Raw genomic sequence first — 67,974 nt, forward strand, 5'->3', positions numbered from 1 at the left:
GAAGGGGCAAGACTGGTGGTGGGGAGACAAGCTAGAAAGAAGGCTATTGTGATGCAATGACTGGGCTGAAAACGACAGTCGTCCACAAGGCCAGGGGCTGTACCGTGTAATGTGTATCCAGTAGGATCCATGATATCAAGTCATATTCACAGCTAGGCTTTCAGGGTAGACAGACCTGAGTGTGAATCCCCACCCCGCCCATTACTAACCTCTCGAAGAGTCCATTTCCTCAGCTGTGAAGTCAGGACAATAGTAAGACCGACCTCACAGCTGCTGAAAGGATGAAAGAGCACTGTACTGGCGAGCACAGAGCCCGGGACGGAGCACGCAGTGAACACACACAGATGAGAGCTGCCGCCCTGGGCACCATCACCTGGCCTCGGGGACCAGACACACATGCTCAGAGACCTGAGTGCACGGTGGCTCCAGGGCTTCTGGCCGCCGCTGCTCACAGCAAACAGAGCCCAGAGTGGGCAGGTTGCAGAGCAGGCAGGTTGGGAAGGAGATGTGCTCGCTTGTGGAGTCTGAAGTACCCACTGGCGGAAGAGAGAATCCTCCACGGGCCTCTCTGGCTCCTTCACATCTCGCCATGTGTGCCAAGAAGGCAGGACCTGGCCACTTTGCACCTGGACCACTCCTCAGCGCTGTGTTTGTTTCCTCCAGGCTTGCTTACCGGCTTCCTGTGTAAGCAGTAGATTCCCGAGCTGGGTGTCCTCCACCCTTGGTGATGCAAACCCGCTGCATGCGCAGCGTCCCTCTGGGCCCAGCACGCTGCTCCTGCAGGACCCCGAGGCCAGGGGAACTGATGCAAGTATGCTGACGCTCACGCTAGGTGCTGTGGGTGCCTGAATAGAAAGTCCTACGTCTCTGACCCAGCGCCATGTCTTCTGCCAGCATCCGAGATTCAGTGACAGGTTAACTTACCAGCTTGTGAGTTGGAAAGAGAGACTCAGAGTCATCAGTGTGTGCATGTCAGGTGAAGCCATGAGTATAAATAACATTGCCTAGGGCTTCCCTGGTGGCGCAGTGGTTAAGAATCCGCCTGCTGATGCAGGGGACACACGTGTGCGCCCTGGTCCGGGAAATGCCACATGGAGCAGAGCAACGAAGCCCATGCGCCACAACTACTGAGCCTGCATTCTAGAGCCCTTGAGCCACAGCTACTGAAGCCTGTGTGCCACAGCTACTGAAGCCTGCGCGCCTAGAGCCCGTGCTCCGCAACAAGAGAAGCCACCGCAATGAGAAGCCTGTGCACTGCAATGAAGAGTAGCCCCCGCTCGCCGCAACTAGAGAAAAGCCTGCGTGTCGCAACGAAGACCCAACACAACCCAAAATTAATTAATTAATTAATTAATTTAAAGAAAAAGAGAAAACATTGCCTAGGAAGAGGTCTGGGGCCACACCCAGGGTAGCAGCAATGAGTAAAGGATTTGGCTAAGAAAGGGAGCTCCCAGAGGACGTCAAGAAAGAAGCCTGGAGGAGAGCAGTTCCTTACAGGCCAAGGGAGTGCAGTTTCCATCAAAACAGAGTAGGCAACAGGATCAGATGATGCTTAAAAGTCAAGGAAGATGAAGACTGAAAGTAGTCACTGAGTTTAGCAGCTAGGTCACTGGCAAGAGACATTTCAGTGACGTGGTGCAGCCAGAAGCCAAACTGGAGTGGGTGAGGAATGAATGGATGTACATAGAAGGTATTTCCAAGGAACTTGGCTGAGAAGGAAAGAGAGAGATGGGGCCTTGGTAACCAGAGGGATGGGAGCAAATACAAGTTTCCTTTCTAAATAGATGGAAGAGATTTGAGCAGATCACATACTGAGGAGAACAAGCCGGAACAAGAGGGAAAATTGGGGGTGAAATTAAGAGCAAGGAGAAGAGGAAAGGGATGGCACTCAGATCCCAGCGGGGGATGGCCTGGGCCCTCTTCCACTGAGATGGCATTGCTTCAGCCACACGCCCTCCCGCCGGCCAACCTGCCAGGGGAGTGGAGCCCACCGTCCCTAGGGAGGGGCCTGGTCAGCACGTTTCCTGGAGGCCACTTTGCCTCATGGTCCTGCAGGTTAGAGATGAGAGGCACCGAAGTGTTTCCTGGCCGGGGTTCTCTGGAGATGTGTGCTACACACAAAGGGTGCAGGTGAATTTGGAAGGTGTCGCCCAGCCCTGCAAAACCAGCCTTCAGGAAGACTGAGTGTTCTCTGCCGGCAGAGGTGGGCATTTGCAAGTGGGGCGTCCAGTGGGAAGAGGAAGCCAACTGGGGGACACACAGGCCGCCCTCCAGGTACTGGGGGCTGACCCAGCGTTCACTCACAGAGTGGGAGGAGGCGAGTCCTCTGTGGGGCACGTGCACCCTGCTTGGAGTTTCTGTACCCCCTTATCTTACCCTCCCAGCTCGGGGCACACAGTGTTCTCCTCCCACACGGCACAGGAGAGAGCTGAGGACTTGCCTGATGCTCCGGGCTCAGGACACAGTGGACTTCAGCTCTCTCTGATTCGGGATCCGACCCTCCTGCCCTACAGCCCACGCTGTCCTTTCCCCCAGAGCAGCACCCAGGGCCTGGGTCAGAGGCAAGCGACACAACTGCTGCTCCTCCCGCAGCCGTGACCCTGGGACCAGGGTGGTCCGTGGTCGCGGCAGAGGAGGTCCCCAGGCGCCTGAGCCTTCTCTCTGGCAGGACTGTGGTCAGCTTTCCTAGCACCGGCTGACCCCGCAGGATCTGCCGCACCAAGGGTGTGAGGGCTGGTCTGGCGTGGAGCCAGGAAGGGAGGGGACGGTAGGAACGTGCCGTGGGGCTGCATGCAGGCATGCTTCTGCTTTTTCGCACGGGGGTTACCCCCAGGCCCCTTCTCCAGAGGTGTGAGAGCAAGAGAAGACAGCTGTTCTTTGCACCTGGATGGTCCAAACCCTTTGACACTGACTGATGCAAGCAATGGGCTCTCCCTAAAAGAACACGCACACAACACGCAGCCTTGCACCTGGTTTCTGGTTTGTGCACCACCGCCCGCCGCCACTGGCCAAGTCTCAAAGGAGTGTCCGTCAGATTCAGCCGAGAGGCTGGCTAAAAATGCAGCTCGCCAGGCCCCGCCGCGGAAACTCTCATCGGGCGGGTCTGGGGCGAGGCCCGGGAGTCTGCGTTCTCAACCAGCCCTCGGACGACTTGGGCTCTGATGCTCAGCGGCGCCCACTTTGAGAAACCCGACTCTGGGGCTGAGTCCCGCCCCCCCCCCACCCCCACCCCACAGCTTCCATGCTCCAAACCTTCCCCACGTCGCCGAGCGCACGGGCCCCCCCCCCCTCCCCTCCCATGGGCCTCATCCGCGCGCGGTCTTGGAAGCATCTGGGGAGAGTGGTGCCGGCCGGGAGTGAAGCCCCCGGCTGCCCCCTTCGCCCCGCGCCACCGCCCGTGAGGCGCAGCGCGGCAGCCGGCAGGGGGCGCGGCGCGGGGACCACAGGGAGGGGGCGCCGGGCGGCCCAGTCGGAGCGGAGGGGTGGGGTGGGGAGGGGAGGAGGGGGGCACGCGAGGCCCGGGAGGCGCGCGACGGCGGAGCCGGGGGCGGGGCGGCCAGGCCGGGGCGGGGCCGGCGGGCGGGCGGCGAGCGCCGGGGGAGCGCGCCCGGGGAGCGCGGAGGAGGAGCGCGGCGGCCGCCGCCGCCCCCGCCCGCCCGCGCGCAACAGTTCCCCCAAAGTTGCCGCCCGGGAGGCGCGCGCGCCGGGCGGCAGAGGGGCGGGCGGCGGCGGCGGGGACGCGGCGTCGCGGCCCGGCGCGGAGAGGGCGGGCGGCGGCGGCATGGGCACCCGGCAGACCAAGGGCAGCCTGGCGGAGAGAGCCAGCCCCGGCGCGGCGCCCGGCCCCCGCCGCGAGCGGCCCGACTTCTGGGCGTCGCTGCTGCTGCGCGCCGGGGACAAGGCGGGGCGCGCGGGCGCCGGCGCGGGGCTGCCCCCCTACCACCGGCGCGTCGGCATGGTCCAGGAGCTGCTGCGGATGGTGCGCCAGGGCCGGCGGGAGGAGGCGGGGACGCTGCTGCAGCACCTGCGCCAGGTGAGCGCCGGGAGGGGGCGCGGGGGCGCCCCGCCCCTTCCCGCGGAGGCCCCGGAGCGCCGAGGGGCACCGCCCGGGCCCCTGCTCGCGGGGATGGAGCCCGGTCTGGCCGCAGGTGCCTCGGCGCTGCCCCTGAATTCGAGGCCTCAGGGCAGGGCGGAGGAAAAGGCTGGCCCGGTGAGGCTCGGCTTCGGCGGACCTGTTGGAATAATGTCCCCGCTTCAGTCCTCTGCAGGCAGAGGAGGAGGCTGGTCCCGGGGACGGTTCGTCGGAGGGGATGCCTCCCTGGGCCGAGGCGCTTTTCTTCCCCTCTACCCGCTGGCAGTCACCCCTTCAAGGGTCCTCAAGGAATGCGCAGTCGTCAGCTTCCCCAAGGGGCGTCCAAGGGCGCAGCCCTGGGACTGGTGAGATGCCAGTCCCCAGGGGCTTTGCCCACCCGGGAGGCCTCCTGGATGAGAGGCGTCCCGGATGGCGGTTCGGGTGGGCGACAAGGTTTTCTCTCCCGTGACTAACTTTGGCAGGCGCTTTGCCGGGAGCACCCGGGGAGCAGTGGAGGGGGGCGGGGGGGGGCCGGACAGGATTCCTACGTGACTGTCTGTCTGCAGGGACTTAAGGAGGCTGCCTGCACTCTGCCCTCAGCCTGTTCCTGTCCCTGCCCTTCTGGTTAGGGACCGTCTTTGCACGTCTGGCTGGTCCCCTCTGCTTTGGGGCTGCCCTGGGGCTGACGCCGTCCCCCACCTCTCTTTGGCTTTTTTCCTTCCTCACTTTCTTTTGAGGGAGGGGGCGGCCTGCTCCGTGGATTTTGTGGAGTGGCAGAGAGGCAGGAGGGTGCACCTCCTGCATCCCCAGAGGTTGTCTTGGCGGGGCTTTTTGAGGGCAGCTGAGTCCAAGCCCCGTATTCTTGCTAGATTGACCCCGTTAGTGGTGGAGTCCGGAGGGGATGGGGGCGGGAGTCTCTCGGGTGGCCTTTCTGAAGTTCTCCCGTCACTGATGAGAGAGGCTGTAGGAGAGCCTTCCCGGGAGGAGCTTCCAAAATCGAATCAGACCCACATCGCTCCCGGAGTCTGCAGCAGACCCCCAACCCCCTTTATATGTGGTGTGGGTTGCCCTGGAGTGTGTGTTCCCAGGGTGTGTGCTGCACAGGGAGAGGGAAGCAGAGGCTTCCCTTCCGCTCTGGCCTCCACTTTCCCAAACAGCGTCCGGAAGGCTGCCTGAGATGCCACTGGGTCCCCAGGTGCCTCCTCTGAGCCCAGTCATCAAAGAAAGATGACATTCCGCGCCACATAACTTTCCTGGCGTGTCTTTCTTTGTCTTTCAAAAACTGGAAACCAGTGTATGGCCTCTGTGGAAACTGTTTTGCTTTCAAACAGCATAATGGATTTTCCAGACCGTCATATCCATTTGCACACCAGACAGTGAGAAGGTTTTTCTGATGATGTGCTGTTCCCTCGCGCTGGGGTGGGTGCTTCGGAGGATTCAGGACCGTGGAGGGGCTGACGGTGGAGGTCCAGACAAGCCCTTCTGGGAGGGTAAAAGAGCACAGCGCCGCCAGTCCGTCCGCTGGGGCCTGCGGGGTGAGGCAGAGCCTCGAGGCTGAGTGTGATTCCACATCCTGGGGAAGCTGGTTTCGGAGAGTAGATGCATCCCTGTGACCCCCACAGGGTCCCTGAGACAGAGAGCATTTCCGGAGAGATGGTGTCTTGGTGGTGTCCTGACACCCTTCTCAGTGGCGGGACTGCGAGGGCTGATGGAGGGCAGAGGGTAACCAGGCTCACCCTTTTCTGTGAAAGCAGCAGCGTAACTCGCCCTCCAGTTCCAGCCGTGTACTGGGCTTTCCTGACCTCCGGGTGAGGTCTGTGGGCCTCTCTGGAGCCAGTGACGGGCCTGCCCAAGGCGCCTGGAGAGCTGTGTTGCCTGGAACTTGCAGATCAGGGCCCCTCCAGGAAGTGGCTGTGGGCCCTGGGCAGTGTGGGAGGGGAGCCCCGGGGTGTCCAAATGTCTGTGAGAAACCAAGAGGTGGTTTTTTAGGACCCTGAGGCTGATTGGAGGAATGGAGAGCTGCATCTGTGCTGTGCACTGAAGTGGCTCTTTCTCCTAAATCGTATTTTCCTTTCCAGTTTCCTCCTCTAGGCTGGAGGTGGTGATGTTCAGAAAGGGAATGAGCAGTCACTGAGAGAGGGGCAAACACCGGGGCCGCGGCGGGGTCGGGCCAGCGAGGCCTCGTCAGTAACAGTGGGCAGAGGCGGGGTGTGCAGAGCTCAGGGGCTGGTCCTGCTGGGATGCTGTCCCAGCCCCACCAGGTGCAGGGTGGCGTTGATGAAGAGGAACAGGCGGAGATGACGGCAGCCCCACAGTCACGGCCGTCCTCACTTGCTCCTGTGTTTGACAACGTGTGTGGCTGCCCAGAGCCCAAGGCGGGGAGGAGGCTGGAGGTCCTCAGTCCCCGTGGTTCTTCACCCCCTTGAGTCCCTGAGCTTTTCGTGGCCCTGAAAGAGTTCTAGACACTCTTCCCAGACCAGTGCAGCAACATTCACAGTCTTGCAAGTATTTCGGAGGGTTCGCAGACCCCAAGTTCAGGATATGCCCCCATCTGGGGCCTCCCCTCCCCCGATCATGTGACTTGCTACAGGCTCAGGATGTGGAACTAGAGACCCCGGGACCACGTGTGGCAGTTCACGGTGGGCTGAAGGAGAGTGGCTGCCGCTGCTGCTGCTTCTGAATCTAGGATTCTTTCCAACCTAAGATTTGGGGGGTGGTTTCCCTGATGGGAGCCTCTTCAGTCTGTCCGTGCTTGTCCCTTGCCAGAGAGGAATCAGGAGGCCTCCTTAATGTTAAGGATGCCGAGCTGTGCTAGGGGTGCAGGCAGGATGCCAGGAAGCTGCCAGCTGCCTGGAAGGAGCAGAGAGCCGCCCCCTTCCCTTTAGGAGCCGTGTCATCTCAATAAGAGCCTGGGGCCAAGGATCAGCTCGGGCAGCTTGCCTTCCGGTCCTCAGTCTGCTTTGACCTTGGACCCAGCTGATAACCTCTGTGTGGTGTTTCCTTGTTTCCCAGAGGGTATCTGAGGTACTGAGCAGAGCAAATGCTACAAAGTGTGTGAAATTGCCTTGGTTCTGCAAATCAAGACTCGTTCTCATGGCAACGACGATAAGAAACAGGAGAATCTGCTTGGGGTCTGGGCGGGCTGCGGGCAGGGTCTCGTACCGTTTCTCAGGCCGGGCCCAGGATGTTTTAGGTTCTGTCTACCTGACCAGGGCTCAGTCCGGGTCAGAAGCTCACTGCAAGTTCAGAAGCAGTGTGGGGCGGTTCTCGTGGGGATGAAAGAAGTCAGCTGTGGATAGAAGAGGCCGCTCCTCTCCCCTCCCCCGGCCCCGTTCCTGCAGGCCTCACCCTTCCCCAGATGTTGCTTCCTAAGTCTTAGGCTCACACTTGCGCCATCTTCAAGGAGCCCTGGGGAAGAAGTAACCTTTAGTCATGGAGAGAGGGCGAGTGCCAGGCTACATGAAAGGTGGGGTGTCATCTCTTCAGAGCAGTGGTTTCTCTGAGTCCCCAAATCCCAGACTGGGTCATCAGCCAGCTTCACGGAGTGCCAGAGTAAGGGCTCAGTTTCCCCGGGATACACCAGGCTGAGGTGGCCACCTCCTCCCTGCTTTCCCATAAAGAGGGTCTGATCGGGTTGGTTTATTGCCGCTCAGTATGGCGCAGCCCCACTGAGCAGAGCCGTTCCAGGCTCAGCCCGCCGGTGTGGCTCCGTCCACGCGGCCAGGGTGGCTGGGTGGCCTCGTGCTACGCCTGGGAACGGGAGCCTCACCAGCAGTGCGGAAAAGAGCCCTCAGGAGCCGAGGGTGACTGGCTGCCCCCGGAGGCTGGCTGAGGGACGAGCACGTGGAGGGCCCTTGGGGACCTGGAGGCTGGGCGCTCTTTCCTTCCTGGAGGCGGAAAGACGAGCAAGAGTTGCCTTTTTCCTCCGACAACCCCCCGAGAAGATCGCTTAGGTGAGCAGGTTGGAAGGCCACCAGACAAAGAGCAGGGAGTTCCCCGCCCTCAGCCTTGATCTTGTTCTTCTTCACCTGGGATGCACTTCCTCATTTCCGTGGAATGCTCCTTACCTTTCCAAGGCCACCCTCCTGAGCCACGTCAGCCCACGACTCTGAGATCCAGTTGCCGGTTAGGCTGTGTGGATTTAATCGTGCGTACAGATGTAGTTTTCCCCGCTGTCCATTTTGTTTGTCAGACTACGTCACATGCTTCCTGAGGGTGGAGACCCCACCACTGCCTTTGTGTTGAATACCAGCTGCTGCAATCTTTAGTGAGGCGTGTGCTGGGGACACACTGTCACGGCATGTCCTCAGCAAGCCCTTGGATCTGGGCTGTGCATCCAGGGGCTTATTTGCCCGGCCTGCTGGTATGGTCGTGAGATCTGGCGAGTTTGCTCTCATTTGGTTTGATTCCTGGGAGCCGTGTCCGCAGGGATCGGCTGTGCCTGGCAGCCCGCCAGGCGGTGGTGTTCTTGGAGAGGGGAGTGGCACGGTGCCCGGCCTCCGAGGGCTCTGTGGGGATCCCGCACGGCAGGTGCAGTCTAGGGCCTCTGCTGAGGTGGCAGGAGAGAGTGGAGCCTGACGCGAGGCTGGCCTCCACATTCCTCACTCGCTGCTTGTGCTGAATCATGTTCGTTCCATCCGCAAAGAGGAACCTTCCTTTTTAAACGCTGCTGCTCTCTGACCAGGCTGGGCATTTCCAGGGCTGCAGAAGCAGGAGGAACCCCATGCCAGGGCCTCCTGCTCTACTGGTTTCCAAGGCCAGGGAAACGGCCACCTCAGTATGGCCGGGGGGAGACGGTAGGGCCGGGGCTGGGCCAGCTATCCTGGCTTCACGTGTGGTGCGGAGGGGGCCCTCTTCTAGAGCTAATGCCCGCCCCCTCAGAGATGCCCACAAACAGCCTGGGCTCCACCGCAGACCCCCCCGCCCTGCCTAACACCGCCTTGGTGCATCGGTGCACCCTCCCCTTCCCCAGAGTCATTTCATTTCCAAGTGCACTTTGCTGGCAGAGGCCACAGATCGTATACCGGGCACAGGAAATCCTTGTCGAGAGGATTTTAAGCTTCTCCAGGGATGCTTCCCCCCCCCCACCCCCACCCCCACCCCCCAGTGTCCTCGCTCAGGAGCCAGCAGGGTCTGGCTCAGACCTCTCGAGTCATCCTGCCAGTAACCGGAGGCATTGGTACTGTCAGCCTCCCCCATCCTCAGGGTTCCAGCGGCTCCGCCGGTCCGCCCACACAGCCCACACACGCCTGCAGGCGGGAGCCACCTGCAAAAGGGTTATCCAGGTGATTAGGGTTTCTCTGGCTTCCCCATCGGGGTGCCCAAGGGGTGGGGTCAACGTCCGGGGAGATCCCCACCCCAAGGGGAGGTCTCAGCCAGCCATCTGCCCCCCCCCCCGTCACTTTCCCACCAGGAGCAGCATGTGGGCGACCTGTGAGAAGGAGGACACACACACCCCTATGCTGCAGCCCCTGGCCCACCGGCTGTGTCACATCCACTCTCCTTAGGAGAAACGGGGGGGGGGGGTGGGAGCAGTGGTGTAAACCGGCGGGCTCCGTCACTGTCACTGTCGCTGGGAGACCCGCTCTTCTAATGAGAGCAGTGACCTTGACAGGCCGAGCGGGGCGGGGCCGGGCCTTAGAGCGCCTGCTTTCCTCCCCACCCCACCCCCTGGCCTGAGCAGAGCCCACGTGGCTCTCTGGGAACATTTCCCAGCCTTTTTTTTTTTTTTTTTTTAACTTTTATTAGCTCAAACTCCTGGCTGCTGCAGCCATATGGAGTGGTGCCGACGGCTGCTGCTCAAGGGATGTGGCATTTTGATGCTTCTAACTTCATCTTAGGGTAGACGCAGAGTCGGGCGAGAGTGGAGGGTGTCGGTGTTGGCCTGCAGGGTGACCTCCCGTTGGACCTGAGGTCTGTGCCCACCTCCAGGGCTGCCCCTGCCTGCTCTGGCGTCCGCCTCCCGGCCTCTGTCTGCCTCCCTCCTGCCCGCCTCCTGGGCCTTCTCTGCGTCTCTCCCTCTCCCTGGGCGAGAAGCAGACTTTTCGTCTCTGTTACTTGGCCCAGTCTTGTTCAGCTTCCCCCTGCAGCCGCCACGCCCCAGCCTCCATGGCAGGAAGGCGGCCATGGGGGCCGTGAGAACTGGAAGGAGGCAGCGGGGGTGGGGGGGGGTGGGGGTTTCGTTGTCTGGTCTGGTCGGTGCCCGGTGCCTCGGGCGGGAGGTCAGGCGCTGGAGACACCCCTCCCGCCTGCATGCTGCTTCCCAGCCCATAACGCATTTTCTCCTGTTTATTTTGCTCCTTAAATAGTCTTGTGAGGTCAGCAGGATATTGCTTAAAGCAAAAAATGGTGGGTTTTCTTTTTTAATGTTATAAAAGCGCAGCGCATCATCGTTGTACGAAAACAAGAAAATACAGATGAGCAAAACTAAGACCTGAGAGTGATTCACGTGTCCCACAGCCTAGTGCCCGCTCTTCCAGGCACTGGTCTAGGCCCCGGGAGGCAGAAGAACCAGTAGTAATTGTCCCCCCACCTCGTGGAGGGATTGTGAGGGATCAGGAGGCCGGTGCTAGTGCAGGTGCTTAGCGGGGCTCAGAGAAAGGGCTCCGCTCTGGTGGCCGCCTTCACTGGGAACTGGGGGCACCTCGGCTCTGGTCCCGGCTCAGGCTCTAACTTGCCAGGCCCTTCCCTTCTCTGGCCTCAGTTTCCCCACCAACAAACTGAAGGGCTGTGTGGCTGAGATGACCACTGAGGTTCCCTGCCACCACGCAGGTTCCACCAGGCTCCCGTGGATTCAGGGATGGACCTGTTCATTCCCACACGAGCCGGATTCACAGTCGTGTGCTGATGTCACTCCCTTGTCCCCAGCTTGTGCAAGAGCTTGGGCTTCTGGAGGGAAGCAGACCCCTGGGGCTGACCTCTGCACACCGGCACAAACCCTTCCTCCCTCGGGGCTCCCAAATGGACCGGGAGCTGGGCTGGGAGCTGCAGGGCGCCAGCCCCCCGCTTCCTAGTTGGGGCTTTGTCTCCCCTGCCTGGCCCGGCCCCTCCCAGCGGCCCTGGTGCTCAGGCCTGTGCCTCTCCTGTCCACACCCCCTTCCCATGCCCTTGGCCCCCTGTCCCCCAGCACGTTCTCCAAGTGGTACTTTTTCAGTGGTTTGTTTGTTAAAGTGGGACGATGAGGCAGTGGAGGCCAAGATGAAATTGGAGGAGGTGGAGAGCGGAGCACAGCCCGAAGAGAGCGTGGTCCCAGTAAGGAGTGTGTTTCATGAGCTCGCTGCCCGCACAGTGGAGCGTGGCCACAGCCCTGCTCCTGGCAACCAAGGACTCGGGGGGTGTGAAGGCCATTCAGTGAGTGAGTCCAGGTGGCCCAGTGGTGCCTCATCACCTCAGTCCTTCAGTGAGATGTGAGGCAGCTCCTGGCCCGTACGGTGCCTTTGTGAGAAGTAGAAGAAGACACCTCTCTGGCCGGCGGAGACAAAGTCAAGGCTTGGTGAGTTCAGCCCCACCCAGACACCCTTGTGCAGTGTGCATCCTGCACAGCTGTACTTAGCATCCTTGGTGAAGGTGCGCAGAAGTTCAGTCTTTATCAGCTGAAGCCAGTGAGGAGGCTCACCCCTTCTCCCATTTGCTCCCTCGGGCACAGCCTTCCCACATCACTTACGGCAGGGAACAGTGCAGTGTCAGCCAGAGCATGATTGCTGCCTCTGAGCTGAACGCTTGCCCTCTCCCTCCTGAATCAGGGAGCTGAAACGATCGGGCATCTTCTTCTAGAAGGTTCCAGCTCAACACTCCTGCCTCTCCAAGGGCGTTGGACAGATGCAAAGACATCTTCAGTGAGTCCGGAGTCAGGCTCAGAGGGGGAGCACCAGGGGGGACACAGGTAGATCAGAGAGTCCTTCCTTGCTGGGCTCCCATGGACTCCAGCCCCTCCCCCATGTCCTGGGGACCAGGAATTCCTCTCCAGCTTCCCAGACTGTTTGCATCCCCGCCTCCACTGATTCTGGGGGAAATTAGGTCTGGGTGCTTCCACCCCCTGTAAATAACCTCCACGTCTCCAGATGGAATAACTCCCTTCAGTTTAGTTTTTCCCAGTATGAGCCAGTCTTCTGAACTTCTTGTCATTCTCATTGGCCGATCTATGTTTTCCATTTTCTTCTGCAGTTGTGGAGTTTCTGGGTAAAAACTCCCATGGGGTTTCCAAACAGCTGCCAGCCCAGGGACCATCGGGAGGAGGGAGGTTCTCAGAGATGGAAACTCAGACACAAGTTTCCAAGTTACCTGTTCTGAGAATTCCCATCTCTCCAGAAATCACCTGCTGGTTGAGAATCAGCCCAGTCAAGCAGGGGGAGAATAATAGAGATGTTTTCGGTGTGACACATCTCAGTGGGAGGCTGGTCCACGCGTGAGGACCCAGAAGAGGGCACTGTGAGGGGGACAGAGGCTCAGGAAGTTGGGGGAGCAGGCCTGGAATAGGAGAGGGGGCAGCAGGATGGAACTGGAGAAACAGTTTTGGAAAGCCGGCAGGAGCTGGCCAGGAAGCCCAAAGGAGCAGGGGCAGCTGGCGGGGGACGGGAGAGCCGGTGTGTTGCACCTGGGCCGTGCTTTGTGGGGGAGACGCCACCAAGGAAATCCTGTGGGCAGAACCCAGGGACCCTGGGACCGGGAGAGAGACCTGGGACCCGGGCAGGAGGCTCTGGGCCTCCACGGGCCTGTCACTTTGGCCCTTTCACTTCACCCACTTCCACCTCCACCCCAGCCCTCCCAGGGTCCCCGGAAGCTGTGGACAAACTCGGTGACCTCCCAGAGACCAGGCAAAAGCCCTCCCTCCCCAAGGACACTGCCCTTTGCAGCCTTTGAGGCTCACTGATTCTTTCTTGTTGCTGCTGGTTGTGGCCCCCGGTTCTTCCACTTGTGGGGCAGTGAGGCCCCGAGGAGGAGCAGGGCCTGAAGATGGGGAAGAGTCCACCTGGCCGGGGCTCCTTCCCTGGGTCCACTCCCGCCCTCCCCGCTGCCCAGAGAAAAGGTCTTGGGGAAATCAGCTGAGCTGGAGCGCAGGCAGGGCCTCGCCCGCGGCCGTGGACCTGGGGGACCTCTTACCCTGCACTTGGGTGTGAGCTGCGTTCGAGCTGGACTCCCTGTCCTGTGTGACTCATCTCTGCTCACCCGGATTCTCGGAGGCTGTGCCTGGGCCTTGCCTCTGACCTAGAGATTTAAAGTGGTAAAGACCCCTAGTTTGTGGTGGGGGGCTGATCTTATGTGCCATCTCGGCGAGGCCATGGTACCCAGTTTTTGGTCAAATGTGAGTCTAGATATTGCCGCAAAGATATTTTTTAGATGAGATTAACGTTAAATCAGTCAAGCTTGTGTAAAGCGGGTGACCTTCTGTAGTGTGGGTCGGCCTCCATGCGATCAGTTGAAGTCCCTTGAGAGAAAAGGCGGAGGAATTCTGCCCCAGGCTGCCTGCCTTCAGACCTGCCAGATCCCACAGTCACTATTCCTCACACATCCCTCTCTCTCACACACACCCCTCTTGTCAGTTCTGTTCCTCTGGAGAACCCTGACTTGTTACACTTGTCCTCCGAGGGCTGATGTCTGGGGGAGGCGGGTAAGAAACTTCCGGGGGCCCCCGGGGCCCCCCTGCACTGCCACTGATCACAAGCCTCCGGTCCTCGACTTCTCACTCTGAGAAATGGGCTGTCCCATGAAGCCTGTCCTGCTTGGAAAGCAGGTTGTCGGGGAGCCAGAAGGAGCCTTGAAGTCACTCCTCCACCCCTTCTTCTGCATTTCCTTCCACAATGGACCAAACCTTTTATTTAAAATGTACAACAGTAACCACGTGGAAAGACAAATGGACTTAAATGCATTCACCGGAAGCCATCAACAATGGATTATTTCCCAAGCACAGATCAGGAGGGCGCGGGATGGATGACAGAGTGCTGAGAATCTGTGGAATGTAGGAGCCGGTGGACCTCAGGGACCTGCTGGCCCCAGGCTTTCTGCAGAATCATAAGCCCACAAGATGCTCTGGGGAGCGGGAGCCGGGAAGATAAGTTTGGGAAGCAGCGCGAATGCTCCCAGCCTTTCAGAGTCTTAAAGCAGTAGCTGAAACATCGGATGGGAGGAAGGCGCAGGGGTGAGGGGCACGTGCCTGGGGCCACACAGTGACCTAGGGGCTAACTCAGGCCTGGAGCCTGGGGGGGGCTCCTGCCCCGCCCTGAGCAGAGCCTGGGTGGACCTGTGACCACAGGGGGCAGAGCAAACCCTCTTCAGGCCTGCTGTGCCTCCCGGCTGATTTTATATTTTTCTGAAGAGAAAGCGTCCTTTTATTTATTTGTTGATACTGCTGTTTCTTGGATTTTAATTGCATTACACTTGGCAATGGTCAGACATCTGTTTCCAGAGGCCTGCTTTGTGCAGAGAGTGTCATTTTTAAAGACATCAAAGTTAAAACACAAATAACGTGCAGCCGTGAAGCCAGCATGCTGCGTCCTGGCGGGGAGAGCAGACCCACCAGGCACTTGTCACAGTTAAGGAGGGTCGCCTGCCAGGGTGCCCGCCTTCAAACCCTGCAGGGCCGGTGGTTGTGGAAGAGCAGGAGTCCCCAGCCACCCCTGGGGGACGGCAGCCCTGCGATGGGACCAGTGAACCGTCCTTGCCCCTCAGCCGGACAGGCAAGCGGGCAGGGCAGCGGCGGCCGGGGGCCCGAGGGGACAGTGCCCACCCTGGAGCCGGCGGGAGCAGCCTTGCCAGCAAGCAGGCCAATGCCAGCGGGTTTCTTTCAGGGAGAGGCCAATGCGGCGGTTGCTTTTATGACTTTTTCAAGTTTGCTTTGCTGTTTGGTGTTTCTGAAGTCTGAGAGTGTGTGTGTGTGAGTGTGTGTGTGTGTGTGTGCATGTGCGCCTCTGGCCTCCCTCCCCGGGGACGGGCTACACTGGACACACACACAAGGACAGCTGCCCGCCCGGACCTCGCCCTCATCGTCGTGTCCCTGGGAGGTTTATGGTGTCCTTGGGATGTGTTTGTGCACACACACCGCACACACACATACACACACATATATACAGACACACACAGTACTTACGGGTGCTAGATTTTCTCAATTACGATTCAACATACTGAACTAAAAATTTTAAAGCCTACTGTTTCCCTAAGATTTTAAGTCTAACCTACAAATGCCATTTTTCTGCTTATGAATCTAGTCGATTTAAATGATCACATTGAAGGGTAGAGGGCTTATAACTTCGTTAAGTTTCTTTAAATATCTTAGTGATTTTACAAATTTAATATGTCCAGTTTTCTTACGTTTATAAATAGCCATCCTAAAAAGCAGGACTTTCCCAAGCTCCTGAGCAGTTCTTAAAATGTAATAAGCTTATAAATAAGGTGAATATTAAATTCTGTTAAGCATTTCAGAACTGTCACAAACTCGGCCCAATCCTCCTTCAGCGTCCTGCTTAAAATCATAAGCCTAAAGTCAGTTACTCACTTACCCCTTCCAAATCGGAATTGCAGGCCTCATCTGTTAGGTACTCTGACTTAACGTGATTCTCTAAAATGTTACAAGTGTGTGAAATGCCAGATGTATGAATTTCTGGGTGTATCTGAGCTGCATTACTCCAGTATCTGCCGGTGTAATTCAACCCCTTCTGGGTTAAGAGGGAGCGGGTGAGCCCAAGAGCGACCTTGTGTCCTCAGTACCCCAGACAACTCCTCCTCCTCCAACTCCCCTATCCAGGCGGCTTCATCGGTGGGTTAGATTCTGTCTGTTGCTGTTCCTTGCATCCGTCCTTCCCTGTTCTTCCTGCCCTCAGGGCCCCACCTCTTCAGCTGTTTAGCGGTGTCCTCTTGGATGGTGCACACCCCACGCCCTTGACTCTGGGATCGTGCATCCAAGGCCACGCTAATGACACATCCCAGGGGGCCAGAAGGAAGAGTGCTTAGCAGTGACCTTCCCTCCTGGTACAGAACTCCTGCTACAGCAGCACTAAGGGATCTCTCCCCACTGCTTACATAGTTCCAGTGTCTGTGAACTCACTACTTGATTTTTTTAAATTGTGGTAAAGTGTAGATAACATAAAACTTATCATTTTAACCACTTTTACGTGTACAGTTCAGTGGCATTAAGCACATCTACACTGTTGTGCAACCATCCATCTACAGAACTCTTCATTTTCCCAAACTGAAACTCTGTCCCCATTAAACACTAGTTCCCCATCCCCTTCTCCCAAGCCCCTGGCAACCTCCATCCTACCTTCTGTCTCTATGGATTGGACTCCTCTAGGGACCTCATACGAGTGGAATCGTACAGTATGTGTCCTTCTGTGACTGGCTTATTTCATTCAGCATCATGTCCTCCCACTTCATCCTGTTGGAGTGCGTGTCAGGATTCCCTTTACCACTTGTTTTTAAATGTTCTTTCTCACGTTGGGCTGGAAACCATCTTAGGGGACGTGGTCCTATAGGGAGCATTTCTTTTTTTTTTCGGCTGTGCCACCCGGCTTGCGGGGTCTTAGTTAAACCTGTCCAGGGATCGAAGCCCGGGCCCTCGGGAGTGAAAGCACGGAGTCCTAACCGCTGGAGCGCCAGGGAATTCCCTACAGGGGGCATCTCTGACTAGCCCAGTCCCACCTCTGGGAGCAGACAGCAAAGGAGAGTGTGTCGGGGGTACACGCATCCAGAGAGGACCCCAGGCTGGTGGAAGCAGCAAGGAGGTTTCTGCCGGTAACGGTCCCAGTTGCCCACAGCTGTGCTCCTGGTTGAGGTCAGCACAGGCCAGAGGGGGAAAGGGGTCCCCGCCCACTTGCCCTAACCTTTTCGCCTTGGTGCATTCCCTGGGGAAAATGCCAACGCTGTTTCCATCCGGTGTATTAGTTTCCTAGGGCTGCTGTCACAGACGACCACTGTTTTGGTGGCTTAGAACAACAGAAACTTCTTCTCTCACTGCTCTGGAGACCAGAAGCCTCAAATCAAGGTGTTGGCAGGCCACACTCCCTTGAGAGGCTGTCGGGAGATTTCACTCTTTGCCGCTTCAGCTGCTGGTGGCTCTGGCTGCATCCATCTTCCCATCCCCTTCTTCTCTGTGTCTGTCTCTTGTAAGGACACCTGTCGTTGGGTTTAGGGCCCAACTGGGTAACCCAAGATGATCTCATCTTGAGATCCTTGACTTAATCTGCAAAGACGCTTTTTCCAAATGAGATAAATTCACACGTTCTGGGGACTAGGGATGTGGAGTTGTCTTTTGGGCGCTGCCATTTAGCCCGGTGCATCCGTTTCTGTTTCTCACACGTGGTGTATGCCTTGCCCCAGGTGTCCCCTCCATCCCCGGTGGCACTTTTTTTTTTTTTTTTTTAAATTTATTTATTTTTGGTTGTGTTGGGTCTTGGTCGCTGCACGCGGGCTTTCTCTAGTTGCGGCGAGCGGGGGCTACTCTTCGTTGCCGTGCACGGGCTTTTCATTGCGGTGGCTTCTCATTGCGGAGCACGGCCTCTAGGCACACGGGCTTCAGTAGTTGTGGCACGTGGGCTCAGTAGTTGTGGCTCGCGGGCTTAGTTGCTCCGTGGCACGTGGGATCTTCCTGGACCGGGGCTCAAACCCGTGTCCCCTGCATTGGCAGATGGATTCTTAACCACTGCGCCACCAGGGAAGTCCCCGGTGGCATTTTTAAGACTCTGCCCACCTTCCTTAGAGGCCGTCGTCTTCATTCACGCCGAGCTCCTCTGGCTTCTCCCCCTGGCGGCTTCCTGGGGCTGCATTTCCCCGACAGCACCTGGCAGTCCCCTGGGAATCCCCGAGGCAGCCAGAATGTCAGGGCGGAGGGGACACGGAGATCGGTCGCCCAGGCAGGCCGGTACTCCAGACTGTGTCCCTCCCCCGGAAGAGCGGCCTCTGATGTTCCGGAGGAGGACCGCGTCCGATCACTGCCTCATTATCGCCCCACACTCGCGGGCTCCGGTGGCTTCAGTGCAGCTGGCAGCTGTCTCCCTTGTCTGGTTAATACGCGGAGCCTGCTGCCTGCGCCTTCCCCGGGCTCGGTCGCAGGAGCCGTAGCTTCATGCCTGGAGGAGAGAGACAGACACAAGCTCGTTTCCCGCAGGGCCTTCCTCCTGGGAACAGGCCTAAAACCTGGAACTTAAAAGGCAGGAGGGTGCTTGTGGTTTAAAATAGCGAGCGCGTGGCAGCCTCCTGAGCGGCTTCCGCCTAAAATACTTGCGGAGACACACCAAAAACAGAGGAAAATTCCTGAAAGCCAAGAAAGGTGGGCGGCCTGGGAGGAACCCCTTCCAGCTCTGAGACAGACGGAGCTGCCCCGGCTCCCCCCAGAAGCTGAGGCCTCCCAGAGGAAGGGGAAGCCCCCTTCTCCCCAGTCGGAGGAGGTCAGGCAGCTGCCCCTTTCCCACGCGGGCAGTGATTTGGGGGCAGAAACAGTACTGTTGAGCGCTCCCCTCGCTGTACCCTCCCCAGGCATCTCTGCGTGTATTTGGAGAAAGCCACCCTCAGACGCCACCTCCACCGGGCAGGCGGGAGAGAGGGAAACCCGCGAGCTGTGGCCGCTGGCAGTCCAGCGTGGCCCGTGGGCTCAGCCAGGGGTGGGAAGTCCTGGGATATGGACACCACTGTGGGTTTCCACAGACTCCGTCTTTGGAGTTTTGGCGGCCCAGGCTGTGGAGGTGGGCAGAGATGTCCCTTCCCAAGGTCAGAGTCACATTAGCTCCGTGTCCAGGGTGTGGTCCCCAGGCTGGGCTGCTTACAAACCAGAACCTGAGAGGTGGACTCAGCTCTTATCCAGGGAGGCAGCCGTGGGACAAGGTCAAGATTCTGGTTAAAATTCCAACGTACGGGTGTGGTTTTCACACCAACAAGCAGTTACTCGACACGAGCTGGGTGTCCTACAATTCAACTCGATTCTCATGCTCTCTACCCAGAGATGGTGTCCGATCCCACAGGTTAAGGGGATCCCACAAGGCAGCCCCCCACTTCAGACTCTAATCACAAGTCCAGGTTGTTACCTGTGCTTCTGACCAAATCAGCTATAGGTTGGAGGTTCTCACGACCCTCTCCTTGGGTTGGATTAATTTGCTAGAGTGGCTCACAGAACTCAGGAAAACATTTTACTCACTAGTTTATTATAAAAGGATGTAACTCGGGACTTCCCTGGTGGCGCAGTGGTTAAGAATCCACCTGCCAGTGCAGGGGACACAGGTTCGGGCCCTGGTCCAGGAAGATCCCACATGCTGCAGAGCAACTAAGCCCGTGCGCCACAACTACTGAGCCCGCGTGCCGCAACTACTGAAGCCCGCGTGAGCCTAGAGCCCGTGCTCTGCAATAAGAGAAGCCACCGCAATGAGAAGCCCGTGCACCACAACGAAGAGTAGCCCCTGCTCGCCGCAACTAGAGAAAGCCCGTGTGCAGCAACCAAGACCCAACACAGCCAAAAATAAATAATAAATTAAAAAAAAAAAAAAAGATGTAACTCAGGAACAGCCAGATGGGAGAGAGGCACAGGGCCAGGTGTGGGGAAGGACACGGAGCTTCCATGCCCTCCAGGTGTCCACTCTCCACACCTCCCCGTGCTCACCGACCCAGAAGCTCTCCAAACCCCGCACTTTGGAGAGTTTCTGGAGATTTCATCACATAGGCTCGACTGATTACCTCGTTGGCCATTGGTGACTGATTCTCTTCATCCCCTGTCCCCTCCCTGAGGTCAGAGACGGGACTGAAAGTTCCAACCTCTAATGACATGGTTGGTTCCCCTGGCCCCATCCTCAGGTGACCAAGGGGCCTTCCAAAAGTCACCTCATTAACAAAAATAAAGTCATTAAAAAAGTCATCTCATAACGAAAGACACCTTTGTCTCTCTCTCATCAGTTAGGAAATTCCGCAGGTTTTAGGAGCTCTGTGCCAGAAAGAGGACAAAGACCAAATATCTATTTCTTATTATAAATCACAACATCAAACTAGACAGATGGTGGATGGGGGTCTCACTAGATCGCCCCTCCTTCAGGGGTGAGCAAGTGGGGAAAATAACCCTGTGCGTCAGATGAATACTGTGGAGGCTGGACCCTGACTCTGGAATGATCTACGGCAGGATCCGGGGGAAATGAACTTTGTGGGGAAAGAACAAAATGCCACGAAAAGAGGCAAAAAAGAGATGGAAAAAAAACAGAGGGTGAGATGAAAAGGGGGATTAATGAGCAAAATAAGAATTGCAAGGATTCGAAACACTGGCCAACACGCAGTCCTGGCTGGAAGCAGTGGGAGTGGGGTTGACGGTGCCGGACACGAGGTCAGTGGCAGAAGGCAAACCCGGCGCATCCACGGGCGTGTGTTACGGGGTGAACACGAGAAGAGGTCAGCTCAGAGGGCGCTCGGAGCCAGCATCAGCTCTCCCGATGAGGAGACAGGCTATAAAAAGGTCCGTGTTTGTAGATGGAATGACCCCAGCACTGAAGGTAAATTCAAAGAAAACACCCACAACTAGACACACAGTGGTAAAAAACTGTAATAACCAGGTGTGGCAGGCAGAAAAACAATGGCCAGAAACATGTGATCCCTCGTATCTCAGGAAGGTGTCTGTTTTTGCCTGCCTGGGTCGCAGGACCTTTTTTTAAATTTAAATTGTTGCAAAATGCACATCACATAAAATTTACCATCTTAAATTAACTATTTCTACACTTCAGTATCGTTAAGCACATTCACATTGTTTTGCAACCGTCACCACCATCATCCTCAGAACTCTCTTCATCTTGCAAAACTGAAACTCTGTCCCCATGAAACAACAACTCCCCAGCCTCTCTCCCCCAAAGCCCCAGGCACCCGCCGTTCTACTCTGTGTCTATGAAGTTGACTTCTCTGGGTACCTCATATGCGTGGAATCATCCTTTTGTGACTGATTTCTCTCAGCGTAATGTCCTCAAGGATCATCCACAGTGTAGCACATGTCAGATCTCATTCCTTCTTACTCCATTGTAGACATACACCACACTTTGTTTATCCGTGCGTCTGTAGAAGTTGATGGGCACTTGGGTTGTTTCCACCTTTTGACCACTGTGAATAATGCTGCTATGAACATAGGCGTAGAAGGATCTGTCTGAGTCCCTGCTTTCAGTTCTCTGGTATATGTACCCGGAAGTGGAGTCGCTGGGTCATGTGGTGACTCTGTTTTTAATTTTTTGAGGGATCGCCGTAGTGTTCTCCACGGTGGCTGCACCCCTTCACATTCCTGCCAGCAGTGCACGGGAGCTCCAGTCGCGTGTCCATCCTCATCAACACTGGCATCTTCTGGTTGGAGCGGGGCTGGCGGTGGTTTGATCTAAGAACTGGATGAGCCAGAGAAGTTGATTTGATTTGTATTAGGAAGGGAAGGGCTGGGTGCTGAGAGGGTTTGCAGAGTGGAGATGAGCGATTGAGGGATAGGTGGGGTCTTGGGGGAGATACAAGGAAGGGATGTTAGGAGTTTTGGTGGTGTGTCACAAGGGTGCCCTTCTGGTGACCTTGTGAGATTGTTGTAAAGACATCAGCTGCTTTTTGGGCTACACTGTATGTTGAACTGATGTTCCTGGGAAGGGGACCGTGTGCTGGGACCATCCAGGAGAGGCAGCTAGAGGCTATTGGCAAAGACAATCCCATGGACATCTGGGCAGAAAAAGCAGCTAAAGACACAAAAATCAGGCTGCCTCAGAGTCGCCCGCCATGCTGAGTACCAGGGGGCTACCGCGTTTTGTAGGTTAGTTTCTCTCTAGCCAGGTTGCCTTCAGGTGCGACGTTAACATAAAGGATTTTTCAGGTAGGCTGGAGCTCAGAAAATAACCACCCGTGTATTCATTCTGGATGACGTTCTCCGGCAGCGAAGGCATGAGGTGCAGGTATGGGAGCAGCTCCAGGGAAGGGCTGAGCAGTGGCCCTGAACGCTAGCTCAGTCCCAAAGACTTGCAAATCTGTGTTCAAACTGAATGCAAACGGCCAAATTTTATCATCGATAGAGTACCTTTAACAATTAAAAAAAAAAAAAAAAACCCACAAACTAAAACAGTAAGAGCAGTGACCTGGATCTAAAATCTCTGTTTATACCCACAAAGGCCAAGAAGGGGAGAGGCTGGCAGTCAGGCAAGTGTCAAAATTCCCCGCTGACCCTCCACCGCAAGCACTGCCGAGGTCCTGGGTTGCCCCCTCTGCAGCTGCCCTGGGTCCCCACGGTGCCAGCTCACTATTTGGGGCCAGCCCCTGGGATTGATATTGTTCCTGCTCCCAGACACCAGACACGAGCTGTGGGCATGGGCCGAGCTTCCTCTCCCAGATCCCCCGCCCCGCTGCACCACCAAAACTACACCCGCATCAACAGGGAGCCTCGCTGAGGGTCGGAGTGATGGGAGAGAGCATAGCAGGGAAGCTAAACCCTCCCCAGGGGCTCCCTGGCTCCTAGCCTGGCTCGGCTTAGCCCCTCTCTCCCAGGGTACCCCATGCTTCTAGCCCTGCGGTTCTCCAGCTGTTTTCGGCATCAAGAGCCCTCTTTATTTTTTCTAATTTAATTGTTTTTGTTCTGTTTTTTGTTTTTGGCCATGCTGCGCGGCGTGCGGAACTTCCCCAACCAGGGATCGAACCCACGCCCCCTTGAGTGGAAGCGCAGAGTCTTAACCACTGGACCACCGGGGAAGTCCAAGAGCCCTCTTTATACTTTTTAAACTCTTTTAAATTGAGATATAATTGACCTATAACATTGTTTAAGGCCCACAATGTATTGACTTGATACATTTATATTGCAATATGGTTGCCATTGTAGCGTTAGCCAACACCTCTGTCTTGTCACATAAATATCATTTCTTCTAGTGTTGGTAACAAAAGTTTTGTTGTCTTTCATAGTTGTACTGTGTATTAGTCTCCAGGACTTATTTTTCTTCTGGTTGCAAGTATGTACCTTTAAACACCATCTCCCATTCCCCTACCCCCCAGCCCCAATCCACTCTGTTTTTCAGAGTTCCGTTCTTCTTAGGTTCCACATGTAAGTGAAATACAGTACAGTATTTGTCTTTCTCTGACTTACCTCACTGAGCATAATGTCCTCAAGGTCTATCCACGTTGTTGCAAATGGCAGGATTTCCTTCTTCCTCGCGGCTGAAGAGTATTCCATTGTGTATATAGACCACAACCGCTATATCCAGTCATAGGTTGATGGGCACTTAGGTTGTTGCCGTGTCTTGGCTGTTGTTAATAACGCTGCAGTGAACATGGGAGTGGAGATATCTCTTTGATAGTACGTTTTCATTTCCTTTGGATACATACCCAGAAGTGGGATTGCTGGATTGTATGGTAGTTCTGTTTTTCATTTTTTGAGGAACCTTTATACTCTAAATTATTGAGGACCTCAAAGAGGTTTTCGCTATGTGGGTCATATCTTATAAATGCTATCTGCTGTATAAGAAATCAAAACAAAAATATTTTAAAGATTTATTTATTCATTCATTTAAAGTTAATAAGCTTGCAATGTGAAAGAAATCTTTGTGAAAATAACTATATTTTCCAAAAGAAAAAGTATAGTGAGAAGAGCGGCACTGTTTCATAGTTTTGTGACTCCCTTTCGTGTGTGGCTGGCTTACCAGAAGACAGCTGGATTCTCACACCCGCTGTTTCTGCATTCGCTGTCTTGCAGTAGGTTGTTCTGGTTGAAGTCTACAAAGAAAACGTAGCATCATGCTGCGGTGTCACTGGAAAAGAGGCCCTCACAGAGGCCCTGAAAGGGTCCTTCACACTTTGAGAAATACTGTGAATCTCTGCTCGCTTTTTGGAAAGCCGTACCCCTCACTCTTCCCACTGGAGTGAGTCCCCAAACCTGGTTCTTCCAGCTTCAGTAACGTGGGAGCCCCACTTCTTCGAGGGGACACATGCTTGCCGTTCACCCCCTTGGTCGCAGGCCAGCGACACTCTCCGTACCAAGCTGCCCAAAGCAGCGACTCAGGCGCTGATGTTCGCAGGTTTTCTGATCGGGAACCGTCCACACGCACAGGTCCTAGAGATGGTACCATTTAGATTCGTAATGAGGAAGCTCGGAGTCTCCTCAGTGCCTGGTATTTGCAAGGCAGGCCAGCCCCTCCAAGGCCAAAGCAGTCGCCCGGGGCAGCCTGGAGGGGCCGCACGTGGATTTGGTTCTTCCGCCCCCCTCATTCCCGCACCCCGACAGGCAGCCAGGGCAGAGCGGAGCATTGAGGTCCCTGGTGGGCAGGGTCGGTAGCACTGTCAGCGCAGTCATGACACGTTTGTCCCCAGTGTGGGTGACACGGAGAGGACACCAAGGACGCCAGACGTGGCCCGAGGCCCTCAGGACATGTGAGGTGTCTGAAAGCCGCACAAGCATTCCGGGGGCCTAGGTGGGGTCGAAGTAAAGGAATAAAGCGATAAAAGTGCAGCAGCGTCTGTCAGGCCCCCATCTGGGTCTCCCTGTTGCAGCTTCTTGTAACCCGGAGCCCTGGGACCTCCGGGAGCCCCACCCCAGCTGGAATTCACAGGGCGGGCGGTGGCCATGACTCACACATAACTTACCCAGAGCACGGGAGCAGAGCCACATCTGCCTTCCTGGGGAGACCGCCTCCCTACCCCCTCCCTTCCTCCCACCCTCTGCCCCCTCCCCAGCCACAATTCCATGACCCCAGACAACAGCAGCAGCATGGAGAGAGGGACCCACTGTCAGCAGGCTGTGCGCCCAGAGTGACAGGGAGGGTGGGACATGCAGGGCGGGCCGTGGCAGGGGGGCGGGGGGCTGGGGAAGGGCAGTTTACATCCCCACACCTGCCCCAGCGTCGTGGGTTAGCAGCTAGGGTTTTCTTGGTCCCTCCAGGATGGGATGGCCTCTACTGGCCTGGAAAGGAGGGGAGTGGGAAGATGGGGCAGGGCTGGTAGGAACCCAAGAAACCCAAGCAGCCATCCAGTCTGGGGGTTTCAAACTTCTCTGGCAACAGAACTACTTTAAAAACAAAAACAAACAAACAAAAACCCCGAAGGGCAGCCAGAGAGCTGTTCTGCGGAGAGCTGGGCCCAAAGCCTTGCTGACTCTTCTGGCCTCTCTCCTGTCGTCATCAGCCCCAGGGTCTTGGGACACGGCTCAGTAACTACGAGTGTGGTCCGTTTGCCCATTTCACAGATGGGGAAACAGACCCCAAGGGGGAAGAGGTCTCTCGTCCACGAATTGACAGTCTGAATTCCGCTTCCTATATTCCCAGCCTCTCCTGCCACACAGAGGGCGGCGCCGGAGTTTGCACTTTGCTTGGTGACAATTAGCGTCCCCACGGCCCCGGCACGCCCTGCTGACCGTGAGGCCGGCGTGGACTGCGCCAGGCTCCCTGTCCTGCCCCGGCTCCTGGGCTTTTCTGGACAGAGAGGGCATGGCTTTTGTCACGTTCTCAAATGGGCCTGGTATCCAAAAAGAGGCTAAGAACCTCTGCACGTGGCGGGGGTTGGGGGGGGGGCACCGAAGGGGATGGGGGAGCTCAGCTGGTGATTCTCTTCCCTGCGGAGGCGTTACCTTGTGTTACTAGGTTTATGTCCCTCGCCCACCTGTGACGCGGGTCACCGTCCCCATTTTACATACGAGGAGGCTGAGACGCAGTGACACAGGTAGCTTGCCCCGACGCCTCCCGGGAGGCTGAGGGGCTAGACAAGCAGGGTGGGGAACGGGTCCACGGCAGGATGGGGCCTGTCCGCACCCTGATCCGGCGCCTCCCTCACCGCGTCCACGCCAGACCGTGTCAATTATCTCCGCAGCCAGAGAACCTGGCGCCGGGCACGGCCACTGCCTCTGAGGCTCATTCCTGCCGAACAGAAACAGCCCAAGGCTGGCCTGTTGTGTCCTCAATGGCGCTCGAGACCCATTTTCTTCCAACAGGGAGGTGGGGGCAGAGCTCCCGGAACCATTGCGGGGGGTGGGGGGGACCCTGCTAGGACCTGGGCTCACGAGGGTCCCCATGGGGCAGAGAGCACGGCCCCGCCAGGTACCCCAGCAAAGCCCTTTCTTTCTTTGCTCTTAGAAATGTCAGCGGCCAAACCACAGGGCAGCGTCCCCGCGCTCCAGCCTGCTTGCTGCCCAGCTCACCCCAGGGGCAGACAAGGCAGATCCTCCCAAGACAGGCCCCAGGCCCACGTGGAAGCCCACCCCTACCATTCCTCAAATTCTTTTTTTTTTGTTAACATCTTTATTGCATGCAATTGATTTTTCTTTCTGTGTTACTGAGATATAATTGACTTGGCACTAAGTTTAAGGTGTACAGCATATTTTCTTGACTTACAAATATTGCAAAATAATTACCACAATAAGTTTAGTTAACATTCATCACCTCATATAGTTTGAAAACATGTTTTCTTCCTTGTGATGAGAATTTTTAGAATCTACTCTCCTCACAGCTCTCAAATATACCACACAGCTGTGCTAACTGTAGTCACCAGTCGTACATTCCATTCCTGAAATTCTGACGGTTAAAAAAAAAAGTCAGCTGCTCTGAGCCTTAGCTTCTTCATCTGTAAATTGGGAATAACGATACCCAGCCTACTCGCTTTCAGGGATTTCTAAGAATCACATGGGGAAGGTATTTAGAAAAGTTCAGGATAACTCACCGAAATGACAAGGGAGCAAACCCCAGCTGGGACTCACCTGTCACCACACATTCCTGTCTGCAGGTCGCTGGACCATGGCAACCCGGGCTGGGAGCCTTCCTTCTCTGGGCGGTGATGGGGCAGCTCCACGTACGGCTTGGGGGCCCAGGGGACCTAGGGTGGGGCAGTCCTCAGATCGGAATGTCCTTGTTCCTCTCTGCTCTGTGCAAGGCCCCAAGCTAGGAGGGACCCACAGCTCTCGCCGAGGACAACAGAAACTGGGGAGGCGGTTTGAGAAGAGTCAGAAGCCATACCCAAGCTCTTCCCCAGACAGAGGGCACAAAGTTTAGTCCAGCACCCTGGGGTAGAAAACCATCTTCCTTTACTTCTCTAAAGCAATTAACTCTGTTTCAAGCCCCCGCCAGCTTGACTGGTGGGAAATTCAAGCTTAGTCATGTCTGGGGGGCCTGCCCCTTTCCTGGGGTTGGACAAGAATCTTTGGGTCTTGTACAGTCCAGAACATTTGGAGTGAGGCCCTGGGGGTTAGGACCCAGACTGGTCGCTGCTCTTGGCCAAGCCCATGGGGTCTCTTGCTGGCGGACAGGGGTCTCTGCAGATGCTCCCAGCCCTTGTCTCTCCCCAGGCTTGGGGAGCCTCTGCCCCAGAGGTTTCTGCCATGGCCCCCGCCCACTCCGTGCCCCTTGCCTCTGTGCTCCCGCCCCTCCTGTTACGAGGACCTCACTTGACACCCTTTCTTAGGGGGAGGGCTGGTGGGGTTTTCTTCTGGGTGCCTGCCAGCTTCTCCTTTCAACCCCACAACTCAGAGACCCACCCCCCCCACCAAGGCAAAGGAACACCAAGGCGGGGTCCTTCACAGAAGGAGCAGTAAAAATGACCTCAGAAGCAAAAAGAAAGCAAATAAATATCAATACGTGGTCCTGTCACAAAGCACGGGAGTCTTACTATCACGCCGTTTCCAAGTTTCGTCCCAGGTGGAGAAGCAGCAACCAGCGCTGTGGTCCACCACCCTTGGCTTCATCCTCGGGGGGGGCCGGAGAGGCAAAGGCTGGGGGGCTATCTGGGGAGGGCCGTCTCTGCAGGGGCTTGTCTGGCCCCCGGGGGAATTTCTGTAAATGCTTCCGTGTGGGATGGGAAACCTCTTTGGAGGCGTCTCCTCCCTGGCCAGGGGGTACTCTGGGCATGTTGGGCGGGGCTCCAGGGTAGGGTGGGGCCTCGCTGACCTCTGGGCCTCCTTCCCTCTTGCAGGACCTAGGCATGGAGTCGACCTCGCTGGATGACGTCCTGTACCGCTACGCCAGCTTCAGGAACCTGGTGGACCCCATCACACACGACCTCATCATCAGCCTGGCACGCTACATCCACTGTCCCAAGCCGGTAGGGTGGCCGTGGTCTGAGCCAGCGAGCTCCGGGGTGTAAGGGGGGAGCTTCCTGGGCGGAGCAGCCCGGTGCCCGAGGGGGGCTGGTCAGCGCTGCCTGGGCCCCTCGTGCAGCACCTGAGGTGCCCACCCTGCCCTGAGGCCCAGCATCCACGGCGGAGGCTGCCTACAGCACCATCAGCACTGGCCTTGTCTGACCCACGGGCTGCAGTAAGTCTGGATTCATTGCCAACATGTAAACCTCAGAGTATTTCACACAATCCCCATATTAGCTGCCCTTGAAAAATGGGAAGCTTCTCATTTCTACAGGCCTGGAGCTGAGTAGCCACCCCTGTCACATGGGGCCAGAGCCGCCAGGTACGGTTGTGTAGGCTGTACCCTGCACAAAGATGTGTACACAGAGGTGGCAGGGGTCGGGGAGGCAGGAGACAGCTTGGTCCAGCCCTCTCTCTGCCCACCAGCCGGGGACACGGGTGCAAGACTGTGTCCACCTAGAGATGGGCTTTGTCTTCTTTGCACAAAGGCGCTGTGTGAGCAAATGTAGCTGTGGCCCTACATGCCGCTCTGTTTGCCGCAGTCCCCACTACGCCCACTTGTCCTCCTCTCTGAGGCCGAGTGTCATCTGACACCCACCCACTTCACTCCTGTCCACTTCCTGCCTGGCTCCGAGGCTCTCCAGGCTCCGCGGGCGTTGCCCAGCCCCTCTGGGTCTAGGCGATCTGCCCCTCTTCCCGCTGGCTCCACAGTCCAGGCTGGGACCCAGGCAGGGACAGGAGAGCCAGGGCAGGGCAGCTCCACACTTGGGCTTTTCTCTCTGTTTTGGTTTCTTCTCTCCCATCCCTCAATTTCCAGCAGCTTCCAAGAGATGCACTTCCTTGCAGCAGGAAGGAAGGGGCAGGAAGCCAGAGCAGGATGGAGGAGTGCCTGGGGCGGCCTCCACTTCAGAGCAGGACCTAGGATCGGGGCGAGAGGCGGTTCCCAAGCCCACCCCACACCTGGCCCGGGCGCCCAGGGGCTGGAACCTTGCTCTGGGGTGGCACCTCCATCTGGGGCTTTGTCTAGGGCCTTCTCTCTGGCTTCTCTCTGGACTGCCTGGTGTCAAGACTTCAAGGTGGGGGGCTGGCCATGGATGGCTGGGAGCCCATCGGGGCAGGTGTGGGGTGGGTTGGTGGAGGGATACCGCAAGAGGCAGGGGTGCTGGGCTCAGACGTGTGACAGCAATGAGCGTCAGCGGACTGGGAGCCCCCAGGCCTGGGGACGAGGAGCTGGTGCAGGAGCCACGGGGGACCGGCTGCGGCTGGAACCGCCCGCTTCTCATTCAGGGTATACCTGGCTCGCCTGCGGAGCTGAGACCAGGCCGTAGGAGGCCTTGTGGGTGCCAGACCCCTGCCCTTTCCAGAGCATGGATTTAGTTGCCCACAGGTGAGAGGAGTGACAGATGACAGGGCACTCAGAGCAGCTCAATAGGAGAGGACTGTTTTTTATGCCCATCTTAGAGTTGAGGAAGACGAAATACAGGTGATGAAGCGATCTGAGAAAGGTTGCGGCCCAGGTGAGAACCCCAGCGTTTGGGCCCCAGTGCTGGGCAGGGCAGGCCAGCGCTCAGGTGCTGGATCTCTGGGCCATCAGTGCTCCGTGGGGCTCGCAAGACCGGGGCTGGGCTGGGGAGGAGGGGCCTGTTTGGGGGCAGCTCCAGTGCCCCCCTCCCTCCACGCAGGCGGGTCTGCAGGTGGCCAACTGCCCAACGACCCCAGGAAACAGGACAGGGCTAAGGGGCTGCGGGCTGAGGCCAAGAGGTCCTGCACTGCCATGTGTCCCCTCCACTGGGGAGGGCTAGAGGGCCATTCACAGGTGGTTTTGCTCAGGCTCCTACCTCAAATTACCATTGACTGGGTGGCTAATAAACAACAGACACTTACCTCTCACAGTTGTGGGGCTGGAGGGCTGAGATCAGGGTGCCAGCCCGGTCAGGTTCCGGTGAGGACGCTCTTTGTGGTCTGCAGACGGCCACCTTCTCCTTGTGGCCTCACGTGGCAGAAAGGAGGGGAGCTAGCTCTCTGGTCTCTTCCGATAACCCTCATGGCCTCATCCGATCCTAATCACCTCCCAAAGGCCCTCCCTCCAGACACCATCACGTTGGGATTGGGGTTCAACATATGAACTGGGGGTGGAGGGGGGACAAACATTCCGTCCATCGCACAGGCGTAACCTTCTCAGGTCACTTCATTAGCTGAACTTTGTTTTCCTCAACTCGAATGTGGACATAGCCATACCCTCCCCTATAAAAAGCTGTTTCGAGAGCTCAGTGAGATGACTTACAGGAAGCATGGGCATGTGCCTGGCACGGCCGAGAGCCTCATGCCCAGAAGCCAAGGTGTAACCAGTCTGTGGGCACTGACCACATGCCAGGCAGGGTGCTCAGACTTAGCAGGTCAGTTGTGGGACACAGAAGCAAGAAAGTCACGGCCTCAGGCCCAGCCCCTGTGGACTCAGAGTCTTGGAAATCAACAGGCTGATCTCCAACCCAGATTTCCAGAGGCAGCCAGAGCGGGGTCCACCCTGCTGGAGGCCCAGGGCCTGGCCAGTCCCCTACCCGTACCCAAGGCCACATGGCAGGAGAGGCCCTCTGGAAGGGACTCTCCCAGCTGAGGTTGAGGCATGGGTGGGAGATCCTGGCTCTGGGGTCCCCAAGCTGATGATGGGGGCGGCCCCTGCACACACACACACACCCACCCCCATGTGAGCTGGCTCAGGGCTAGCCAGGCCTTGCTGCTCGGACCTCTTTCATCTGAGAATTTCAGATCAGCCTAAGTGTGTGCCGAGAGGTTGTAGACAAAAGCGGGGGGGGGGGGGGGGGGGGGGTGGGCGGGATCTCCCTTAGCTGTGAGATGGGACGAAGAAAGTAGCCCTTTCTGGTCCAACTCCTGGTGAAGCATCCACAAAACAAATAATCCTTCTCACTGCTAAGATGACCACCTCGAATGAGTCCTATTTTCTCAACCTACCAGAAACCCCCTCCTGTACCGCAGCAGGGTGTGGGCCGAGACCCTAGGAAGGGCTGGGTCTGTGCCTGCCCACAGAAGGGGGAAGAGGCAAAACCCCATCCCGCCCCTGATTGGGTATTGATGAATCCCAAGTCTGTATCTGCAGCCTGGCTTTAGACTCAAGTCTCCCCGCTCCTGGACATTTCCGCCTGCGTGTCCCTAAATCACCCAGAACAAATCCCCCTATCAGCGCGGATAACGTAGTGGGAAGTTTTAGGGACTTTCCTTCCCACCCAGCACGTCTGTCCCATCATGTCCACCATCAGGCTTCCCACCAGCAGACACTAAAATGAGGGTGTGTGCTTAGTGATTTTCTGAGGAGCTCTCCCAGAGCCACCTTGTGTTTTTTTTCTTCTTTTATATTTTATTGTATTTTCTATTGCTGCATAGCAAGTCACCCCAAAGTATGGTGGCTTAAAACAACAGACATTCATCGTTGAACCATCTCTGCAGGTCGGGAATTCAGGAGCAGCACAGGCGGGGGGTTCTAGTTAGGGGCTCAGGACATTGGCCCAGGCTGCGAGTCCTGGTGGCTCGACGGGGACTCGCAGGGTAGCATACCCCATGGCTGCTGGTGGGAAGCCTCAGCTCCGAGCCCCGTGGCCGGTCCACAGGACTGCTTGAGCTTCCTCGCTTCAGGGCAGCTGGCTTATCCCAGAGGGGGTGATCCCCGAGAGCAAGGGAGAAGCACAGTGTCTTCTATGAGCCAGCCTCAGACGTCACATACTGTCCCTGCTGACGTAGCGTATTGATCACCCAATCAGCCCTAACGCAGTGTGGAAGGAGGCTGTACCCTGCCAGGAGGCCAGCATCTGTGGGGGCCGACTTGGAGGCTGGCTAAAGCAGGGTGAGAGTGAGAAGAGTTAATCCTAGGCCTTTCTCTCGTGCCCTCTGACCTCCCTCCCGTTAGCTGAGTCCCACTGACAGCCAGGAGCAAGAGGGCCGGGTGGTGCCGTCTGTAAGAGCTCAGCCTTCCCAGCACAGAGAACGGGGTGGGGAGTGAACAAAAAACCCAGCACAGTCTCCGGATCTAGAGCAGCATCCAGGGTGCAGTAGACAGGGCAGTCGTGTCTGATGACCGAGTGAGGAAGCCTTGGGTGCAGAGCGGTCGGGGCTGTGCTTGCTGCAGTTCTTGGGGTGGGGGTTGAAGACGGCAGGGGGCGTCGGAGGGACACCGTGACCCGGCCCGGAGGGGCCTGCACGTCTGCCGTGGGCCTCTCTCCTGACGGGTCAGTGAGTCCCTCAGGCAGGGTCTTCTCCAAGGCCCGCGGTCAGCGGCGCTGGGCCGGTGCCCAGTGTACCCGACTTGCACCACAGCCCCTCCCCCTCCTTCCTTCTCCACGGGTGGGAGGGAAAGCTACAGATTCCGCAGCCTGCCTTGCAGCCTCCTCTGTTGCAAGCAACAGAAGCCCCCGCAGCCTGCCTCGAGCCAGGAAGAGGACTTAATCCTTCCCGGTGGCAGCCAAGCTTGAAAGAGGCACTAGAACCCCAAATAGCACAGACACCTGCCGCCCTCCCTCTGCTCCACCCGGCCTCACTCCCCACCCACCCCCTACCCACACCTCATGGCTGCCCGGGGCTCCTGAGTTGACTTGTCAGTGTTCAGCCCCCAAGGAGTCTTGTCCCAAGTCGGGAATCCCACAGGGTCCGCCTCTGGACCAGTCAGCTGTGGCTTGGGAGTGCGGTGTGGTCCCACAAAAGCGCTGCTGGGCTCCATGGCTTTCCGAGTAAGAGGAGAGGGGCCAGCATCCTCCTCCTTCGCCTCCTTCCTCCCCTTCCTTCCTCGTCCTCCACGCTGGGCGACTCCTGCTTAGTGCTCTTCCTGCAGGAGGAGGCCTGGAGGGGGCTTCCAAAAGTGATGGAGTTGGGAAAACGTGGGTGGGCTTGCTTGAGGCTTTTCTGGTTGCAAACGATAGAAGCTACTTGAACCAACCTTCGCAAAAGATTCATCCCTCAAGGGCAGAGCAGAGCCCAGCCTCAGAGCGACTTCGGGGTTTGGATCCTGATGCCATCCTCCACGTCGCGTGGCCTGCCATCCCCTCCACTTCTCGGTGCCTCCGTTCCCGCATTTGTCAAGCGGGATTATAGGGGCCCCTGTTTCATGGGATGGCTATGAGTTAGTGCCCAGCGCATAGTAGGTAATATAACTCGGTAAAGGTTAGCTGTGTTTCTTTAGTCCAGACAAGCAGAGGGGCTCTCTCTTCTGAGGACATTAGCTCACGTTTGGTCTCAGGTCCGCTGTTAAGTGACCACATCTTCCGTCCCTGTTTAGTAAATGAGGAAACAGGCTCGGGTTGGGGGGGCCTCGCCCTGCGCGCGGCTGCCCCCTGGTGGCAGTATCGGCGCACTGCGGCGGCTGCTTTGCCGCCTCTTTTCCTGTTTCTTCCTTCCGGGCGGGGAGGGCGGAGGGAGAGTCCGTGGCCCCTGATCATGGAACCCCTGAGGGAGGTTAGGTTTAGGGCCAGGAGCTCACTCCTCGGCTTTGGAACGGGTGCTGTGGGAGATTGGCCACGTTCTGTCCTGGGTGGTCGCAGGGGTGATGCCGGGCAGACCACCACATCCCACCCGCTGGTCCTTCTTGTCTTTAAAGTGTGTCCACCTGACAGCACAGGGGAGTCACCGGGGGAGCTTTTAAAAGTCCCCGTGCCCGAGCTGCCCACCCATCGCTGCGGGGTGGCCCAGGCAGCAGTGTTGTCTAAAGCTCTGGGTGATTCCAGCATGCAGGGGTCCTGGGTGCAGACCCTCAGCTCGAGATGTGCCAGCCCCTCCCCTTCTCCCTTTGGCCTCCAAAATTGGCCTTCACCCCGGCCAGCACCGTGACCCTTGGGATACGTTCCAAGACCTTCATGGGATGCCTGAAACCGCAGATAGTACCAAACCCTAAGAACACTGTTTTTCGTATACTAAAGGGCAGGTAACGTATACAGCGATAATGCACTGTACAAAGGGATGATTTATGTCCCAGGCAGGAGGGAGTGGGACAGCACGCAACTTCATCACGCTACTCAGAATGGCGCACAATTTTAAACTTCTGAGTTTATTTCTGGAAGTTTCCACTTGATATTTTCGGACCGAGGTTGACCACAGGTAACCTGAAACCTGGGAAAGCCAAACAGCAGATGAGGGGGGACAGCACTAGCAGAGTGTTGATGATAGTGGTAATAATCAAGCCGGCCTTTGCTGAGCAGCCGCTCTGTGCCAGGCGCCCTGCTGGGCACTGGCCCCTGGCTAATAATGGTTGACCTCACCACATCGCGTTGCTGTCTGCAAGTGGGTTTGCATCCGTGCCTGGCACTTCCTGGCCTTGGCCCTTGGCACTGGACCATCTGGTGGGAGCACACGCTCTGGGCCACTCAGGTCTCCCAGGCCTCAGGGACTCCTCTTTGTTGAATTGACTCCCCTTGGGACAGAGTTGGAGCCTCTAAAATCTCTCTGCTGCATCCTTTAACCCAGTGTATTTGTTTGCTGGGGCTGCCGTGACAAAAATACCACTTAAACAACAGAAGTGTATTTCCTCACAGTTCTGGAGCCTGGAAGTCCGAGATCAAGGCGTCGGCAGGGTTGGTTTCTTCCAAGGTGTCTCTCCTTGGCGTGTAGATGGCCGTCTTCTCCCTGTGTGCTCATATGGTCTCCCCTCTGTACATGTCTGTGTCCTGATCTCGTCTCATGAGGACACCAGTCGTATAGGATTAGGGCCCACCGCAGTGATCTCATTTTACCTTAATTACTCTTTAGAGGCCCAATTTCCAAATAGAGCCACATTCTGAGGTATTGGGGATGAGGACTTAAATTTAAGAATTTGGGGGGGGACACAATTCAGGCCATAACACCCAGGGTCTCAAGGTCAAATGCTGGTGGGCCAGGCAGGTAATGAAGATGAATGAACTGGGCCGGGAACCACTTAGCACCTCATCCTTTTATTTTCCCACCGTTGACGTGGGCGGAAGAGACGTGGTAAAGCATTGTCCCCTTTGCTGTGTGGAATACGCGAGCAAGGATGTTTGCTTGTGGTTGAATCCCCAGCTTCTAGAGCAAGTGCCCGGCATCTAGGAGGTACCCAGCGGGTATTTGTCAGGCTAAGGGGTCAACTGTCAGATCACCTGGAATCCAGACTTGTATAGAAATCTCAGGTTTTTCAACGATAGCAGCGAATTCACAGAAACTAAAACCATCGTGCAGATGAGTTTGCAACCCCTGCTCCCTGCTCAGGGCGGCCACCTTGGGCCCGCACAGCAGGCCTCCCCAGCTCGGCCTGGGGGCCGTGCTGGTCCCGCAGAGGCAGGAAGCTGGAGGTGGGGGCCTGGGCTCCCTGCCTGCTCCATCAGCTCAGGGACCTGTGGCTTCCTCTGCAGGAGGGCGACGCGCTGGGCGCCATGGAGAAGCTGTGCCGGCAGCTGACCTACCACCTCAGCCCCCATTCCCAGTGGAGGCGCCATCGCGGGCTGGTGAAGAGGAAGCCACAGGCCTGGTGAGTCGCGGTCACCCGAGGCGGGTCTCCCCTGCCGCCGCCCAGCCGCCTCCTACAAGGGCAGCTCAAAGCCAGCTGTGCTGGGCCGGGCGTTGAGGGGACAGCACCCCGTCCTGGGGACGTGGGGAGAGGGCAAGAGCTGCTTGGAGAAGGTGAAGTGAAGGGCTGGGGGCCGGGGGAAAGTGGCAGGTAGGGTGGGCATTCCAGGTGGGCAGGAGCCCTGGGAGATGCTGGCGGCTGGGCCCCGCTGTGTGGTGGGATCTGGGGGTGCGCGCCCGTTCTGATGCTGGGGAGGGGGACAAGAGGGGTTTCTGATCCTGGTGCGCTGAATGCGGGCACTCGCCCCACCCCCTCCCCCCAGCCCTCCTGATGTCTCCCAGGGGGACCCAGACCCCAGCCATGTCCCTGGCGTACAGCAGTGAGGACCCTCAGGGCTCGTGTGGCCCCCTGCACTCTGGGGGCAGAGGGGACACTGGGACACAGGACCTGGGGGCCAGAACAGCACCGCAGAAAGAAGCAGAGGGGAACTGCTTGCGAATCAGAGCGGAGTGGCCGGTGTCCTGAAGGCTCTGGCAGGGCCCTGCTGGCACGCAGCCTCCTCCTCCAGGTCCCACAGACGGGAGGGGAAGCCCAGCCCCCTTGCCGAGCAGAAGAGCTCTGGGCCCCCCTCCCTTCTGCTGGACACCCCCCCCCCCCGCCCCCCAAGGCAAGAGAGGAGATGGATCCTCAGGGGCCCTTCCCTGGGGGAGGAAGTCGCCAAAGGGGGCTCCCAGTGGGCTGAGGGCAGGGACCAAATGCGGGGACAGAGCAGTTCTGTCTGCTTGTGCGCTAGTTCTGGAGGCGGGAAAAGCGGGAGGGTAAGCTCTGCTGGGGCCCAGGGGCCTCCTGTCTCCCCGGCACACAGGGCGCTCAGTCCATCCTTCGTTCAGAAGCCTCACTGCTCGGACGCCTCCCCGTCCCGCTGACTGAAACCCACTCAGGCCCAAGTGATGGTCCCCCCCCCCCGCCCCCACCCACACACTGGCCTTCCTGCTGGTTCACAGACACGCTGAGCGCTGCCAGCCTCAGGGCCTTTGCACTTGTGTTCCCTCCGCTGGGACTCTCACTGAGCTCTTCCCTTGGCCTGGTTTTTCTCCTGTGAGGCCGACGGGAAGCCCAAGCTGTGATCCCAGGGCTGCTGCCGGTAACAGGTGCTGAGCCCCCTCCAACTCCTTGTCCTTCCCGGGGTTGGAGTCTCGGGGCTCGCCTGGGGTATGTGGAAGCTGGGAGATCTGGGCCCCCGAGCAAGGGAGCGGGTGGTGAGAAAGAAGAGCGAGGGGTGGCGGGCGGCAGGGAGTGGAAGGGGGGGGACAGCAGCCCACCCAGGCTCGGGGCCCCTGCGCCCTCCCCCGCCTGCTGTCCCGAGGGCCCCCCCAAGGACCGTCTGTCTGGCGGGGAAGATGGTCTTGAGGGAGGGGCCTCCGAGATCTGTGGCACCTGTGGGGGAGCAGGGAGCTCGGCCGTCCGCCACCCTCCTGCACAGGGCGCCGTTCTGACTGCGTTTGTTATTTCACACGACAACCCTGTGGTACCCAGTTGGCTTCATTTCTCAGGCAAATAACAGAGGCGCAGAGGTTAAGGAACTAACTAAGGGTCGCATGAGGGACGAAGCCCGCCTGCCGCAACGAAAGATCCTGCGTGCCGCAACTAAGACCCGGTGCAGCCAAACTAAAAAATAAATAACTAACTAAAAAAAAAAAAAAAAAGTAGGAAGGAAGGAGTCCAGTGCAGACCCCGGCGTTGGCCCCAGAATGTCCCCCTAGTCACTGCAGAAACACTTGGGCCTTGCCCTGTGATCCTCAGGCTCTGCCCACTGGGCAGCCAGGCTGAGATGAGGGCAGTGCAAGGGGACCGGGGCCCCTGGTTTCTGCCCCGCGGGCAGAGGGCTGAGTGGAGGCTGCCTCCGGAGAAACGCCTGCCCCACCCGCTTGAACCCTGCTGTCTCGTCTCCCCTTCAGCCTCAAGGCAGTCCTGGCCGGGAGCCCTCCGGACAACACAGTGGACCTGTCTGGCATCCCGCTGACCCCCCGTGACCTGGAGCGGGTGACCGGCTACCTGCAGCGCTGCGGGGAGCAGGTGGATAGCGTGGAGCTGGGCTTCACGGGCCTCACGGACGACATGGTCCTGCAGCTGCTGCCGGCACTCAGCACGCTGCCCCGGCTGACCACGCTGGCGCTCAACGGCAACCGGCTGACGCGGGCCCTGCTGCGCGATCTCACTGACGCCCTGAAGGACCCCAGTAAGTTCCCCAGCGTCACGTGGATCGACCTGGGCAACAACGTGGACATCTTCTCACTGCCCCAGCCCTTCCTGCTCAGTCTGCGCAAGCGCTCCCCCAAGCAGGGCCACCTGCCCACCATCCTGGAGCTGGGCGAGGGCCCGGGCAGTGGGGACGAGGCCCGGGACGAGACTGTGGGCCAGGAGGACCCTGGAGGGGACCAGGAGGGCAGGGAGACTATAGGTGCATCTCAGACGTGACAGGGAGGTGGGGGGCTCTCCAGGGAGTCCTGCTGGGGTAGGATGGCTGGGGCAGGGCGGGCGTTCCCAGCGGGGTCGCAGGCCACCATCCAGAATGGGCCTGGCAGCACCTCCCCCGACCCAGGAAGCCAGATGGTAGCATCTAGGAAAGGAGGACTGTAATTCCTCTCTGGTCCTCTCCATCACCCCCTTGTCAATCCACATCTGCCTTTCGGCTCCTGAGCAGTCATCCCTGGCTCAAGAGGAACCAACCCTCAGCTTCCCAACTTGTGGGTGCCGTGTAGGGGCTGGGGATGCTGGAGGCTTGAGTTAATGTGAACGGTCAGAGCTTTCCCCCCCAGAAAAGGAAGTGTAGTGGGTGGCGGCTCTGCATCTAACCCGGGATTTTCCAGTCCTGAATTACAAACATCCAGATGCCGGGATGTGCCCCTGATCAAGGCAGGTCGGACTCTCTAGCTCCTGGCTGAAGGCTGGGGCAGGGGACTGGCTGCCGGAGACCCCAGGAGCCTCATCCCCATCTGGACTGAGGGGTGTCTGCCTCCTCCTTGTGGCACCTGCCTCCTCCTTGTGGCGCCCAGGCTCCTCGGGACCAACTTCCCGGTCTCAGCCTCCGTTTACAAGGCTCACCCTTCAGCCTGTGACCCCAGAGGCCTAGCCACGGGACCAGCCACCCCCCATACCCTTCACTATTTAGGGCATCCTGGAAGCTTGGGGCAGACAGTGCATGCCACTCAGAAACCGCACAGCACCTCCGCAGACTAGTGGAACTCCAAACGCGTCAGTGTTCCTAGGGTACAGGCCAGAGTGAGCCTTGCTTCCTTTTAAAAGGACCATTTTCCCATAAAGTCCCTCCCCATGGAGTCCCCAAAGTAATCCTTGCTACTTTGAGCACATTCCCGAAAATCCAGGGCCACACAGATGAGGTGCCTCCAAGCAAGACAACTGGGAGAAGGGGAAAAAAAATTAACTGGAGGTTCCCAAGGGGAGAAGGTTTTCACCCTACCTTCCCCTTACCCAAGGCCTACGGGTTAGGAAGTCATCCGTTTCAGGCACAATTAGCAAGTCCAGGGAGACTGGGAACCAATCATTCTTGAGCTAGAGAAAATCATTCTGGGTGCCCAGTGTTGGTGAACCAGAACCCTTCAGGCAAACAGCAGAGGGCTAGGGAAGCACAGCCTGACACGCCTCCAGCCTCATGCCAGGTAGGGTAGCCAAGACCTTCACACCGGAAGGCGGCAAGATGGGGGTGGGTGAAGAGCCAGACGGTGGGACCTTGCCTGCTGCTGTCTGGGCAGGTGTGGGGTAGAGCTTCAGGAGCTAGAGGGAGGCTATGCAGAAGGGCAGACAGAGCCGAGGGACAGGGGCTGGCCTCACGTGTTACAGACGCCTTAAAATGCTTTGGGATTTTTGCCCCAGTCTCAAAGAGGGGAGAACAGCTTAGACCTACTTTAAGGGAAGGTGACAAGTACTAACACCTGGACCGCTAATATGTCAGCAGTGATCAAACTGGACTTTTTCTTCAAATACACATTTGTAAGAACCAATACCAAAGACCATACGTTTATTACACAGTTTATGGTTAACTGCATGGAGATAGAAATTTCAGGAAGTTTCCAGTTCAAAAACCTCAGGCTCTCACCCAAGAACGCATTTATACAATATTTAAAAGTACAAAAGCTCCTTTTGGTTAAGGGACGATACAAGAACACTCATGAATTTAATGACACCAGAAGTGCCAGTCCGCGCGGTCCCAGAAAAAGGTTGCCAAATCCATTTCTTGGCTCTCTCATTGGCGAGAATGTCCCTCTGATACTCAGTACAAGGTGAGTGTTTCCACACCAAATGTGGGAGCCTAGGTTTTCAGGGTCCAAGTTGATGGCCGCCCCTGGTCCTTTGGACTTCAAATTCTGCCCCTGCTGCAGCATAGCCTGCAAGGAAACTAAGTATCAGTTAATCTTACTTTATACTCTAAGAACAGTCATTCACAGCCTAAAAGATATCTTCAGAAAACCGTAGGTTCACCACCACACAATCTGCCGGTAATTCCAGCTTTTTTAGGTGATTTCATCATTTGATATCCTTTTCTGCAAATCCATTTCAACAAAACTAGCTGCTTATCCAGTCTACCATGGGGGTGGTCATCGTGCAGACCAAATCTTACCTCTTCTTGGGCTGCGGTGCAGCTGCCACTGCCGCCCGCTTTAGAACTCTGCTGTGCCGACCCCACTCTTCAGTGCTCAAAACCTGGCGGGATGAATGAGGCACCCATGGACACAGAGCAGATGCCAAAAGCAACTGGAGGCAGTTCCCATTGCTTTAACCTCCGTTCAGTCACGTTATTGCAAACAAACCTAAGGCTGTCAATTTTCAGAGCATCTCAGAGCAGATAAGCACTTTGCTCAGGACTATACAGCCATGACATCAAAAGGAACTCGTGGGCGGGCTCTGCGGTCTGGTCCAGACATCACGAACCAAAATCATTCTCAGATATTCTCTCAATAATGCTCAAGGGCTGCACCGACACAAGGTATTAGGTCAGCCGGACGACACTGCCCATATCTGGTCCAGTAGCAACTTCACATGAATCAACTCAACCGCTAGGCCTCCTCAACCACGCACCTCTCCAGAGCCCAAAGCTAGCTTACCTCGGAGCAGGCCAGCGCTTGGGCTCCCATCCTCAGCTGTCGGTGATCACGCGCTGGCCACCCTTCACTAACTCGCAACCTGGGTGAAGAGAGATCACGGGTCACAGTTCAGACCAGCTTACTCCTGGGCACCAGCTACTGGTGAGGACGCGTGACTGCAGTCAGCCAGGAATGGTTATCGTCAGTTATCGCTTCTGACGGCACTTCCTATTAGTGATTTCATCAGAGCAGCCAAGCACCTCACCACGGTACCGCCCCAGAGACCTGGGCTTCGGCTAAAACCGCCTTAAGGCATCTGCTTCTGAATACAGATGCGGTTTAGACATAACTAGGAGCTGCAACCTCCTAACCGTTGCAGTTATGCAACGAGGCAGTGCATAATTATGTCAAACGCATGAAAGCAACAACAATGACAAAACATCAGGCAGTTATCAGTGCATTTAAGGTTGCAAGACTGACACGGCTAAGTTACAATACGTATTAATCCTTACCCAAACTGGCTCTTAACCTCCCGTCTCCAAAAGCGAGTGTGTCTGCCCTCTGAAACAAGGATTAGGACGTGCATTTAGGGCAGACTCTGGCAGCTACAGTAACATAAAGCATCAAGTGTCAGCGACTGCGGTCGGATAGGCGTAGAAGTCGTCAGTCCTCGCATCTGACGGCACTTCCTACGGAATCATCAGGGTAGCCGAGCAAGCCTCCCTCGCGGCCCCACTACGAACCTCGTTCCGCGCCCTAGGGTGCAGGCAGCCCCGCTTACCTAGTTCTCTCGGGGGGTGCTCACTCCCAGCGGCGAGCCCGGGGTCAGGGGTCCCGAGACGGCGGCGGCCCGGCCGGACGAAGGCGCACGCAGTGCTCGGGCCTCGGCCCCCAAACTCGGACACAAGGCCACGGCGCCCGCCCCGAGGCCCGCGTGGACGCAGCCTCCCGCCGCCCTCCAGTTAGGCTCCCCGAGGACATCGTTCGAGAAATTAGAAAAGCTCTGGCTCCCTCGCCCGTGCGGCCCGCGGACCGTTCTAGAGGAACTCACCGCCAACCGCCCAACACCTACAGTAGAAAGGCCAGGCCTCCGCCGTCCCAGCCTCTTAAGGAGTCGGAACGTTCCACCCCTCACAGAAGGGAGGCGGATCATGGCAAAAGACTCAACGGAACTTCCGGCCCGTTTAATGGGGAAGGCGCCGCCCCCGGACTCCCCCCTCTTGCAGAGCCTATGGTCTCTTCCGAGGCCGTGGAATTCTGGGTCACAGGGGCGCAGCGAGCCCCAGCGCGCGTGCGCGGGTCCAGTGCGCGCCCGCCATTTGGAGGCTTTCTCGCCGCCCCGCCCCCGCCGCCGGGTGGTCCCGAGCGAAGAGTTCGCCGTTGTGAGCTTCCGGTTGCTCCTCTGGAAGGTGGAGCGACCGAGGCCACCGACGGCGGTTCTGCGCATCACGTGCGATCCCGCCCTTGAAACCCTGTAGAGCCTGGGCGCGCAGCAAGCGTGCACACACCGTAGCTGCTCCTGGCCCTGGGGGGCGGTGCCGTCTGCTCTCCCTGCACGAGCCTCTCCAGCCCCCTGCGCTCGGATCCCCCTCCTCAGTCTCCTTCCTCCGTCCCCTCTCCCTCGGGACTCCTCCAGCTGTGCCCCGTCTCACCAGCGGCGAAACCTCCCTCCGTCCCAGTGTGGGAACAGGCTCGGCTCTTGCCACTTAAAAAACATTCAACCCGTGCACGCACGTCTTAACGAACACGCATTACCCTAACGGTGAAAACTGGAAAGGCGATAGTGAGACAGAGGTTTTTGAGCTGGTTTTAGAAATAAGCGTAGCATCTTAATGGAGGGAGGGGAGGCTTCTAGGGAGAGCCAAGCTTAGGAGTCACACACACACGAGGTCCACCATCCTGCGCGAAGGATACTGCAAGTGCCAAGGAGAGCAGGGAGGCGTCTGCAAAACCGCGGAGGGCTGGGGATGCCAGCTAGGGCCCCCGTGGGCGCCGGGAGCCTCTCAAGCCTTCAGAGACGCGGGTAACTTGTTGCCCTTGTGTCTCAGGAAGGTCCCTCTGGCTTGGAAGGGTGGGAACTGCGCAGGAAGCCAGCGGGGAGAGGAGGCAATAATCCACAGCCTGAACTAAGTAAGCCCAGGAGCGCAAAGGCTTTGAGAGACGTCCTGGGGTGGCTTTAAGGGGTGTCTGGAGGCTGTGGGAGAGGAAGGACAGGCGGCTGTGCTTGCTGGTGTCCACCACCTCGCGTCTGTGGTGACAGCAGGCACAGCACCTCGGCCAGCTGCCTGCACCCCGAAGAGGGCAGCTGGGGGCGGTAGGTGAGGGTCCCTGTGCCCAGGAGAGGGCGGGAGCAGCCCGGCCCCAGACACAGAAGTGAGCTCACAGAGACATGCAGACGCCGACCAGCCCAGCGGCTCAGTACCTTTTGTTTTTTAATTCTTTTTTATTTTATTTTTGGCTGTGTTGGGTCTTTGTTGCAGTGCGCGGGCTTTTCTCTAGTTGCAATGAGCGGGGGCTACTCTTCGTTGTGGTGCGCGAGCTTCTCATTGCAGAGCATGGGCCCTAGAGCACGCAGGCTTCAGTAGTTGTGGCACGTGGGCTCCAGAGACCATTGTGGCGCACGGTCTCAGTTGCTCCGCGGCATATGGGGGTCTTCCCGGACCAGGGCTCAAACCCGTGTCCCCTGCATTGGCAGGCAGATTCTTAACCACTGTGCCACCAGGGAAGTCCTGGGGCCAAGTACCTTAATTCAACTAATGTTTCCAGGAGAGTTAGCCACAAGAAATTACTTATTTTTGCCACCAAAGTCCCTTGAGGTCCCAGAGCCAGTAGGTGGGGCTGGAAACATTCCGTGCTCTGTCCTCCCGGCCCCCTGCTGCGTCAGTGGGACTCAAGGAGCTGGAGGGGCACATGGTCTTCCTCCACGGCACTGTCCTGGCTGGATTGGGAGGCCAGGGCTGGGCTCTTCAGGGCGCCTGTGAATGGGATGAAGGGAGTGTCCCCAGGATGCAGGCACCAGGGAAACAGGAGGAAGCCACAGCCGTGAAACCACATCATGCCAGGGGACAGCAGCCTCGGGGTCCCCAGCAATCCCTCTCCTGCCTCCCTGCTTCCGCAAGCACCTCCTGAACCCCTGCCAGGTGCCAGTCAGGGACCTCCTCCCAGGAGCTGAAAGTCCCTGCAGGTGACAGGCCTTTGTGTTAGAAGCCAGCACACCCGAGGTGATGTGCTGAGGAGCCAGAGGGAGGGGAGCGTCAGGTGCTCAGAGGAGAGAGGAGACCCCACCGCCAGCGGTGGGGAAGGTGGGGCAGGGACGCCCAGAGGATGGCAGGGCACTTACAGAGACAGGAGCCCAGGAAAGGAAGGGACGAGGAGCACTGTGGAGGGACCGGCCGGCACATGGAGGGAGGTGCGGGGAGGGGGCTGGACAGCTGCTTTGGGCCTTGACCCCGGGGGCACGGGTGCGGCCTGCCAGGGAGTGGGAGGTGGTGTGTAGTTTTCGTCTATGTAAGAGGGATTGGAGTAGGACGAGCCCGGACCTAAAGCCTGGTCTGGGGTCTGGGTGCCGGCTGAGCAGCCCCCCGTGGTGCAGACGTGGGAGAGGTGGGGGGCAGGGCAGAGGGCCCGGCGGCTGGACCTCAGCCACCCGGAGGTCCCGAGGACCCTCAGCACCAGGGGGAGGGGGAGAGACCCGCAAGGCCTCCCCCCTGGGCCGGGAGGGGCAGGCCGACTACAAGGGCCCGGCAGGGCAGCCCAGGGGGCTGTCCAGCTGGAGGTGGCGGCAGGCGGGTGGGGTAGGGAGTCGGGGTGGCTTGGGCAAGATGAGGGACAAGGGCACTTTCCGAGTCTTGCAGGGATGGGACGGCAGGACTCGGAGGAAGGGCAACACAAAGACGGGTGCGCAGGAAAGCTGTCGCTTAGTGAGGGCCGCGGTCAGGGACCCAGGAGCCTGGGCGGCCGGAGGAGACTCCACGGGCAGGGTCTCGGGTGGCCACGGCAAGTGGAGGGGTGGGAAAGGGCACGAGAAAGGAGAGGAGGGGGGACGAAGACTTGAGGTGGGCGCCTGCCGGCCGTGGAGGGGGACGAAGGAGTCGGGGTGGAGGGGGCCAGCGCCACCCTAGAATGGAGGGGGCGCGGGCCTGACGGGGGCAAAGGGGGAGGAAGTGGCCTCTCAGCGGTGTGGCGGCAGCGAGGCCGGCCTGTCGGGGCGGAGCCACGGGGCTGGGGGGCCTCCCTGACTTGTCCCCCTGCTGGCCGCTCCGCCCAGGCCGGGAGGAGGAGGGAGGGGAGGGTGCCCAAGAGCCGGTTTCCCAGGCAACGGTGGGGGGGGGCGGGAGGAGGGGGGAAGCGCCGCTTCAAGGGGCAAACCCTTTACACACACACACACACTCACTCCACAGCTACTCACCAGGGCCGCCTGGCCCCGCGGGCTCCTCGCGCACCGTGGGCAGCGTCTGCTCCCACGCAGCCCAGTTCACCTCCTCTACCCTGCGGGCCACAGCGCAGCTGTGAGGCTCCCGGAGGCCGAGGAGGCAGCGCGCTCTGCCCCAGGAGAGGGCCCCCAGGGGTGCACGCCAGGACCGGGAGGCGGACGGGGCTTCTCTCCGCAGGACGCTGGGCCACCCAGCAGCCCCCGCGAGCCCCGTCCTCTCGGCTCTCAGACTGCCGCCCCGGCCAGGCGCCCACAGGCGGGAACAGGCGTCTGTCCCCTCTGGCTGTTCACGGCGACCTGGGTTGCCCCCAGCATCCAGAGAGGAGTCCTGATCAGCTGGATCTGTGTGTTCCCAGGTTCTGGGGCCCTTTCACGGCTACTCCACGTGACTAAGACCCGCCGCCCTTGCTTGGCTGCTACCTCAGGAAAGTGTGTTGCTGGCCGTGCACTTGTCACCAGGTTCCCGCCCCCATGGGAGCGTCTGCTCTCCGTGGAAGGGTTGTACCCTCCGTGGTCAGGATGGGGGCGTTGGGAGGGCAGAGCAGACCAGCCAGGGGAAGCTTAGCATGCTCTAACCCGAGGATGCCTCTGGCTTCTTGGCCTCCTAACTGTGCCCCATTTCAGGGCAGAAAGAGTCGGTCAGGGACCACTGGGGAGGGACCTCCAGTTTCAGTCAGGGGGCCAGGAAGGTGACCAGACCGGAAGAGCAGGCAGTGGAGGCCGGGCCTATGAGATCCAGCATCGCTGACCTTGCCTGTCCAGGGCGGAGTCCCCTGGCGCTCCGAGGCCCTGCCTTTCCCACCAGACCTGACTCCTAGCCACTGTCGCCTGGTTTTCAGCAAGGTCCCCAGGCCGCCCCCCCCCCCCCACCAGCCTCTCCACTCACCTGAAGCACCAGCGCTCGTCGGGGTGACCGTCCGGCCTGGTGCCAACTGTCAGTCTCACACCTGCCCGCTGCTTCTTCCTCCTGCACCACCAGTAGCCGTTCTCCATCTCCAGGACAGAGATGGCTTTCTGGGGACAAAGGATACATCAGACAGAGCGGCCAGCACTTTACAGTAGAACTCAGCATCTGCTAAGTGCATGGATTTGAATCCAGCCCCGAGGTTTGATTACCTATGTGGTGTCAGGCCCTGCGTCCCTCTGAGTCTCTTTCCCTGCTTACAGAGTGAGGCCAATACGCCTTGGGTGGTTGCTGGGAAGTCAGCATGTGACGAGAGCCCTACAGTTCCTTGCAATTCTAGAACCACCAGGTACGGAACGTCACCTGTGCCTGCTGCTATCACACAAACGAGCTGGGGGCGGGGGACGGGCACAGAACCTTGCAGGTGAGGCTCAGAGAAGGTAAGGGGCTTGCCCAAGGTCAACGGTGAATTGGTCACACAGTCCAGCCCCCCGGGCGAGGTTCACCCTGCACCAACTGCCTAGGCCCACCCCCGACCCTCCCCAGTCAAGCAGCAGCTCTTGCTTCCACTGCAGGCAGGTGTCACATCAGCTCCCAGCTACCTGAGCCCCTGCTCCCCCAGCTCCTCCAGGCTGGGCCAGCTCCAGGATCGCACATCCCGCCTGCCTTGTCCACCAAGCCAACCCCACGGAACAAGCGACGAACACAGAAGGGGGCTGTATGAGGGCGGGGTCTCCGTCTTGTTCTCTGCCGGGTCTTTAGAGCCTAGAACTGTGCCTAGCCCTGCACTAGGCTCTCAGGAAACACTTAATACTAATGACGATGGTGACTAACACACTGAACACCTACTGTGTGCCAGGCACCGCCCTCAGGCCTTCCTGCAGCCTCTCGGCAGCCCCGCGCAGGAAGGAGAGGACGAGGGAGGCCCCCGTGAGGGCCGCACCCACGCGGGGGCCCAGCTCGGTGGGTTGTGCGCGCTCCCGCCGGGCCCAGAACACTGGAGGGGACGGGGCGCCTGGCCGGGCACCTGCAGCTTCCAGATGCTCCAGCTGTCGCTGGCGACGCTGCTGACGGTCTCGTTCATGAGCGCGATGAGCATGTTGAGCAGCAGGACGTAGGTGAGCAGCACATAGGCCAGAAGCAGCAGCAGCACCGCCCCGCGGAAGCGCAGCCGGTCCTGGAAGGCCAGCTCGCCCATGCCGACGGTGAACTTGAACAGCTCCAAGGCGGCGTCCAGGATGCCCTCGTACGGGGCTGTGCTGCCCTCCTTGTCCCCCTCGCCCGCCGCCTCCGTGCTGTTGGAGCCCGCGGGGGCCCCGGGGTCCTGGGCCTCCCGGCTCAGGCTCACCAGTGCTGAGGAGAGAGGCAGGGGGTCCTCAGCCTGGGGAGACCAGCGGGCAGCCTCGAGGCGGGGCAAGGAGTGGGTGGGGCACGGGGGGCCTTTACCTACAGCGAAGCCAAAAAGGAAGACTAAGTAGACCAGGAGGAAGCGGAGCAGGTCCCGCAGGATGACCTAGAAGGCACGAGCCGGTGGGTGGTTCAGCTTGGGGGAGGCACCTGCCTGCTGGGCCCACAGGGAGCCCCCCCGGGGTGCGGTGTCCAGCCCTGCCCGGTCTGGCTGCACGGGGCCACCCCTGCCTCTCACCTTCTGGATCATGACACTGTAGATGCCCGTGTGCTGCAAGCCGCGCATGTAGTACAGCAAGTTCACCCAGCCCAGCGCCAGCGAGCACACGTGCAGGGGCAGGTACCACTCGATGGCCAGGAAGCACAGCACCTGGGACAGCACGGCGAGCAGCGCCTGGACCAGGCTGCGTGGAGGCAGGGCGGGCTCAGCTCGCAGGCCTCCTGTGGCCAGCGCTGGCCCCCGCTGCCTCGCCCCCCACGCCCTCAGAGATGAGAAGTTTCGCCTCTGGGACTGGATCCAAGCATCCTGACCTCCACCACGGGCAAGGCCTTCAACCCCCGTGGGCCTCAGTTCCCTTCCCCGTACAACGGGGGTAACAGTAATAACGCCCGGCTCGGAGAGTGTCAGCGGGGATTCAGGGAGACACGCGTGTGAAGACTTCAGGCTCCACTGGCGCAGAGCGAGGGCTCGGTCGATGTGACTATCATGCTCAGGACCCGGACCGGACAGCAGCCCGACTCCGGAGTCTGGCCTGCGAGCTGCTCCCAGCCTCCTGGAGCTCCCTGGCCCAGGGTCCTCACCCCCAAAGCCAGCCTGGTGCCCCCTCCCAGGCAGGAGACAGGGGAGGAGGAGTGAGGCCACACGTACAAGAGGATTTCAAAGTAGCTGTCCATGAACGAGATCCAGATGAACAGACGGCGCCTCCAGAAGTACCACAGCTGCGGGGGAAGGAGGAGGACAGGCCGTGACACCTGCTCTCCAGGCCACAAGCAGCCCCGTTGCCCTCAGGGCCGCCGGCCGCCCTGCTTGTAAAAGTCTCGCCAGGACCACCTCAGGGGCTCAGGCGGCAGCTTTGAATTTTGGGGGTGCTCGTGAGTCCTGCTGATAGCTGAGAAAGTTTGGACCCTGTTTCCAAAAAGTGCAGACACCCAGACCATGGCAGGGGCCTCCTGTCTCCCTGTGGATCCAGGTGGAGAACTCGCACTCCATATGGTGAAAGAGGCTCCTTCCCCTTCCCCTCCCTGGCCTCACGGGGACCACCGGGTGCTCCAGCCAACCTGGCCTTGGTGCCTAAGTCCTGCCCACTCTCAAAGACTCACTCAACGAGTCTCAGTGCCACGGCCAGCCTGTCTCCTGCAAGCTGGCAGCATCTTCCCCCGAAGAGGCCGTGCTGGAGGCACTGGGCTGAGCTCCCCCTGCCGCCACCCTTCTGTGCTCCCCAGGTGAGGAATGAGCCAGGGACCTGGGGTCGGGGGCGTCCAGCTCCATTCCCAGGGGAGCCATAGCCGGCAACTGCCAACGGAATCCTAGGAATACCTGCTGCCCCGCCGGGCACCAGTACCCAGCCCACAGGCAAGGCCGGAACCCTCGGCCCTCAGCAAGCCTGAGCCCTGGCCAGGATGGGACCAGGGGGATTCAGTTTCCCGTAAATGGAGGGACCGTCGTGAACTCACTCCCAGGCTTCTTGTAGCAGAATTCCAGGTTTGGGGTGGGGGATGGGAGGAGCCCTCACCTGGCCCATGAGGATGTTGGCCCCCACGACCAGAATCAGGATGTGGCCCAGCAGCAGCACGGAGTTCCCAGCAGTCACCTCCAGCGGGAGGAAGTCCTGCACGGAGACACACTCGGGTCGGGCCTGGGGTCCCCTCCCGGCGGCTGCCCGCTGACAGCGAGGCTGGGGGCCCATTCCTCGGGAGAGCTGTGGGGAGGCCCCCAGAGCAGCAGAGCGAACACGGGCTCTGGAGCCAGACTGCCTGGGTTCAGATCCCAACTCCACCACTCACAGCCCGTGTGACCCTGGGTAAGTCCCTTAAACTCTCTGTGCCTTCCTTCCCTCAACTGTAAACTGGTGATGATAAGAGTTCATCATCTCAGAGGGCTGTTGTGAAATTAATTAAATACGTTAACACACGTCGTCAATCACTTGAATACTTTCTCACGTGTGCTGCACACTCAGTAAGTACTATTACTGTTGTTGTTACTACTATGTTGTTACTTCCATATCATGACCAGCTGTGTAAGCGCCGTGGGCAGACCACCAAGCGGTCAGGCCTCCGGTCAGCATTTGCAGGACGGGGTTGTAATCCCTGCCCCATCTTCTGCCAGGGTTGTTTCCAGGAGGCCTCCCCAGGATGTGCCCCTCCCTGCCTTGCCTTGTCCAGGGGAGGCTGGTGGTAGGTGACAGCGGTGAAGATGGACACGTAGGTCAAGTAACACAGGAAGTTGAACAGGAACCTGGGGATGAGCAGATTCCACTTCGCCTGCAGCAGTTTGTTCAGCGGCTCCAAAACCACCATTCGGTGCCGGTGCTGGGACGGGAAGGCGAGAGCCAGAGGCGCATTCAGCGAGTACATGCGGAGGCACCAGGGGAGAGCAGAGAGGGTGTGGAGCCCCGAACGACCCCTCCCCGCCGGCCGCCACCCCACCCTCATGGCTGTGGAGTGACCAGTCCAGAGCAGGTGCTGGTCAACAGAGAGGCCCCCGGTGTGACCCCCGTGTCGGGTGGGACCGGCGGCCGGGTTCGCACGTGCAGCCACACCCCGACTGCTCAGTTAAAGGGCAGGGGCGGTCCTGCAGGCAGCCCCGAGCGGTGGACCTTGCAGGGAGCTCTGGCAGGCCCCCTGTGCACACCGCCGCCCCGGGGTGAAGCAGGCTCACCGGGCTTTGGCAATGGAAGGCGATGATCTCCAGCACGGAGTTCTCCTCGCAGCTGTCCACAGAGGCCAGGTCATACAGCGACACCCGCACGGGCCCGTAGGACCACTCCGTGAACTTGCGGGAGAGGGACTGGCTCGGCCCCAGGAACTCCCGCTGCAGGATGTGTCTGAAAATCTGCAGGGCAGGCACGTGAGCTTGGCCTGCACAGAGCTGCCCGCCGCCCAGACACGCGAACACGCCCTGCACCCGCGGGTCCTTGCGCATATGAACTCTTACACAGGTCCACGCACACTCAGCCAACCATGCAGACACTCCCACCCACCCGTCCATTGCCAGCCTGCCTCTTCCTTCCGCACTCCTGCCCCAATGCCTCTTTCCTGGACACTCATATGGCCGAGGCACCCCCAATCCAAGGGTCCTTAAGGCCCCATGAGATCAGAGGCTACCAGCTACACACGTGTGTGCACGTTTGTGGCCAGAGTCTCGAGCTTTCAACAGACTAGAAGCCACCCCTAACCCGGACAGGTCCAGAAGCAATTTGGTTTTACAAATGCGGAATGCTGGGGAGGCTTCCCAGATCGGGGAGCGGCTTCCACAGGCCACAGTCGTGCCTCTAGACGGCGAAGAGAGGTACCCACACCCCCGGGACCTTGGAGGGCAGGAAAAAAACATAAAACTTCCGCTTACGTTTATTTTCATCTTAACCTTTAAAAATACCTGTGTTCTAAGCATTGGGCCCTGTGTCAGCTGTGTGGGTTGTAAGCTCCCCTAGTAATAAGGATCAGACAACAGGAAAGTCGTTTGGGAAAAAAAGTAAAGCTGGATCATGCTTTTTTTTTGTTTTTGCCAGGCGGCTCTTAGTTCCCCAACCAGGGATTGAACCCGGGCCCTCGGCAATGAAAGCAAAGAGTCCTAACCATTGGACCACTAGGGAGGTCCCTCGTGCTTACTCTTTATAAGAGTAACCTATAACTTTCAGATAAAGTTTTAGGCATTAAAAATCAAGCTGCAAAAGAAAAGTCTGGAAGCAAATATGGATATGGAATATACACATTCACGTGCACATATACACATGCACACACACACACACAGTTTTAAAACCTTGTAGAAGGAATTAAGCAATAGCAAAACCAAGGAAAAGATAATAACACTTGGATACATAAAAATGTAAAAATTCTGTGTAGCAAAAATTGCCATAAAAATTTTTTTAACGTTGAACTGGGAGAAAAATTTGCAACTGTTAGAGTAAACAAAATGGTGATACGTTCGTTATCAAGAACACTTAGCCATCAATACGAAGAAAACCTGAGAGCAAAGAACATGAGAAGACTGTCTCCTAATCAAGAAACCCAAGTGACTTAAAAAAAACAATCCCTGGGAGTTCCCTGGTGGTCCAGTGTTTAGGACTTGGCGCTTTCACTGCCGTGGCCTGGGTTGAATCCCTGATCAGGGAGCTAAGATCCTGTAAGCTGCGCAGCCAAAGATAAATAAATAAATAAAATAAAATCCCTGTTTTAAAATGTAATATATTCATTCTGTAACTCACATGTAATTTATCAATAAACACACACACAGGAGAGGTGCATGCTGAAACTGTTCTGAGCTAGACACCACCCCAGGCTCTTTCTGCAGAAATCCCGGGTTGAGTCCTGCTGCTTCCTGGAAAGGGGGGCTGGCCACTCACCTCAATTTTGCCCTCCTTGGCGGCCAGCTTCAGGGGCGTGAGGCCCTGCAGGTTGGGGATGTCCTCGAGCTGCACCGTGGGGCAGAGGCGGGCCCCCGCCTGGAGCAGCCCATCGTACATGTGGGTCACCAGCTCCGTGTTCTCGGCCGAGTTGTCTGCGATCATCACCAAGGCGTGCAGGGCCGTGTTGCCCAGCGAGTCGGCGGCCTGCAGGCTGGCGGGCTGGTGCGGGTTCTCCAGGAGATAGGTCACCACGTCCCACTGCTTGGTGCACGCAGCCAGAGAGAGGGGCATCTCGCCTGGGGGCCGAGGGGACAGCTTGGGCCTCGGGCCTCCCAGCATCCACCCGCCTGCTTCTCACGCTCCCTGGACCTCCTTGAGGCGGGTCAGGCGCCCACAGGAGAGAATACGCACTGCCTTGGGGTCCCGGGCCCACCCAGGCCAGTGCAGTGAGCGGAGAAGGCCCCGGGCCCCGCATCCTCCTAGAAGCCCCAGTCAAGGTGGCTCTGTCCAGCTCTGACCCAAGGGAGAGGGGCCCAAAGCTCTTTACCATCTAAGGGAGCAGAACGGGAGCCTGCCAACCAGGGTTCCCGCCCCCCTCTTTCTCTTTTCTTTGCCGGGGCCCAGACACCCCTTTCTCCAGGCCCCGTCTGGTCGAGTCTCATCACACACCAGTTCTACGCCCCCGTGCCCCTGCCCTGGTCTGAGCTCATGTGTGGCGAGCTTCCTTGGCCAGACAAGGATAAAACACCTCTTAAGACAAACTGCTTTTGCAGGCGGCCTGGCTATTAGAAGCATGAGCCTCAGGGTCAGACTGATCTGGGTTTAAGGGTCACATTAACCCTGTGACCTTGGGCAAGGCCTTACCCCCTCTGCAGCTCAATTTATCCAAGAAGGCTCCTCACCGAAGTAGAAGCAGGTCTCTTGGCTCTTCTTCTGGAAGAACTGGCCACAGGCCCGGGCATGCACGTCGGCCCCATTCTCCACCAAGAGCTTCACACACGGCAGGCTCCTCTTCTCGATGGCGATGTGCAGGGCGCTGTGGCCTTGGTAGTACTCATCTGTGCACTGGGCGTTGACCAGAGGCCGAGGATTGCCGGAGTCCCGGTCAATCTGCAGCAGCGGCTCAATGCAGGCGTTGGTCCCCTCCCGAAGGTTCAGCATGGCCTTCATCAGGCATGTCTTCCCCGTGGAGCCCTCTGTGGGAGGAGGGGGGGTCACCGCGGTGCTCAGGCCACCCACCCGCCTGTACAGTGAGCCCATGCCCCAAAGCACCCCGGCCGGCTGGAGCCCAGCCATGCTGCAGGGAGTTAAGACTCCAGCCAACAGGTGTTAGAATACCAATAGGTATGACTACAGTTTCTGCCCTAGAAATTAAGTTTCTAAGACATAGTTCATCATGTGTGCAACACTGTCTACACGAGAACATTTGGAGCAGTATTTCTTTTTTTTAAATGTATTTATTTATGGCTGCATTGGGTCTTCGTTGCTGCACGTGGGCTTTCTCTAGTTGTGGTGAGCAGGGGCTACTCTTCGTTGTGGTGTGTGGGCTTCTTATTGCGGTGGCTTCTCTTGTTGCGGAGCATGGGCTCTAGGCGCGCGGGTTTCGGTAGTTGTGGCATGCGGGCTCAGTAGTTGTGGCTCATGGGCTCTAGAGCACAGGCTCAGTAGTTGTGGCCCACTGAACCAGGGATTGAACCCGTGTCCCATGCATTGGCAGGCAGATTCTTAACCACTGCGCCACCAGGAAAGCCCCTTGGCCTCTCTTAACCTCAGTTTTCCTCACTGTAAAATGGGACCATTCCAGGCTTATTGTAAGGATCACATGGAATTATATACAAAATTCTCAGCCCACAGAGGGCCTAGCACACAGCGTGTTGAGGCCAAAAACTACACACAACCTAAATGGCCACCAATAAGGGGTTAGTCAAGTAAATTGTGGTAAATGTACAGGATGGGAAACTCTGCAGGTTGTTACAGTGACTGAGTTAGAGGCCTGTGTACTGAAATGGACTAAGTTGGGGGAGAGCCCATTACAAGCACATCATTATGTATTTACATCAATGGCATGACCCCATTTATGTAAATGTATGCCTAATGTATTTAAACAGTTTGAAAAGATGTACCCCAAATCATTATCAGGGGTCCAGGATGACAGACTGTTTTTACCCTCAGCTTTATACATTTCATTACTATTTGAACCTTCTAGAAGGCACACATGTTCTTTTCCTAATCAGATATCCCCAAACAATACAGATATTTAGATCTGGGGCAAAGAATGCTCTGAGATGGATAAAGTGTAAGGTACGTGTATTAGATCTCAGCGATGCTGTGACTGAAAAAGAGAGAGAGACAGGGAGAGGCTGCACTGAGGAAGGCCGTGAATATCCACCCATTCGGCCGGTGAAACGGCTGAGGCGGCAGAGGCAGGCTGGGAGCCGGTGCGGCGAGTGGAAGGGGGAGCGGGCTGTCCTCCGCTCCGTCAGCAGGGCCCCTGCAGTCGTTCTGGCAGGAGGGCTGCTAGAACACCGCCCCTCCTCGCCCCTCAGCCGCTGACTGGTCACCACGAGCCGGCGGCCTGGTCTCGGCACAGCACACGGCGGCTCTGGCCCAAGCAGCAGGCCTACCTGTGTACTCCGAGTCCGTGAGGTACTTGCTGGTCCGGCGCAGGTACTCTGGTAGCCCCACCAGGTCCTCGGGGACCCCCCGGGCCACCGCGCTGAAGAGCCGGTCACGGTCGAAGCGGTTTGGGTCTGGCTGGCTGTGGGGATGTGGTTTGTGACTGACGCTGCAGGAGAGCCCTGGGTCCCCAGAGAGTCCCACTTCCCAGGGAGCCTTTTCTGGGGCCCAGGAGCCCCACGGGAGCCTTTTGAGAGCCTCTACGCACCCAGGCAGGCCAAGGAGACCGCAAGTGCTCAGACCCCCGGAGGAGGGGCCCGGCTGGGGCACCGGCCACGCGTGCTGGCTGCAGGCACCCCCTGTCATTCGCCAGGTGCCCCGCGGCTCGCAACAGGTTCACTGTCCATTTCAGCACAGGAGCTCCTCGTGGCTCTTGAGCTGGGCTCTGGGGCGGGGCGGGGCGGGGCGGGGCGGGGCGGGGCCACCGGAGGTGCCCACGGACTGTTGGGGGCCGTACGTGCCGCTGGCCTCCACCAAGAAAATCAAGAAAAGCCCCACGTCCTCTCTGAAACCATCTATGGCCGAACGACGGAGTACCTGCCCCTTTGGCCCTCACTTCTGCCCTGCGTGAGTAATCTCTATTTTTTCCATCAGACAAACAAGGAGGTAGAGTAACTTTCCCAAAGCCGCATGGTGCAGAGCTCACGGGCTGTGGGGTGCTTGCTGTTCAACCAACTCTGGACCCCGACTCCCCACCCCAGAGAGACGCCAGGCTGGACAGACGGAGGTTTCTCAGAGGCGTGGGGTCCAGAGCGGACACCAGACGCTCACAGAATTTTCTTGAGAAGCCACACCTCTGCGAAAGGCCCCAGGAGGGGCCGGTAGCCCTTCTGAATCCAGCGTGTGTGGGCATCCCCGCCTGGGCTGTCACTGGGGCTCCCGGTACCACGACCAGCAGATATGAAGGGACAAGAAAGGGGGGACTGTTTGATGCTTTGGGCACCCTCAGGCCTGCCATGGAATGGATCAACCAAGAAAGGGGTGGGGGCTCTGATGAGTGGGGGGATTACTGGATCAGTCATGGTTTAAGCCATGATCACGTGACTGACAGGGCAGGAAGCTGCCTGGCCAGACGCAGCATCATCCGTCCAGCAGACCGTGCGGCCACGACGTGACCAAGAGGTCACTGCGGCTGACTGGGGAGTCCCGTGGGCAGTCCGGCCGGGCGAAGTGGCTATTTGGACAAAGCACTTCCTGTCACAGGGCGGCATCACGGTCCTGGGATAGGGAGGCCCCGCGGGAGCACAGATCGAAGCACCAAAGGGCATCGAGGGGCCGGTTCTGTCTCGGGCAGGTGACCCCGCTCCCAGGAGCCTTGCAAGCACCCTCTCCTGCCCTGGTCTGAACCTGACCTCGGTCCCGCAGCACAAACAGGACAGGCGGCTCTGGGCTGGGAGGCCGAGGCTGGGGGCAGAGTCCAAGGCATGAGCAGGGAGGGAGGGGCTTCCCTGGCAGAGTGCTGCCTGGCCCAGGCAGGTTCTCCAGCCTCGTATGTCAGACCTCACACTGCGGGGATCCAGGTGCACCCTTCCCCCACACCCACAGGACTGGAGGTGGCGCTCCCCCGAGAGTGGCTCCCACAGTCTGAATTAGAAGACATCACGGGAAGGTCACAGTGAAGGTGGCTCCGAGCAGGAGGCCACCGTCCTCAAGCCCCAGAGTCCACGACCCCAGGGCAACAGGTCCAGCCTTGGAGCAGAGCCCGGGAACACCCGGGACATTTCCACGTGTCCTTGATTCTCTTGGCCTGGAGCGTGGATCTTGCTAGCACCCCCCGCAGGGCCTGTGGCTGGGAAGGGGACGGCACCAACAGGGGGCATGCCAGGAGGTGAAAGAGTATGTCCCTACAAGAAGAACACAACCTCAGGAGACAGAAGGCCAAGAACGGGGAAGGTTCTGGAAGGAGCAACCCCAGAGAGCAGAGCAGGGTTCAGCCTGTCGGGCCCAGGAGCCATCAGAGCCAGACCCAGGACCCCCAAGGCTGTGGCACAGGGGCACTGGGGCGGGGCTAGGCCACCCAGTCTGACTCCGCTGGCGGTGAGCCCCCCGGGCTCCCCCGGCCCCGCTTGCTGCCTCACCTGGCACCTGCCCCCTTTCGGAAGCTGAGGTTCACTTTGATCTGAGGCGAGAAGTTCCGGTCCTCGCCCTGGAATGGTGACTCCATGGGGGGCGGCCCGGCACCACTGCCCAGTTTTCCTCTGTCCACCTGGGCACCACTTTCTTGGCCTCCATCTGACGTCTCGAGCCTGAAAGCGGGAGGGCGGGAGGGCGAGGCCATCCTAAGGCGCGGCTGCTCCTTCTGGCTGGAACCTCTGTGGGGACGGAGGTGTCACAGGCACCCGCTCCTCCCAGTAGGCGTGGGGGTAGGAGGGCTGGCTGAAGCCCGGCCCAGAGAGGGTTAGAAGCTGGGTACAAGCAGACCAGCCGCCAGCGCGCGAGCCCAGCCCAACAGGAGCGGGGAGGGGAGCAAGAGGAGGGAGGACAGGATCTGTTGGAGGAACAGGGCCCACAACTGTCCCTGACTGTCCCTCTGGGACTTCCTGATCTCTGAGAGGCCACAGCCCCTGGTCCGAAAACATCTGTGTTAACAGCACACCCCTTTCTCTACACAACATCTTGCCCAGTGGCCAATATTTACATTAAAAAAAAATGCAGTTTTGGGTGGGGCAGATCACTCAACCTCCCACGCAGGGGGTGTGGGGTGCCCTGGGGAAACCGCTGGAAAACCCCTGGCCTATCAAACCCCTCATTTTGCTGCCAGGAGGACTAGGGCTCGGAAAGGGGAAGTGACTTGCCCAAGGTCCCAGGCTGCTGGCACAGCCTGGTCTGAAACCACCTCGGCCTACCGGGATGTTCTTCTTCAGGTCTCAAAACCTTTCGGGGCCCGTCTGTACTTTCAGTCTCTGAGGAGTGCCACCTCTCTGTGCCTTAGGGTCTCTAGGGGCTTCACAGCAGGAGGGAGACGCCTCGCTGATGCCCAAGCTCCCGTCACCCAGCAGCTCCCCGACAGGCCCGAGGCCAGGCGGGGGAGCTCAGCTCAGGGCACCACCTCGACCTCCCGGGAGAGCAGAAACCACAGCCGCCAGCGCTCGCCAGGGCGGGGCCCCAGGGCGGGGAGGGGGAAGCCCCGGGGGGCCCCCCCAGTGGGTGGGCAGAAAGAAGGAAAAAGAGTCCGAGTTGGGGAGGGGGGGAGACAGCGGGGCTGGCGGGGAGGAGAAGGGGGCAGGGAGCAGAGCAGAGCTTGGGGACGGGAAGCGGAGGGTGGGAAGGTCAGGGCCTGGACCATCTTCTGCGCGGCTTCAGCCCCGGGGCGGGAGGACGGCGGGGGGCATCTTCCCACAGCAGCAGGAGAGGCCGGGGCCTGTCGACTGCCTCATCATGCAGTTTCGACCCTGCGTCTTTCTGCCCACCCTGGGGCGTCCTTCCCGGCCACACGCCATTTAGCCTGGCTGATGTCCCCAGCCCCTCACCACTCTGCCTCCCAGCCCACTGCTCCCAAGTCTCCGCAGCAACAGCTGTCTGCCCAGCCGCTGGACCCCCGGACCCCCCATCCTCCCGGCCGGGGAGGAAGGATCTGGTAGGCCAGGTGGAGAAGAGAGCCGGAGCCCCTCAAAGACCCTGGCTCAGGGCTGGGGGAGCAAGGCGCCCACCCGGGCTTCCCGGCCGCCACCCTTCACCGTCAGGATTCGGGGCCCGGGCCCCTGGGAAGCCCGCATCATCCCTGACTCACCGGCTCGGCGGAGGCTGCGCGCGGCGCGTCCGGGCGGGCGGCGGGGCTGCCGAGGAAGTGCGGCCCGGAGGGGCGCGGGCTGGCTGGGAGCCCCGCGAGCCGGCTGGGTCCGTCGGCGTTCCGCACGCTCAGCCCACCCGCCCGCCTGGCCGCAGCGGGGTCAGCTCTCCCTCGGCGGGACCCGCTGGCCGGGAGACTGACCCTCCGGACCATGGGCCACACCCTCTCTGGGGAGACACGCCCCTCCTCCCACCCGACCCCACCCCACTGCCCGCCGCTGAGGCCCCCAGATGCGGGGGGGCAGTCAGAGGCAACCCTTGGGTGCGGGGCCCTGCCTCGGGGGGAGCTGGCGTGTCGCGTGGGGCGGGGAGGGGACTCGCCCCACTGCACACGGACATCCACCCCTCCCCTTCCCCACCACTTGCCCCCCAGCGGCCATGTGGCTCAGCCTGGGAACTGGTTTACCCGTCGCAGGGCAGGGAGAGCTGATGTGGACGCCCTCCGGAGAGGAGAGACTCAGCCCAGCACCTCCCCCTGGAAATGCACCCCGCCCACCCGACCTTCCGGGGCCTTCCCCCAGCCCCCCAGGCCCCCAGCCAGGGGCCCTGACGGCCGCTGCCTTCCTTCCCTGAGCTAAAGGCGCTTCCAGCACCAGCCAGCAGGGGCGGACAGGAGGCCGGCCTGTGCTTCGAAATTAGACCTCCCTTCCAGACCAGCCCTGGTCCAGACTCAGCGCTGGGGCTTGGGGACGCAGCCATCATCCAAGTAAGTATCCAGCCCTAGGTCACCTCCCTCTCCCTCACTCCTAAAATCCAAGCCGTCAGGAACCCCACACCCCCAAACCTACCAATTTGTCTCTATCTCTGCCTGATGGCAAGCAACTATCATCCCTGCCGGGGAGACCACAGCTGTCTTCAAGCTGGTCTCCCTGCTTCACTCCTGTCCCCAGCACCCCCATAATCGATTCTCCTTACAGCAACGAGAGTGATCTTTCAAAAATGAAAACCAGATCACCTAACTCCCCTCCCCCCCAACTGGTGGCTTCCCTCGACACTTGGAATAAAAGGCACGGTCCATACCAAGCCGGTGCAGTCTGGAGGCCCTTCTCCACATTCCACCTTCATCTCTGATTGAAAGTACACACTACACTCTAGTGTAAACACCTGTGCTGTCCAATGTAAGGTCACCAGCCTCAGTGGCTATTTAAATTTAAGTCGGTTACAATAAATCAAACATTCAGTTCTACAGTGACATTAGCCACATTTCAAATGCTCATAGTCACATGTGGTTAGTGGCCGCCACATTGGATAGCACAGAGATAGAACTGTTCCATCATCGCAGAGAATTCTATTGCACAGTTCTGCTCTAGACATTCTGAACACATTTCAGTCTCTCCCGATGCCATGCTCTCTTCTGTTGCCTCCAAGCCTCCAAGACTTTGCACAAGCTGTTGCAGCTGCCAGGAACACACACACACACAAACACACACTGCCTTGCTCTAGCCAATTCCTACCTCTCTGTTTAAACATCACTTCCTCTGGGTAGCCTTTCCTAGACCCTGGACTGGGTTGGGGGTCCCCACTATGTGTTCCATGACACTTTGCATTAATTCATTGTCCAGTATTGTTAGCATTTATTTAATCATCTGGCTTCATCTTTTTTTTTAATAAATTTATTTATTTTTGGCTGCGTTGGGTCTTCGTTGCTGCATGTGGGCTTCTCATTGTGGTGGCTTCTCTTGTTGCGGAGCATGGGCTTCTAGGCCCGCGGGCTTCAGTAGTTGTGGCTCACTGGCTTCAGTAGCTGTGGCTCGTGGGCTCTAGAGCGCAGGCTCAGTAGTTGTGGCACACAGGCTTAGCTGCTTCACAGCATTTGGGATCTTCCCAGACCAGGGCTCGAACCCATGTCCCCTGCATTGGCAGGCGGGTTCTTAACCACTGCGCCACCAGGGAAGTCCCGGCTTCATCTTTAACAATAACAGATGCCTTGTGAGCAGTCACTATGTGCCAGACGCTGTGCTAAGTGCGTTACGTGCAACTCTCAGTGCAACCTTATTTCACAGATGAAGAAACTGAGGCTGGGCAAGAGTAGATACCCTGTCCAAGGCCACGTGGCTGCGAGGTGACAAAGCAAATATTCAAATCCAGAGCCACACCTTTACCCACCAAGCTCTCCAAGAGGTGAGATGTTGCTTTTTTTTGCTGTATCTCATCACCCAGCACAGCGTCCAGCCCCCAGTTGGTGCTCAGGAAGGCTTTGAATTATGATCATAATGCAGAGGGCATTACTGTGCTGTTGGGGAAAAATTAAAGAGTAAGTGGAGACCCTTGAGTCCTTCAGAGGCATCACCACATCAGGTGACAATGACAGTTGGGCAGACAACTCTAATTGCAAATCAAGTTTATAAAAAGTTCTCAGATTATCAGTCATCAGGAAGATGCAAATCAAAAACCACAATGAGATACACTTGACACCCACTAGGATAGCTATAATTAAAAAGACAGATAATACACTACATTGTAAATCAACTATACTTGAATAAAATAAATTTTTAAAAAAGACAGATAATAGTAAGTGTTGGTGAGGATATGGAGAAGTTGGAACCCTCATACACTGCTGGCAGATTATATGGTGCAGCCACTTTGGAAAACAGTCTGGTTGTTCCTCAAAAAAATTAAACGTAGAGTTACCATATGACCCAGCAATTCCACTCCTAGGTAAGTACTCAAAAGAAATGGAAACTTAAGTCCACACGAACACCTGTACGCAAATGTTCACAAGAGCATTATTTATAATAGCCAAGTGGAAACGACCCAAATGTCCATCAGCTGATGAATGGATAAATAAAATTCTCTCCATACGATAGAATATTATTCAGCCGTAAAAAGGAATGGAATAATGATACGTGCTACAACAGGGATGAACTATGAAAAACTTAGGGTAAGTGAAAGATGCCAGTCACAAAGGATTTATATTGCATGATTTCATTTATGTGAAATGTTCAGAATAGGGGACTCTACAGAGACATAAAGTAGATTAGTGGTTGCCTAGGGCAACAGGACTTGGGGGGTAATGGGAAGCTGAAAGGCTTCTTTTGGGGGTGATGAAAAATGTTCTAAGTTTGATTGTGATGATTGTTGTAAATATGCCAAAGACCATTGAATTGTATGCTTTAAATTAGAGAACTATATGTGAATTTTATCTTAAAGAAGAAAAAGGTCCTCTGAGCAGAGAATGCCTGTGTTTTTAGTCGGAAATGAATCAAGCAGAGAAACACAGCTTTCTCAATTCCAATGCCACCGGACTCATGTTTCAAAAAGCTTCAACCAATCCAGTCTCCATGCAAGGAAAATCTCCCCCAAGCAGTCTTTAGGCTCAATCTTTCCATGTGTTTCACTTCACACTTAGTAACTTTTTGTAAAGGCATGTTTTTTCACTTGAATTGATTTTCAGAGTTGATTTTTAACAAAAACAAGTGAGAGGTTCAAAAAATGTGCAGCAGGGGACTTCCCTGGTGGTCCAGTGGTTAAGACTCCGTGCTTCCACTGCAGGGGGCATGGGTTCCATCCCTGGTCTGGAACTAAGATCCCGCATGCCGCGCAGCCAAAAAAAGAAAAAAAGAAAAAAGTGCAGCTGACATATCCTTTGGAGAGGGGAACTAAGGGTGGAGGGTGGGAAGGCAACTTCCTTTTTGATATGCATCGTTTGGACTATTTAATTTTTTACCACTGCCTTTAGAAAAACAAACATGGCATCTCTTGCAGAGTTAAAACAAACAAGCAAACAAAAAACCCAACTCAACTGTGCAAGATGTCTAAAGCCTGTGCATAATTAATGTAAATTCTAAAGAGAGGTGGGAGAGAGGGGTCCAGAGTGGGAAGGAGGGAATTGCTCTGGCCTCGGAGGGAGGGGAGGGTGGGACTTGGAGGGGAAGCGGGGTGCACAAGCCAGAGCCTGCACCTTTGCTTCTCCCAAAACTTGGTCCAGAGCCTGGGCTGGGCCTGTTTACTGGCCAGATGCAGCCTCTCTGAGCAGCTTTGTGTCTGAGACTGACAGAGAAGAAATAGAAATAAGCCAGTTTAGGAGGCTGGACAGGCTTCCTGGAACAAGGGAGACAGGGACTGGAGTTGAGCAGAATCGTACTGGGAGAGGAGAATACTAGCTGAGGTGGCCCTGGCCCTCAGAGGGCCACGGAGGCCAAGGGTGCCTCCTGCAGGAGAAGGGGACCGAAGTCCTGCTGGTCTGGGTGGGACCCTCCTGGCCTGGGAGGCTTCTGGCTCTCAGGGAAAGCGAGCTGCCCCTTCCCACACGGGCTCAGCGCCCCGGAGGCCACTGCTCAGCCAGGCCCAGATGTGGGGCCTCTCTTCCGGGACCCAGAATAACCACAGCCAGGCCGATGGCCAAATCCGGGGGCCCAGCCCCAAGCGCATAGCCTCTGGGGAATTTCTCCGACCTCGAGCTGGATCTGGGCCCGTTCTCAACAGACCCCGCTATTGGCTAATGGATGTCTGATTTTTTTTTTTTAATTAATTAATTAATTTATTTATTTTTGGCTGTGTTGGGTCTTCATTTCTGTGCGAGGGCTTTCTCCAGTTGTGGCGAGCGGGGGCCACTCTTCATCGCGGTGCGCGGGCCTCTCACTGTCGCGGCCTCTCCCGTTGCGGAGCACAAGCTCCAGATGCGCAGGCTCAGTAGTTGTGGCTCACGGGCTTAGTTGCTCCGCAGCATGTGGGATCCTCCCAGACCAGGGCTCGAACCCGTGTCCCCTGCACTGGCAGGCAGACTCCCAACCACTGTGCCACCAGGGAAGCCCTGGATGTCTGATTTTACTACCGAAAAGACCGGGAGAGAAGGATATCCTGTCGTCTGGGAGACAAAAATAGAGAAAGGGGGGGTGGGGAGGCGGAGGCGAGATAAAGACGGGGCAGAGAGAGGAAGCTCTGGTCAAAGGGACAGAGTCAAGACCGATAAGAGGGGCACAGCCTGAGGCCAGATAGGCAGGCCAGAACCGGCGACAGCGACAGGAGAAAGACCAGACGCAGGCTGCGTCAGCCTGGACCAAGGAAGCATCAGATAGCCTGACCAAGACAAAGGATGAGCCGGGATGCGTCCGAGGTCGAGCCAAAGAACCCGCGGTCGAGCACCGAGGGGTGAATGCCAATCAGGAGACCAAGCGGGTGACGCAAAGGGCCCGCCTCCACGCCTCAGCCACGCCCACACCCGCGACTCCTCCCCTCCGCGCCTCAGCCACGCCCACACCCGGGGCGCCCCCACCTCCGCGCCTTAGCGTCGCTCGTCACCCAGTTTCCCGAGGGAGCCCCTCCCTTTGCGTCCCCTCAGTTACCCGCCCAGGTGAGGCCCCGCCCCTTTCCCCGACGCGCCGCGGGAGCCCGGTGACCGCGGTCCTGCTGGGGCTGCCAGGTAAGGCCGCGGTAGGAGCGCGGCAGAGCCTCCCCGCGGACGCCCCCCTCCCCTCCCCTGTCACAGAGCGGGAGTGCGGGCGTCCGGGCTGGGGCCCCTGCCTCCGTGCAGGGGAGCGGGTGCGCGTCCGCGGGGCGCACCCAGCGGGTAGGGAGGCACCTGCCTCGGGCTTTCCGGGCGCGGGCAAAGCTGGAGGCACGCGCTCGAGCCGGCGCCTCGCAGGCGTTCTCTTTTTTACGCCCCACCTCCACGCTGGGAGGGAGATCTGTGGGCGTCTCTGTTTCAGAGAAGCGGAAACGGGGTCTGAGGGGGTGAAGTTAACTGCTCGCTCGCGATTACAGCTCAGTTCGCAGGTGATGGCGGTGGGATTGGAAGCAGGCGGTCCCGTCTCCCTTTGCGTTCCCATCTCTTTCTTTTTAAAAGTCAGGTTTATTGTAGTATAACTTACACCCTTTAAAACTTTAATGTGCTTTGTAATTTTTAAGAATTTACACCCCTTTAAGGCCAACAGGTCAGAGAGTTTTGACAAAAATATACAAGCATATGACCACCACAGTGGTCAAGATACAGAACGTTGCCATCACCCCCAAATGTGCTCTGGTGCCCCTTTGCCCGCCCCTCCCCCACCGCCCTGCTCCGGTAGCCACTGATGATTTCTGTCCGCTACGTCTGCCGTCTCCGCAATGTCATGTGAGTGCAGTCGCACAGTATGTCATCCCTGGCTTCCTTTCAGGTCCCACATGTCTTGCTTTTGCTGCAGTTCCCCTTGGCAGTGTCTGACCACCTCCCAGGCCCCTAGACTTTGAGGAAAGTTTGTTGTCCCTGCCTGGGGCTAGTGCAGGCCTGGAAAGGAAGGATGCTTTGAAGGTGCCTTAGTCCATTCAGGCTGCTACCACGGACTAGGTAGCTTATAAACAACAGACATTTATTTCTCTTAGTTCTGGAAGCTGGGAGTTCAAGTCAAGGCCCCAGCATGGTCACCTACTGGTGAGGGCCAGGATGGTAGCCAGGGCCTTCTCCCTGTTTCCTCACCGGATGCAAGGACAGCACCCCTCTGGGTCTCCTTTATCAGGGCACTAATGTCATTCATGAGGGTTCCATCCTCCTGTACTAAGCACTTCCCAAAGCCCTACCTCCTAATACTGTCATCCTGGGCAATAGGATTTCAACCTGTGAGTTTTGGGGGGCACACAGACTTTCAGACCACAGCAGAGGGAAGGACAAGTTGACTCAAGAACCGGGGACAGGAGTGCAGAACAAGGGTTTAGGACATTTCAGAAATGCCACTCACATTTAGACTTTATCATGTAAGTCGTGGAGAGTGAGTTAGAGTTGAATGTTAGACCCTCCCTCAGAGCCCCAGCGTGCCCCAGGGGGCTGCCTCAATGTTAAAAACCTCAATGTTAAAAAAGGTTGTTGGCCAGAAAGGCTGAGTGTCCAGGCCAGCACAGCCTGAAAGCTGCACTTGGGTCCAGAGAGTTGGAGCGAGAACAGGAAAGCTTATGCATCAGAGTCTCCTTTGTTTCTCTGCGTGGTCTCCTTTGGTCCCAGTTCCACTTTTTCTGTTTGTTTTGGGGGTATCTCTGCCTTTCATGGAAGAGGCTTTCCTCGAATGCCTGGCACCAGAAAGCCAGCTGTGTGGATGGGGCTTCACTGAGCGTCCTCCATGGGTGATGTCACAGTTCCCACAGCTTAGCAGACAGGTGTCCACTTCATTCCCCCCGGTCAGCAGGGTCTCCTCGGTGCTTGGGTTCCCAGGGCACTAGGTCTCAGCTTCTCTCCTGAGTTACGAGTGGCCATCCGCCATCCATGGCGCAAACACTGCTGGCCGTGCCTCTGCCTGGTCTCCCCTCCCACTCTCTTTGTCCTTGTGGATTTACATCTTTCTTTTTGTTTGTTTTTTTAATCTTCTATGATCACTTTAGAGGGGCTTGGGGAGGAAGCCATTTTTAAACCATGGTTGTGATGTTTTATTTCTTTTTTTCAAGACAATCTGAAGTCATCCCCACCCCCTCTGCCCACAGAAGGTGAAGAAGTTGAAGTTGGGACAACGTGCAGACCACCCTTTGGAGGGGAAGCAGGGGGGTGGCCCAGTAACCGCAAGGAGACATGGGGTCAAGGTGGGGGGCGATTGTTCGTTTAAAGATCAGCTGTCCATGAAATGACAGATTCTGTTTGTACGCTGATGCACATCCAGTGGTCAGTGCAGGGGGGAGGGTACCTGCAAGAACAGAGACCTCGGGAAGGTGAGAGGATGGCCCAGGTGGGGCTTTCATCTCTGTTCACGGAGCGAGAAAAGGAGTCAGGTGGTCCAGGTGTGGACAGGTTTCAGGCCAAGGGTGGGAAGGTCTGATGGCCGGTGTTTCCTCAAAGAAATGTGAGGTCAAGGTCACCATGTGGGAGTAAGGGTGTGGGAAGGTTGGAGAAATAGAGCCTGTCACCTCTTAGAGAAATGGAGGAGAACTGCAGGACAGTGTGCAAACCCCTTCGAGTTTTGTCGTCATGAATTTAGAATGAAGCCAGTCAGCTGAGGCGTGTGATACCCTCCCCCGAAGGCAGGTGCAGGACTCTTCCAGGCTTCAGGTTTTGCTAGGTGACTAGGGAAGAGGAAGAGGTGTGTTTCCAAGGGAGGGTATATGCAGGGATCAGACCCTCTCCTCCCTCCCCGACCCCAGCAGCTCCCAGGGCCCTGGGTACCTCAAGGCTAAAGGGGTTCCCAGCCTCTCTTGTAAATAAGCCAGGTGCCACATGACAGCTGGTGCACAAATCTGCCCGAGCCTGAGAAACTCAGGGAGAATGTCAGAGAAGGAAAAAGAAGGGCTTTCCAGAGGCTGAAGTAAGGGACATTAATTAACCTCCAACCCAGAGAGCTGACCCTGCCCATTAAAGGGCTCATGCCAGGGGCTGGGGCTCTGAATTCACTTCTGTACCTCAAACCTGTGGAAGTGCCAAGGCTCTAACCAGCTCTGAACTCACGTGTGCAAAAGTTATTTTAATTCTGACTTCAATGGTTGGCTTTATGAAAGTATTTCCTCTTTTTCTTTGCTCTTAGCTATATATATTTTCCTTTTTTCTTTTTTTTTTTTCGGCTGCGCCGTGTGGCTCGCGGGATCTCAATTCTAATTAGAGTTTTTGTCTTTTTTGGATATATGCCCAGGAGTGGGATTGCTGAATCAAATGGTAATTCTATTTTCAGTTTTTTAAGGAACCTCCATCCTGTTCTCCATACCCTCTCCAGCATTTGTTATTTGTAGACTTTTTGATGATGGCCCTTCTGACCGGTGTGAGGTGATAACCTCATGGTAGTTTTGATTTGCATTTCTCTAATAATTAGTGATGTTTTTAAAAAATTTTATTTATTTTTGGCTGTGTTGGCTCTTCGTTGCTGCACACGGGCTTTCTCTAGTTGCGGCAAGCGGGGGCTACTCTTCGTTGAGGTGCGCGGGCTTCTCATTGCAGTGGCTTCTCTTGCTGCGGAGCACGGGCTCTAGGCACGTGGGCTTCAGTAGTTGTGGCAGGTGGGCTCAGTAGTTGTGGCTCACGGGCTCTAGAGTGCAGGCTCCGTAGTTGTGGCACACGGGCTTAGTTGCTCCGCCGCATGTGGGATCTTCCCAGACCAGGGCTTGAACCCATGTTTCCTGCACTGGCAGGGGGATTCTTAACCACTGCACCACCAGGGAAGTCCCAATTAGCGATGTTATTAGTTAGCACATCTTTTCATGTGCTTCTTGGGCACCTGTATGTATTCTGTGGAGAAATGTCTATTTAGGTCTTCTGCCGATTTTTTAATTTTTGTTGAGCTATATGAGCTGTTTGTATATTTTGGAAGTTAAACTCTTGTCAGTTGCATCATTTGCAGATATTTTCTCCCCTTCCATAGGTTGTCATTTCATTTTGTTGATGGTTTCCTTTGCTGTGCAAAAGCATATAAGTTTGATTAGGTCCCATTTGTTTATTTTTGCTTTTATTTATTTTGCCTTTCCTCCCCTCCATTTTTATCTCCTTCTTCCGGGACTCCTGTTTTCTAAATGTTACCACTTCTACTTTTATCCTCCATATCTCTTAGCTTCTGTTTTATATTTTCTGTTCCTTTGTTCTTTCTTTTTTCCTTTTGGGGAATTTCTGTTCTTCCACTTGACTAA

At 57.6% G+C, this 67,974-nt stretch overlaps 2 protein-coding genes and 3 non-coding genes across 9 annotated transcripts; 1 reads left to right on the plus strand and 4 right to left on the minus strand.

Moving 5' to 3' along the window:
• The first annotated feature begins 3,750 nt into the window (after positions 1 to 3,750).
• Positions 3,751 to 39,620, plus strand: LRRC75A (leucine rich repeat containing 75A). The gene is made up of 4 exons (XM_068530221.1): positions 3,751 to 4,033; positions 27,914 to 28,042; positions 35,441 to 35,556; positions 37,554 to 39,620. Exons 1-4 carry the CDS (start codon positions 3,782 to 3,784, stop codon positions 38,071 to 38,073), a joined length of 1,017 nt encoding a protein of 338 aa, XP_068386322.1. The 5' UTR covers positions 3,751 to 3,781; the 3' UTR covers positions 38,074 to 39,620.
• A 453-nt stretch (positions 39,621 to 40,073) lies between these two features.
• On the minus strand, positions 40,074 to 40,146 carry LOC137755670 (small nucleolar RNA SNORD65). Its single transcript, XR_011072063.1, has one exon. It is a non-coding gene; the product is annotated as a small nucleolar RNA SNORD65 (small nucleolar RNA).
• Positions 40,147 to 40,877: 731 nt separating this feature from the next.
• LOC137755653 (small nucleolar RNA SNORD49) lies at positions 40,878 to 40,948 on the minus strand. Its single transcript, XR_011072047.1, has one exon. It is a non-coding gene; the product is annotated as a small nucleolar RNA SNORD49 (small nucleolar RNA).
• Positions 40,949 to 41,338: 390 nt separating this feature from the next.
• Positions 41,339 to 41,405, minus strand: LOC137755654 (small nucleolar RNA SNORD49). The gene has a single exon (XR_011072048.1). It is a non-coding gene; the product is annotated as a small nucleolar RNA SNORD49 (small nucleolar RNA).
• A 1,715-nt stretch (positions 41,406 to 43,120) lies between these two features.
• Positions 43,121 to 58,644, minus strand: TRPV2 (transient receptor potential cation channel subfamily V member 2). 5 transcript variants are annotated; one of them, XM_068530219.1, is made up of 16 exons: positions 58,412 to 58,644; positions 56,760 to 56,927; positions 54,630 to 54,763; positions 52,908 to 53,201; positions 52,003 to 52,301; positions 50,319 to 50,492; positions 49,814 to 49,969; positions 49,174 to 49,269; positions 48,309 to 48,379; positions 47,679 to 47,844; positions 47,480 to 47,546; positions 47,061 to 47,386; positions 46,016 to 46,143; positions 45,106 to 45,185; positions 44,038 to 44,165; positions 43,580 to 43,672 (listed from the first exon to the last, which is right to left on the minus strand). In XM_068530219.1, exons 2-16 carry the CDS (start codon positions 56,843 to 56,845, stop codon positions 43,664 to 43,666), a joined length of 2,214 nt encoding a protein of 737 aa, XP_068386320.1. In that variant the 5' UTR covers positions 56,846 to 56,927; positions 58,412 to 58,644; the 3' UTR covers positions 43,580 to 43,663. The 5 variants fall into 5 exon arrangements, with proteins under 5 accessions (XP_068386319.1, XP_068386321.1, XP_068386320.1 ...); XM_068530216.1 differs by having other exon boundaries at positions 56,760 to 56,993; XM_068530218.1 differs by lacking the exon at positions 44,038 to 44,165 and having other exon boundaries at positions 43,121 to 43,672; positions 56,760 to 56,993.
• Between the last annotated feature and the right edge of the window lie 9,330 nt (positions 58,645 to 67,974).

The sequence above is a fragment of the Eschrichtius robustus genome, chromosome 20 (genome assembly GCF_028021215.1).
Source record: "Eschrichtius robustus isolate mEscRob2 chromosome 20, mEscRob2.pri, whole genome shotgun sequence".
NCBI classification, from domain to species: domain Eukaryota; kingdom Metazoa; phylum Chordata; class Mammalia; order Artiodactyla; family Eschrichtiidae; genus Eschrichtius; species Eschrichtius robustus.

What these genes read in the sequence shown, in the direction of transcription:
- LRRC75A (XM_068530221.1), top strand. Translation starts at nt 3,782, where the DNA reads ATGGGCACCCGGCAGACCAAGGGCAGCCTGGCGGAGAGAGCCAGCCCC. An exon ending in TGCTGCAGCACCTGCGCCAG is followed by an intron (nt 4,034 to 27,913) that starts GTGAGCGCCGGG and finishes TCCCTCTTGCAG; the next exon opens with GACCTAGGCATGGAGTCGAC. An exon ending in ACATCCACTGTCCCAAGCCG is followed by an intron (nt 28,043 to 35,440) that starts GTAGGGTGGCCG and finishes CTTCCTCTGCAG; the next exon opens with GAGGGCGACGCGCTGGGCGC.
- TRPV2 (XM_068530216.1), bottom strand. Translation starts at nt 56,959, where the DNA reads ATGGCCTCGCCCTCCCGCCCTCCCGCTTTCAGGCTCGAGACGTCAGAT. An exon ending in CACGGACTCGGAGTACACAG is followed by an intron (nt 53,202 to 54,629) that starts GTAGGCCTGCTG and finishes CTCCTCCCACAG; the next exon opens with AGGGCTCCACGGGGAAGACA. An exon ending in CGCGGGGCCAGGCGGCCCTG is followed by an intron (nt 44,166 to 45,105) that starts GTGAGTAGCTGT and finishes ACTCCCTGGCAG; the next exon opens with GCCGCACCCGTGCCCCCGGG.